This window comes from Tenrec ecaudatus, chromosome X, assembly GCF_050624435.1.
Source record: "Tenrec ecaudatus isolate mTenEca1 chromosome X, mTenEca1.hap1, whole genome shotgun sequence".
Lineage (NCBI taxonomy): Eukaryota > Metazoa > Chordata > Mammalia > Afrosoricida > Tenrecidae > Tenrec > Tenrec ecaudatus.
Genome location: NC_134548.1, coordinates 111,395,135 through 111,456,082, shown reverse-complemented (window position 1 = coordinate 111,456,082; position 60,948 = coordinate 111,395,135). Strand labels below are relative to the sequence as shown.

Genomic DNA, 60,948 nt, shown 5'->3' with positions numbered 1-60,948 from the left:
CTATCATAAATAGCATTGTGCTTCATGGCTGATTTTGCAAGGCCCTTTCTGAGATTGAATGTCACACCAGTCCTTTTCAGTGTGTTATTCCCACCATAGTAAATCACATGTTTTTCTGATTCAAAATGGCCTATACCAGTCTACTTCAGCTCACTAATGCCTAGGATATTGATCTTCCTGCATTCCATCTCATTGTTTTAAACAATTCCAACGTTTCTAAATTCATACTCCACACATTCCAGGTTTCAATCATTAGGAGATTTTTTGCACCAATGCAAGATAAAGAGAACCACCTGCAACAATCTCAGCAAATGTGCCCGATGAAAAATAATGTTGCCAAAATGAGAATGGAGAATAACTGCGGCTCCTCAGGTATAGAACACCCTCACATAGAATGCTGCTCTCTGCAGAGGGGTTACACAGATGCCAGTGCATGGCTTGGCTGGTGACTATGTCTGACCTCCTCTGACTTCACAAGGGGGAACAAGGATTAAGCCATCAGCCAATTGCAATGAAGCAGAAGTTTGGCATGCCTCCATCCTCCTTTCTCCTCCAACCTATCCTGATACCAACAATCTTACTCCTCCTGTCCCCTTCTGGGCACTCTGCCTCCGTGCATTGTTCAATAATCTGTAACAGTGGCCACAATGCACTCACACAGTACGTACAATTACAAGGTTTATTAGAGAAACAAACCAACAGGTTACAAACGAGCAGTGAGGGTGTAATGGGTTAAGTATTGAGCTGTTATTCACCAGGCCAGCAATTCCAACTCACCAACCACTCCTCAGGAGAATGAGTATTTCTCCCATGGTACAGATGTAGAGCAACAGAAACCTTATGTAGAGTCGCTGTGAGTCAGAATTGACTTCACAGCCATGGTTTTGGGGAACGGTGTCAGAAATGGTCAGGAGACAACAGCTCTCTAGTCACAACAGCCTCATCTCAGGTTTTCCCATAGGCACACTTCTCTCTGGGTCTCTCTCGGATGCATGGATCCTTGGCCTCTGCCTTCTCAGGAAAAGTTACAAAACACTTTTCTCTCAGATGGATGAGCAAATGTACCCCACTCTGCACTCAACATTACCAATTCTGTAGGCTAGGAAAGCTGCAGCCCTGTGCCTGGCTCTCTGAACTCCCAGTACCTAGGTCCATGATGCTGCTGCTGTTGTCACTGCTGCCAACACTTCTGTATGCAGGTATCTGGAGCCAAAACAATTGCTCTGCCATGGCTTTTCTTTCTTGGCAGTTGTGAGATCCCTGTTTTGGCTTCTCAGGTGACTCATTTGATACCCAGAAGAATGGCAAAACTGATCAATCCCCACATTAGAGTCACAAACATCTTAAAAAAATTATTGTCACTATCCACATGTCTTACAATTCAATAATTCAATCATATAAAGAAGAGTTGTACCATTGTAATCAGATTCCATTCCAGAACATTTTCTTCTTCCTTTTAGTCAATGTTTATCATATAACTATTACTATTTTCCTCATTGTGGTAAAAATATAGACAATAGAACACTCTCCAATTCCATAACTTCTACTTGTATGTTTCAGTGTCCTTGATTAGACTGTGCTGTACAGTCACTGCTGATATACATTCCTAATTTATTCTACCACCATTGACATAAACCCAATGTCTCCTTCCCAACAACTCTTGGCCATTCGCCTAGTGTAACCATTGGTCACATTTGATTTCTTTTTAGCTCATGCTTTTTGGGAGGGAGGAGGTGGTATATAGTATTCATATATCATACACGTCCATGGTATTATCGCTTTTAAAGTGAGTTGTATAATCACAATCAGTTCTAGTGCTCCCCTCTTGGCATTCATTGTTTGCTCTCCAAATCCCCTCACCCTCCCTATCTCCTGCACCCCACCCTTACATCCTCTTTAAAATTTTAAATCAATTATTATCTTTATGTATCTACTCCTGTGGTTCACAAACTGGAAAAGCAACGTAACATTAAACACAAAAGCAAAATAACATTGTAGGGATAAAATAATAATAATATACAAATAAAAAATCAAATTATGAGTAAGAAAGAAAAACCACCTCAATATTTTTAAAACCAAAGAGGAAATGTTTGTCAAGGAACAAGCAGGAAATATTGGAGCCTAGAACAAATTCAGGGTGGGTCAAGAAGGAGGTCAACTGATCAAGCATCAAGTATGATCCAGCATAATCAAGTTGACAGTGCTCTCTATCTGTTAGTAAAGCAGTTGGAGATCCTTGCCTCTGGCTAGAGGGTAGAGTCACATTCATTGTTTTTTACATTTTAATTTATTAATTTGGGGTTAATACATATATCATACCATTCCATAGTCCAATCATGTCAAGCAGTATTGTACAATTGCTACCATAACCACTCTCCAAACATTCTTTTACTTCCTGGGCTACTTTACATTGTAACTCTTTAACCCCCTCCCCCACCAGTACTGTATCTTGCCCCCCAGAAATCTTTAATCTTCTTACTGTCCCTATAGGTTTATGAATGCTGGGTTTCATATACATAAAACCTAACAAAAATTCAAAATGGCAACCTAATGACAAAATACATCAGAGATAACCACCCACCGCTCACCCCCCCAAAAAAACTCAAAAAAATTTTCAAAACCAGATCTAGTTCAACGTGCATTGGGCGGGGATAAGGTTTTAACCATACAAGTCAAGTTTATCATCTTGATCTCCTATATTCATCTTTGAAGTGTACTCTATTTGGTGACCAGTTTCTTCCCACCACTCTACTATGGATAGAGGGAGATTGCCAGAGAGTTATTTCCTATGTAGATCCTACAAATGTATCTTGGGCTCTCATTGTCATCCATAGCCTTCTGCAAACTGGATTCTCACAATGTAGGCTCTGATACTATGCTCTCCTTCAACTTTGATTTATATGATTTACAACCCTTCATGACTGGTGATGGTGTGCTTCTGCCATGTGGACTTAGTTGACATCTCACTTAGATCACTGCTTGTTTCCAGACAAGTCTTTAAGACCCCGGACCCTACTTTACCTGATAGCTGGGCACCATCTAATTTCTTGTCCACATTTTGCTACAGCACTCATATTTCTCTGTTCCCTTCCTGAGGGTGTGTATCGAGCAGGGCATGATGTAATTACAAATTGTTCTTAAGCTACAGCTAGGATTTACTGTGCTCCCCAAACCCATTCCTGGACCTATGTTTTGTTTGCTTGTTTGTTTTATTATCTGCCTTTGACCTCCCTTTAAAACCCTCCTTGCTAAGTTAGGGTAGAGAGTCTTATCAATCATCCCACTTGTGCAAAATGACTTTCTGTTAACATTATTTTTGATTAGCCCCTGGAACAAAATTTAAAGCCCTGTTGACAGAGGGATATTGGGGCAGTGTAGGCTAACACCGTATCACAGTACCTGAATTATTTACTTGTACAGAATAAGTCCTTTTGTGGCCGGATGGTATTTACACAATCAGTGGGATTTAAATATCCAGGAGACTTGCAATAATACTGTAATCACTGAGAATGTCAGTCACAGGTTTGCCAAAATAATACCTAGAGAACAGTGGGCATTAATGTAGCATGACCAGGTTTGTCTGCTTTCCAACACTTGAACTATCTTGGTACAGCTGACTTCTGCTTCTGCAAACATCATATATTTTCTGTCTTAAGTCCTAAGGCTACAAGTTTGTCTCAGATAGAGTCCAATTCACCCCAGTGGAATTTCTACATGAGATCTCACTGATGCAGTCTCTGGAGCATGCTGTGTGCCTTGAAGAGGCAGAAATCAGTGTCTAGAGTTCCAGCCACCGGGCCTGGGTCCTCAGGATGCCCCCAGATGCCTGGGTCAATAGGAACATGTGGGATTGACCAGGTAGCAGTTTGATGAAAGGGTGAAGAGATAAATGGCTCAGCAAGGCCTGCCCCCTCTCTCTCTTGCAAGTTCTCTGCCTCAACTCGTGAGCTACACTTCCTGGGGGACAGCCAAACCATGGGTTGTATTGCTAGAGCTTGAGGTTCCTTGGAGAAATGCTTTTCCATGCTTCTGGTGTGTACATCACTTGAGCTTGAGGCTGGTGGATCCTATTGTGTTGCATTGCTTGAGTTTCACATCCCATCTGGAACTGCTTCACTAAGCTCCTGAGCTGCTGACTATTGATGATGCACCTTGCTGTTTGCTGCCTGTGGGCAGACTATTCCTGCCTTGCCCAGTGGAAGACTCGGATGTCTGCTTCCTTGCCCTTGGACCAGACAGGCAGCCCTTGTGAGGTGAAGGATTTCTAGTATATTAACTCTTCCATGGAAGTAAGTTGAACTGAGCCATCTATTCTGCTGTGTGAACTAATTAGCTGTTATATTCCTTTTTGCTGTATAAATATATCTATCTCTATTTCTATATAATTAAAAGTGACCTGGTTTTGTTTCTCTAGAGAACAGTGCCTAACATATTACCAAAGACACTCTTCCTCTAGGGTCCCCAAAAGCATTTTCAGCCCCGCCCCCTCAAGTTTCAGATTGGTCCTCCCTCTTTTCCTACCAACAGACATGCAGTTGTATTCCCCCACGTGTGTTTGCTCCTTCCCTATCTCCTGATTTGTTCTTCCCACTGGTATCCCTCATCCCTCTGATAGGGCTATCTACCTGTCCAGCTGCCATACATTTATCTGAAGGTTTCCAGCTGGTCCTTTGGTTGGAGTTACAAAACTATGGGCAAATTAGCCATTACTTGTGATCCAGTGCCCAATAGCCCGTGATGTTGCGCAGAATGGCTGCAGTGGGAATGGAGACAGATAGAGTCTGAGGATGTTGCCTGCAAAGAGAACCAACTCGTCTGAGTTACCCAGTCCAGATACTATTGCCTTTTCTATGTGTGCCAGGATGTAGTAAAGGTTAGGAAGTACTGGCCTAGAGAGCAGAGACATCAAGTAGATATGAATCTGGTGACCTTGTGTGGCTCACAGAGTGGTTTGGAAGGGGCTTGGAAGTGTTTTGTTGAATTACAACTTTAGAGTTTAGTTTTCCTACCCCGCCCTTTTTAAATAGGGTTGTGAAAAATGAACTTTGATCAAAACTTATACCATATACAAAAATGAATTCAAATGGGGCATTACATACATTTCAAACCTGAAACAATAATAAAACTTTTAGAACTAAATAGAGGAGAAAATGTTACTGACTTGACTTTGGCAAAATTATATAACAGCACAATTGGTAAATGAAAAAGAAAAGTTTTATTCCTCTTAATTAAAATTTTCTGCTTTTCAAAAGACATTGAATGAGAATTTAAAAATTAACCCACCAGGGGTGTGAGGGGCGAGGCTGGGAGAGTGGAGGGTGAGTGGGTTGGAAAGGGGGAACTGATTAAAAGGATCCAAATGTGACCTCCTCCCTGGGAGATGGATGGCAGAGAAGCGGGGGAAGGGAGACTCCGGATAGGGCAAGATATGACAAAATAACAATCTGTTGATTATCAAGGGCTCATGCGGGAGTGGGGAGCGGGGAGGGAGGGGGAAAAAAGAGGACCTGATGCAGAAGGCTTAAGTGGAGAGCTTTGAGTGCTTTATACAATTGATGTATGTATATGTGTGGATTGAGATAAGAGTTGTATGAGCCCCTAATAAAATGTAAAAAAAAGAAAAGGGAAAAAAAGAAAGAAAATGATTAGGGCAAAGAATGTACAGATGGGCTTTATACAATTAATGTATGTATATGCATGAATTGTGATAAGAGTTGTATGAGACCCTAATAAAATATTTTTAAGTGGAAAAAAAGGGCTCCTCCTCTATAGTGCTTAAAGTAATCAGACAAAGGTTTGAACCCACCGGTAGTTGAGCAGGAGAAAGATTTGCCAGTTGGCTCCCTGGAAACCATGTAGGACGGCGGTCTGTGTCCTGAGAGGGTCACGTGAGTTGGAGGCTTGGGTCTAGAACTCCAGATAAGAATCCTGCCATTTTCTGTAGTGGCTGTGATGAGGTAGGATGTTGTACTACTAATGCGATTTGATTAAAAAAAATTAACCCACATAACAGGAGAAAATATGTATAAAACATATCTGATGAGGGACTTGTAGTTGATATAATGTCTAAAACTTCTTACACGTCAACCATAAGAAAACTACAAATTTTGGAGCAGGCAAAATATTTGCACATATTCTTCCTCAAAGACATGTGGGTGGTATATGAAAAGAAAAGCAAAATCATGAGTCATTAGAAAATTAAAATCACAAGATTATACAACTACTAAAATAGGAAAAGGCTGACAATATCAAGAGCTAGCAAAGACATAGAGGAATCAGACTTCATATGCAAATTGAGGGACTATAGAATGGTACAACTGCTGTGAACAATGTACAAGCACAGTACATACATATTACATATGCAGGCCATTTCACTCCAGTTACTTACCCAAGAGAAGAAAAAATAGTGCATACTAATTAATATACTATCTCTGATAATCACCCCAAACTGGAAACAATCCAAATGTCCATTAACAGGCGAATGGATGAGCTAAATAAATGTGCTATAACTTAGGAATGGAATACCATTTGGCGATCAGATGAAATAAGCATGATGTATATATAACTCTCCTACTTTTTTTTAAAGAAAGAAAGAAAACAGAAAGTTAAGTAGTAATTGTATGTTTTTAGTTTGGAGGGAATGAATTTGAGAAAAGCCCTTTTCTAGTTACTTACTTTATAACACCTTTGAGTTAGCTCTATGTCTTCTGATGTCTCTTTCTCTGCTTCAAAATTTTTCCTAGGACAGGAATACTTTACGTGCTACCTATGCATTAGCACCCTATGTCTGCTATCCTCGTTTTGTCTGTTTGTGTTTTGGAAAACAAGAAACGAGATTAAGAGTACTTTGTGAACAGCCTTGCAATCATGCAGAGTATATAGGAAAGTGGACTATTGCTGATGCTGTTAAGTTAAAATGTAACACCTTATCTTTTGATCTCCCTTTTGACTCATTTTTAAGTTTGTTTTTGTTTTAATGATTTCTGCTTTATTTTTGATTGAGGTTTTTCTCTTTTAAAATGTGTTCTTGTTGATATTTTATGTTTTTCTGTACATGAAATCCAGGATTGGTGAATCTATAGAGACAGTAACAGAATTAATGGATCCTTGTCGTATAGTAGGGAAGGTAGAGGGGAAATGGGGAGCTAATAACAATGAGTATGGAAAAAAGAAAATGTTCTGAAATTGATTGTAGAGATGATTGGTACAACTCTTCTTAATACAATTGAACTATTGATTTGTATAACACACAAATTATATGATAATAACATTTTAATAGAAATTATTTTATTAGAGGTCAATAAAATTGGTTCCTAATTTTACTTAAAATGTAAATTAGTGCTTAGATCCTATATGTTCATATTAAAAGTGAAGAGGTTTTTGTTTTCTTTTTGTCCACAATTGCAGTCTCCCAAATGTTCTCTTAGTTGCGTTTTCTTTTATCTTTTTTTAAAAATCATTTTATTGGGGGCTTGTACAATTCTTTTTTTAAAAAAACAATCCCACAGAGGCCATTTATTGTTGTTGAGTGAGAAGCTAAGGGTAATGAGAACAATATGAGCCATGTTTTTGAACTATATCCATAACAACGAACACTTAAAAAAAAGGGGGACTTGGGGAGCTCTTGCCCTCAGCTTCTCGCTTCAACGATCAGTTCTAGGTGGACACACGTTGTAGCAGAGTAATGTTGTCTCCTTTCAGCATGATGCGTCCCAGTTGTTTTCTTGACTTTGTTTTAGAATGAATCTCTTCTGCATCATCTAATACAAGGTTCATGTACTTATCAAAGCCTATGATACAACCCTCTATCCGCATATTCACTTGCTCATAAAGCCACACCTGAATCCAGGATCTCTTCTGTACTTTCTGGCCTTGGCCGCGGTACGCCTTCGTAGAAGCTCAGAGAGACCACGCTGAGCCGCACGTTCGCTCCAAAAGCAACTTCCCGCTTGTACAATTCTTATCACAATCCATCCATCCATCCATTGTGTCAAGAACATATATACACTGTCCGATGTTTCTCCCGCCTTCTTCTCTGCTGTCCCTCCCCCAGGGAGGAGGCTATACGTAGATTTTTATAATCAGTTCCCCCTTTCTACCCCACATTCTCTCCACCCTCCAGGCATCACCACTCTCACCACGGGTCCTGAAGGAGTCATCTGTCCTGGATTCCCTGTGTTTCCAGTTGCTATCTGTACCTATGTAAGGTCTAACAAGATTTGTAAGGTAGAATTGGGATCATGATAGTGTGAGGGAGGAAGCATTTAGGAACTAGAGGAAAATTATATGTTTCATTGTTGCTACCCTGCACCGTGGCTGGCTCATCTCCTCCCCGCAACCCTTCAGTAAGGGGGTGTCTGGTTGGCTACCAATGGGCTTTGAGTATCCACTCTGCACTCACCCACATTTTGAATGATGTGATTTTTTTGTTCCTTGATGTCCCTTCAACAGCTATATCTTTTGATAGATGGGCACCATCAGCTTTCTTCACCACATTTGCTTATGCACACGTTTGTCTTCATTGATCATATCAGGGAGGTGGGCACCTATTGATATGGTGTTAAAATATTTTAAACCATTTTATTGGGGGCTCGTACAACTCTTATCACAATCCATACATACATCAATTGTGTCAATTGTGTCAATGGCGCTTGTACATTTGTTTCGCTCATCATTCTCAAAACATTTGCTTTCTACTTGAGCCCTTGGTATCAGCTCCTCATTTTTCACCTCACTCCCCACTCTTCCTTCCCCCATGAACCCTTGATAATTTATACATTATTATTATTTTGCCATATCTTACACTGTCTGACTTCGCTCTCACTGACTTCTCAGCTTTCCGTACCCGACGGGGGAGGTTATATGTTGATCCTTGTAATTTGTTCCCCCTTTCTCTTTCACCTTCCCTCAACCCTCCTGGCATTGCCCCCTCTCACCACTGGTCCTGAGGGGTTCATCTACCCTGGACTCCCTGTGTTTCCAGTTCGTATCTATACCAGTGTACAACCTCTGGTCCAGCCGGATTCAAAAGGTAGAACTGGGATCATGATAGTGGGGGGAAGGGGTCAGTTGGAAGCATTCAAGAACTAGAGGAAAATTGTATGTTTCATCATTGCTACACTGCACCCTGACTGGCTACACTGCTACATCATTGCTACACTGCACCTTAACCTAACTGCATCAGCAATAGTCCACTTTCCAATACACTCTCCATGAGAGCTAGGCTGTTCAGAACTTGGTCTTAGTCTTGTTTAGTGCCTTCCAGAAAACACAAACAGACAAAACAAGGATGCCAGAAACAGAGTGCACATGCAGAGGTAGTACATAAAGTATTCGTGGCCTACGACACTACAAATTTCGAAGCAGAGAAAGAGGCATCAGGAGACTTGGAACTAAATCAGGGTGTTATAAAGTCAATAAGTAGAGAAGGAGCTTTTCTCAAATCCATTCTCTCCAAACTAAAAACTTACAATTACTACTGCTTCCTTCTCTTTCTTTCTTTTTTTGGGAAAATTAGTTGTATAAACATCATGCTTATTTCATCTGATCACCAAATGGTATTCCATTCCTTAGGTATAGCACATTTATTTAGCTCATCCATTCACCTATTAATGGACATTTGGATTATTTCCAGTTTGGGGGTGGTTATCAGAGATAGTATATTAATTTGCACACATTGATTTTGCTTTTCTTAGAGAAATAACTAGCAGTAAAATGGCCTGCCCTTATAGTATGTATACACTGAACTAGCACATTTTCCACAGTGGTTGTACCATTCCATAATTCCTCAACTTGCTAAAAAGAGGTCAGATTTCTCTATATCCTTGCTAGCTCTTGTTAGAGTTAGCCTTTTTCTATTTTAGTGTCATGTCAACTTGCGGTTTTAATTTGCGCTTCTCTAATGACTCATGATGTTTCATGTCTTTTCATATGTGAGTTTGCCATCCATATGTCTTTGAGGAAGAATATGTGCAAATCCTTTGCCTTCTCTACATATTTTGTAGTATTCTTATTGTTGATGTGTAAGAAGTTTTAGATATTGTGCTGTCTCCAGGTCCCTCACCAGATATGTTATATAAATATCTTCTGCCAGTCTGTGAGTGATTATTAACGTTCTCATTAAATATATATTGGAGAGTAGAAAATCTTAATTTTAATTTAGGCAACTTTATTATTTTGTTTCCAATGGTGCTTTATGAGATATTTCTGTTACAATGAAGTCAGTAATACTTTCTCCACTATTTACTTCTAAAAGTTGTATTACTGCTTTCGGTTTTGATATTTAGCTCTATGACTGATTTCAGTGCATTTTTGTATATGGTGTAAGTTTGGATCAAAGTTCATTTCTCACAAACCCTTTCAAAGTAAAAAGTGTATGAAAGCTAAACCCTAATGTTTTAATGCATCCAAACATTGCCCATCCCATTCCAAACCATTTTGTGTATCACACAAGGTGACCAGCTTCATTACTCTATATGCATAATTTATCAATTTGATACTGGTGCTCTTTAGGCCATTGCTCTCCAACCTTTACCATGTCATGGAAGCATAGAAAAGATTATCGTATCAGTACATTCATACACAGATGAGTCAGTCTCCTTGCTGGCAACATTCCCCGAGACTCTAGCTGTCTGCATTCCCACTGCAACCATTCTGAGCACCAAGGAATGCAACGTCGCTGGCTGTTGGGCACTGGATTGTGAGCCAGGGCTAGTTTGCCCTTAGGTTCCTAACTCCAACCAAATGACCAGCTAGAAACCTTCAGATAAATGCATGGCAGCTGGACAGGTAGAGAGCCATATTAGATGGATGAAGTTTACCAATGGGAAAAACCAGTATGGAGAGGAGAAGGAGACCCCGCAAGTCCGGGGGACCACAAATACATGTCTGTTGGTAGGAAAATAGGAAAGACTGACTTCCAACTTGGGTTGGGGGGAGATGACTCAAAATGCTTTTGGGGGCCTTGGTGGCGGGGGAGTGTCCTTGATGGTATGCAGCAAATGGGCCACATTAACCCAGGATTCTGAGCGCATCCTGGAGACCCAGGCTGGGTGGATGGGACACTGGGACACCGAAACCTGGATCTTCATGCTACAGAGGCTGCATCAGTGAGATATAATGCAGCAACCCCACTATGTGAATTTGACTCTACCCCACACACACTTGTAACCTAAGGACTTAAAACAGAGGGTACGTGGTGTCTGAGGAAGCAGTTGACGGCTGTATCAAGATCATTGAATTCTTGCTAAGTGTACATAGTCTTGCCATATCACTGCCTGATATGCTGTATATATAATTTCGGCACATCCGTGACTGACATTCTCAGTGATTATTACTGTAAATTTCCCTGAAAAGTAGCCTCCATTGTTAGATGGTGCCCGGCTATCACATAAAGTAGGGTCTGAGACCTTAAAGGCTTATCTTCGAAAAAGCGACCATCTGAGTGAGATGTCAACTAAGTCCACATGGAAGAAGCACTCCATCATCAGTCACCAAAGGATTATAAATCATAGAAATCAACAGAGGGCATAGTATCTGAGCCTAAAGCATGAGAATCCAGCTTGCAGACGCCTATGGATGACAGTGGGAGCCCATGATACATTTGTGGGATCCACATAGAAAAGAATCCTCTGGTGATTTCCCTCTATGCATAATAGAGGGATGGGAAGAAAGCATGGTTACCAAATAGAGTGCATAAGAGATGACTAAAGGACATTAAAATGATAATCTGACTTGCATAGTTAAAAACTTGACACTTGGTCGCCCCTCTGATGCTCGTTGAGCCTGATATGGTTTTCAACATTTTTCTTTTTTTACATATTGGAATTTATCTCTGATGTATTTCCTAATTGGGGGTAGCCCTCTTCAATTTTTGTTATATGTTTTTCGGTGTGTGAGACTCAGAATTGGTGAACCTATAGGGACAGTAAGTAGAATAGGGGTGACTGGCGTGTGGGGTACAGTGCTGGTGGGGTAGCCCGTGACAGGGACAAAATATCAAGGAGTCCACGAAGAAAAAGGATGTTTGGAAACGGATTGTGGTAGCAATTATACAATGCTGCTTGATGTGATTGAACTATGGAATGATATATGTATTAACTCTCGGTTAATAATAAATTAAAAGGTAAAAAACAGATGTATGTGCCTCTACCCTCTAGCCAGAGGCAAGGACCATGAACAGCTTTTCTACCAGATAGAGAGCATTGTGAACTTGATGATGATGATCATTTTATCCTTACACATTTACTTTCCTTTAGTTTTTATTGTTACTGTTGGGTTTCCCATTAGGTGAAGCACAGAACTAGTAGATACATAGAGATAATAATTGATTTAAAGATTTAAAGGGGATGTAAGAGGGTAGAAGATAGGGAGGGTGAGGTGATTTGCAGAGCGACCAATGAATGCGGTAGGCAGGAGCACTATAACTGAGTGTGACTACACAGCTCATATTAAGGTGATTTAACCATGGAAGTATATGCTATGTGAATGCTGTATCAGAAAACCAGGAGAAAAAAAGCAACTAAACTTGACTGATGGTTACCATAGGTGATGGGGAAAGAGTCGTTGGGTAGTAGATATTGTGCTTGTGTTAATGGTGGTAGAAAAAATGGAATAGGATGTCAATAGTGACTGTATAGCACAAAGGGTATAATCAATGACACTGAAATATACAAGTTGTGGAATTGAAAAATGTTTTGTTGCGTATATGTTTACCACAATTAGAAAATAATAATAATTACATGAATGAAAATGATTACCAGGATGAAGAAAATGTTCTAGAATTGAGTCTCATGACAATTGTATAATTCTTGATGTGATTGAATTATTGAATTGCATGACATGTACATAGTGATAATAAAACTGATTCTGAAAAAGATTCCAGTGAATCTAGTTTGGGGATTGCTCAGTTTTGCCAATGCACTGGGTATCAAGTGAGACACCCAAGGGGAAGCAAGAACAAGGATCTCACAACTACCAAGAAAAAAGACCCCTTCGCAGAGAAGTTTTTTTGGCTCCAGATTCCTGAACACAAAGGTGTTGGCAGCAGAGGTGGAAGCAGAGGCAACAGCAGCAGCAGCATAGGCGTTGATACTGAGCGCACTGAAACGCGGGCAGAGGGCTGCAGCCTCCTAGCCCAGAGGACGGGTAACACTTCTGCAATAAAGATGGCTTGCTGAGTGTGTGTGTTTGTCAATCCATCTGAGAGAAAAGCATTTTGTAATTCTTCCTGAGAATGGGGATATGTGTCTGACAGAGGCCCACAGAGAAGTGAGCCTATGGGCCAACCGGAGAAGCGGCTGTTGTGACCAGTCAACTGTTGTCTCCTGATCATTTCTGACACTGTTCCCAAAACCACTGCTGTCAAGCCTATTCTGACTCACAGGGACCCTACATAAGGTTCCCATGGCTCTACAATCGTTACCATTGGAGAAATAATCCTCATTCTCCTGAGGGGTGACTTGTGGTTTGGAATTGCTGGCCTGATGGATAGCAGCCCAATACTCAACCCATTACGCACTCACTGTTCCTTTGTAACCTACTGGTTTGTTTCTCTAATTAACCTTGTAATTGTAAATACAGCCTGAGTGCACTGTGGCCACTGTTACAGATTTTTGAACCCTGCAGAAAGGCTGAGTGCCCTGAGGGGGACAGGAGGAGTAAGACTGTTGGTATCAGGATCCGTTAGAGAAGGTTGGACGATGGAGGCATGTCAAACTTCTGCATCAATGGAAATGGCATTGGGCTGATGGGTTTGATCCTTGTTCCCCCTTGTGATGTCAAAGGAGGTCAGACAGAGTCAGCAGTCATGCATGTACTGGCCCACTTATAACCCCTCCCCAGAGAGCAGAGATCCAAAGGAGGGGATTCCAGAGCTGAGGAGCCACCGTTATTCTCCAGCAGCTTTTGGTATTATTATTTCCATTAGGCATGTTGGCTAAGAGGTTTTTGCAGCTGTTTCTCTTTACCTTGAGTGGTTGCAGAAATCTCTTAATGGTTGGAAATTGGCATGTGTGAGGTATGAATGTAGGAGGGTTGGAGTAGATCAAAAATCAGATGGAATGCATGAAGATCAATATATTAGGAATTAGTGGACTGAAATGAGTTGGTATTGGTCATATTGAATCATCAAAACTTTATTTACTATGGTGGGAAGAACACAATCAAGAGGACTGACGGGCCATTCATTGTCAGAAAGGGGATTGCAAAATCAGCCATGAAGTAGTGTTGCTGTTGATCAGAGAATATCTATCGCCTTTAAGGAGATCCAGCCAATACTACTATCATTCTACTTGATGGACCAACCACAAAAGCCAGTGATGAAGAAATTTAAGAATACTACCAATGACTTCAGCTTGAAATGGATCAGACATGCATTCAAGATGAATTGATAGTTATTGATGATTAGAATGTGAAAGTTGGAACCAAGGAGAAAGGAGCAGTTCCTGGACAATATGGACTTGTTGATAGAAATTTACCTGGAGGTTGCCTAATAGAATTTTGCAAAATCAATGACGTGTTCCTAGCAAATAACTATTCTCAACAACACAAAACGTAACTGTATGCGGAGACTTTCCATGTGGAATACATAGAAAGAAAATTGATTACATCTAAGGGAAGACATGATGGAGAAGTTCAATATTAGCTCAATCAGTTGATGAAATGCACAAAAAGTGAGATTGTTGACTTCCTCTGTGTGCTGCCCAGGACAGAGCATGACCTCAGTTCCTCCGTGGTGGACACATGTATCCAGAAGGTGAGCACCGCTGCTGCGCAGAGCCAGCGCCAGAAGACAGCAGTGGGTAGGAGAGGGAGCGTGTTCCTGGGACCCTGAACTATTTTTCTCTTTCAGAGGAGAATGACCTGCTTCTCTGTCCGTGGGCAGTTCAAGGAGGGTGAGTGTCTGCCAAGTTTCCCCCTCTTGCTCCCCACTGTTCCCACTCAGAGGTCTACAGGCTTCCCTCTTCCCTTCCCTTGCCTTTCCTTTATGCTGTCCAGTCCCACCCTGCCCCCACCCCAGCTCACCCTGCCCCCACCCACAGCCATGACTGCTTGCCTGTCTGACCACAGCCCAGGTGGTAGAGGCACAGGGCATAGAGTTTGATGGTTCTCAATATGTACCCTCACTATGGCCCCCTGGGCACCCATTTAACCCCCTGGTCAATTATTTGCAAAATGAGGCTAGTAATTTCCCTCTCTTGGCCTACTGTGAAAAATATGACAAATGCATTTGTGGAGAGATTGACACAGGACCCAATACAAAGTGGCGACTTATCAGTTGGAAGAGATTGTACCTCTTGTTGCCCACCGCAATGCTGACTTACCAGGGATAGCTGTCCCTGTGCGGCATCCTCCATGTGCCATGAGATATAAGCAACACTGCTGAGTGTGTAAAGCATGGGGACTCTGACTGGCTGCGTTGTGCTTTGTCCTTGAAGTCGATGATATGTGTGAGCGTCCTGTCTGCGCCTTCAAGCGGGCTTCCCTGGTGAGGACTGGAAGTGATTCCAGGTTAGTGCTGTGTTTTCCATCCCAGGGCCAACACCCATCCCACACAATGGACACAGGGTGGGATGGTGACACGGGATTTCTCAAACTTTCCACAGGTTTGCTGAATCCCAAAAGGTAGATCCCATGAGCACGCCGGCCTGGTGGTGTAGTGTAGGTGGTGGCATAGTGACTTCTCACCCCGACACCAGCCTTCACTAGCTTTGTCTGCATGACACCTCTGGGACTTTGTGTGCATCTCGGAATATGATGCTTAGCATAACCAGCCGGCTGCCTGTTGTAAAGGTAAAAGCAAGTATGAAACTCTCTCTGGGGTGGGGGAAACCTATACACCCAGTCAAGGGGGCAGACAGCTCTCCAAAGGCAGGTTCATGTGAAGGAAAAGGGTACCAGCCAAAGAGTCAGGGAGACAGGCAGACTCGTGCCTGGTAGGAAAGTGGCTGTTGAGTGTGGGTGGGATTGGTGTTGGGGCTGTGGGGTTGTCCATGTGTCTAACTGTCTGAGGTTCCTCCTTTCTCCAGCATATTCATCATTAATGACCAAATGATTGTGACTGAAGTGAGTCCCAAAGAACCCCAGAGTACCTACATCACCCCAATGCCCACACCTTCCTCCGGCTTTGTGCCCACCACATCCAAGATGCAGCAGGAAGTGCAGCAGTCCACCTCTACTGGGTCTGGTATGAGTCTCCCGTGCTCTCGGAAATGAGTGTGGGGTGGGTGGGGATGTGAGGAACTACAGAGTGAGTAAAGGAAACTCTCAGGGAATGCATTTTGCTTCTTCATGTCACACTGGACCTCGTTCCCACTGTGTGCCTATTGAGCCACCTAGTGGTTCACAACAGGTACTCAGGCCTCTTGAAGTCCATTCACCTGTGCCTTTATGGACACACACATTTGTGTGTCTAGGAGCTTACCCCCTTACACACCGTTCTGCTGCTTTTGTCACAACAGCTGTGCTTGGAGGCAGGTTTAAGATGCACAGATTAGTAAGCCACCTTTTGTGCTCAGTGTTTCCAGTTTAGTCCTTATGTGTGCAGCCTGAGCTTCCTCCACATCAGGTACCACCGTGCCAACCACTGGGATGACACCAGGCCTCATAGATTTTTGCTGTGTCCACTGCCAAGTCTTGGAATATAGGCTAAGTGAACAGAGACAAGGAAGTTTGGGGAAGACACTCAGGCGTCCTGGCTCTGAGGATGCCCTGACTCCTCTCTTCCCTCTCTCCAGCCACTGAATGAGCTCTCAGAAGGTAAATGCCTGAAAGGGCACACAGCCCTTACAAGGGGAACTGCAAAGGAACCAAGGTTCCGGTCATCTTCATCATCCTTGTGGTCAACGCTCTTCTGTGCGACCCAACTTCTATGACTTTCAAAAATAAAGAGTGGTGTTGTTTGTTATGTGAAATCCCTGCAGTGTGCATTTGAGTCGTGTATTATCAGCACTGCCTGGTAGATTACATTCTGCAGGGGCTGCTGCTACAATTAAGCATTAGATCCTCTGAAGGGAAGAGGAAGTATAATAAGAAGTAGAATGAGCAGGTCAGGGAATGATTCACTATAGGACTGACATTGAGCTGATTTTCAAATAACAAGATGGAAGTTCATAGTATCTCAGTACTGTGCACAAAACGCACACCCACGGCAGTGGTCCAGAGGTGTGAACAAGCGTGGGGTGTGTATGGAAACGTTTGGCTGAAAGGGAATAACCATTCGGAAGGCAGTGGTAAGAAATCAGGTCGGTGTGGTAGGAGGGGCCAGATCACAGGAGGCCTCGTGGGCCATGGTTTGGGCTTTGTGGTTTCTTTCTATGATGGATGTCATCAGGGAGTTCATAAAGAAATGGGTGCAATTGTCCACTTTTCTCCACATCTTTCTGTGAATGCGGGTTGGAGATAGCCTGAAGGACAGTAACAGTCGGAAGAAGTCTATGAGGTAAGACAGTACAGTAGTCATACAGGTGAGAGGTCCCTTAGCACAGATGGTGAGCAGGTTGGTTAGCGAATGCAAGAATCAGCATAGATGTGGACAATCTGACACCTGGCTTCCCTGTTGCCATGAGGAAGAGTCAGGCCTAGGCTCCATCCTTTGCTACCTATTCTGACACCAACTCTTCCTCCCACGCTGCTCTTCTTATGCAGGGTTTCATAATTGATTGGAATGGTCACTCAGGACTCACAGACATTACTCAAAATTAAGATTTTCAGAAATCTTTTTATTGGGGCTCATATAACTCTTACCACAACCTATGCGTACATACATGTGTCAAGCACATTTGTACATGTTTTGCCATCATCATTTTCATAACATTTTCTTTCTTTTTTATATAAATCATTTTATTAGGAGCTCAACATTTTCTTTCTCCTTGAGCCATTGGTCCTCATTTCTTTCCTTCCATCCTTTACCCTCCTTCCCTCATGAACCCTTGTAATTTATGAATTATTATTATTTCAAATCATACACTGATCAATGTCTCCCTTCACCCATTTTTTTCTGCTATCCTTCCCCCTGGGAGGGGATTGTATTTAGGTCATTGTGATTGTTTCCCCCTTTCTCCCCTAATATTACCCTTACCCTCATGGAATCACTACTCTCAATGTGGGTGCTGAGGGTTTTATAGGTCCTGATTTCCCTGTGTTTCCAGCTCTTATCTGTACCCGGGTACATGCTCTGGTCTAGTCCAGTTTATATGGTGGAATTGGGTCATGATAGTGACCAGGGGTTGGTGGGAGAGGTGAGAGGAAACATGAAAGAACTACAGGAAAGTTTGATGATTCCTCGGTGCTACATTGCACCCTAATTGGCTCAACTCTTCCCTGTGACCCTTTTGTAAGGGGATGTCTAATTGTCTGCAGATGGGCTTTGGTGCCCACTCTGCACTGGCCCTCATCACAATGATGTGTGTTTCTTTTGTTTGGAGTCTTAGATGCCTGATACCTGATCCCATTGGCACCTCATGATCACACAGGCTGGTGTGATTCTTCCACATGGATTTTGTTGCTGCTGAGCTAGATGGCTGCTTGTTTATCTTCAAGCCTTTAAAATCCCAGAGGCTATATCTTTTGATAGCTGGGCACCATCAGCTTTCTTCATCACATTTTCTTATGCACCTCTTTTATCTTCAGCAATAGTGTTGCAAGCTTTTTAAATGAAGTCAATAGGGGACCACAAGTCAGGATCAGCAAACAGTAAGGATACAATCATTGGCCTCCTCAGCCAGCAGCCAAGTTTCTCTCCAGTTCTCAGACTCTCTGCCACATGATCCCGTGGCCTTTGTCGACATGGGTCATGAAACCAGCCTGCCTGTCCCTTCCTTCCAAAGTTCCACAGTCTCTTGACGGATGAAGAGAAGGTCCCTCACAATGTCTGCACTTCTCCTTTGAGTTTCCTTGCCACAGTCTTTGATACATCTCTTCTCAGTGGCCTCTGCCACTTCAGACAGGTTCTAAATGTCCCCTCCCAAGGTCCTCATTGTTTCTGTGTGGCTACTTTAAAGGTTGCAAATCCTACTGATCAGTGTACAGTAACAAAAAGCTACCAATTCCCTTTCTTAGTGCTACACTTGCCCCACTTGTATGATCCATCCAATCATTTGATATGAGTTTGAGACTTGGGTAAAGTGTCATATTAAGAAATTTCACTCCAAAACAGGTGGATTCCTGTGGAAAGTGGATCCACTGGACTTGCTGATGGTGTGCATATCCCTGGGGAGGGACAGAGAGGAACCAAGAGTATCGGCAAAAACCTCAGTCTGAGCAGCTGGGTAAGACTGATACCTGAGATAGTGGAGGGCCAGGTTTGGTGTGAGGCCAGGAAGATGAGAGTTTTCTTTGGGTTATCTTGGAGGTGTGGTCTGTTGGAAAACTAAAGGTTGGGTTGCGTATTGGGATATAACAGTCTCACACTCCTTGAGTAGCCATTGTTTGTGGAAAACTTATACTACCACAGCTGAATAATTCAATGGGCTCACGTATGAGCAGGCCAAGGGTCTAGATTCTAGAAGGCATATGGAGATTTAAAATCAGCTTTCTTGAAATATAAATTATGCTCAATATATTATATCTATTTGGAGTGTAGAGATCCCTTGGATGGGAAAGATGAATTCCCTATACAGATACCACAATCATGATAGAGCACGTTGATATGAAGGTTCTATGATCCCTATTTCCTCCATAAGTTCTTTGTGGCATCTTAGATGAATAAATGCTCGTGAGAACTAGAGAATGATACAAGACCGTAAAGTTTAACCATCAATGACGTGCACAGTTCAGGAAGACTGAGGCAATGTTGAAGGATATGCATTAGGTAATACCTGACTCAAATGCAAATAGAGATGGAGCTGGAGCTCAACAGCAACACACAGTGCCAACATAGACATGAATTAAGCACACCACAAAGTTTTCTTGTCCCAATATATCCCACCAATCATGCTCACTCTGATGTAGGACATTTGGGATTGTTTGGAATAAGAATATAAAAGTGCACGTGCAGAATCCAAGAGAGAAAACTCCCAGGTATACAGACATCACCCCTCTTCTAACATATGCACATAGTCAAAGCTGGACTACAATTTATATGCATCAACCAGTGATATGTAACTGGTGAACAAAAGAAAGTCTAAATCTTTTTCTCGTATACAATAAAGAAATTAATATTATTGAATTAATGACAGTCCCGAAGTAGAGTGGTCTTTAGGGTTACTTGAGCCTGAGATTCAAACGGTCAAATACCAAGTATCTTTCCACTGCTCTATGCTCTTTTTCACACTGTTGCCTTCTCCTGAAATCAGGTGTCCTCATTGAAGGTCTGCCAGGAACAAAGGTGAATATTTGTTTAATCATTTAAATCCATGGCAGAAGAACAAAGCCTTTTTACCCAAGCAGACCCTAGTAAATGTCTCATAGTTCACTGGCCTGAGTTTAAGACATAGGATGGTTGACTGGTTTAGATGAGATCAACTGAGAGCCTCTCCTACTAGCTATAAATGAAGGTTGATCCCCTCGTGCAAATGAGGGGAAAGAGCTTGTACTAATGGAAATCTGAACCCTATATCACAAGGTGAGGAGGTTTTCTTGTGCACACAAGATTTCAGACATTAACCAGATGTGGTTTGCAGATACTGACCAGATGTATATTTACCAATATAAGAACAATAACCACAATACACAAACTCTCCTTCTTCCATATGTTACACTCTCCAGGTAATAAAAATAGATGCACCTATTCAGAAACTACCGGTATATTATTAGTGAATTAAGAAATTACTAGAATTCTCACTCAAGCGGGATGTTGGGGAAGTTTGGGTGGCTGGGGAGAACATGTTTGTCATTTTAGGGAAAATCTAAAGGTGGAGTTTGGATTTGTTCTTAGTGTAGTTTATATTTAAATGACTTACTGCTGAATTACATATAATCATGTACATTATGTTTCGGTCAAGTTTCTCCATAGGTGACTAGAGAAATGAAAAACGAATTTTCTAATTTTTGTGTATTGTCTATGTTAGCTTATTGGAGATTTTGAAATAAGGGTTAGTAACAAACTGCTCCACACAAAGAAAACTGGCAGACTAAGTTTTCATTTTGGAATCTAGTTGTGATTAACTCTCACATTTCTGATTTTATAGAGCCTGGGGCATACTTATATACAAATTGTTTAGATTTTTAATTTCAAAGGCTATTTTAACATTTACAAATAAAAACAAAATTGCATGAATATAGCACCCATTTTAGATCAAATTTTGCCCAGACAGTCTATGAAGGAGGCGGCAACCTCTAAATTCCTTTGGCATCGTGTATTCCCTCCAGGAGACAACTACCACTTGTCTACCACTTTGTCCTACTTTGGTGCCTTGTGGGTTGCTCTGATGCTGGACATGATGTCACTGGTATTGCAATTGCCAGCTTGGTCACTCCAAGTGAACAGGTCTCAGCAGAATTTCCATCTACGAACAGACATCGAAGAAGGACTCTGTTCCTGGTCCAGAGGACAAAGCCACTGAAAGCCAGACACATAGCATCAAAACATTGGAAGATAATGAAGGCTGAATCAACGGAAGCCAAATATTGTTGGAGAGAGTGTCCGAGGACGGTTCTTTGAGAAGGATGACACTAGTCGGATATACCTGAAGAGGAGCTGCTTTCCCACAGTGGAATCAATGAAGATGATAGGAATGGGGGAAAGCCAGTGTGAGAGGAGCCCTCAGGAGCTTCCTTTGCTGATGGGGCATGACCCAAGGCAAGAAGAGGCCGCTGCAAAAGTCTGCTAACAGCCAGAACTTGTAATTTGTGAAGTATGAATCTAAGAAAAATTGGAAGTCTTCAAAAATGAAATGGAGCGCATAAAGACTGATATCCTAGGCATTAGCAAGGTGACCATTTTGAATCAGAAAATCATACAATTTGCTATGCTGGTAATAACACAATCAAGAGGAATGACTTGGCATTCATTGTCAAAAAGAACATTCCAAAAACAATAAAGTACAATGTTGTCTGTAAGAAGATCGTATCTATCCACATTTAAGGAAATCCGATCCAGAAAACTATTATTCAACATTATGCACCAACCATAACACCTAATGAACAAGAAAAGTAACACTTCTAATATCTTCAGTTGAAAATTGATGAAATATGTAATCAAGGTGCATTGACAGTTACTGGAGGTTAGAACTTGAAAGGTGGAAACAAAAGAAAGGAAAAGTAGTTGGGAAATATGAACTATTCAAAACAAAGGAAGCAGGATATTGTATGATAGAATTTTGGAAAACTTATTCATAGTAGATAGCTTTTTCTTTTCTTTTTTTAACTGTTATAATAACTTTAATTTATCTTGCATTTCACAGAAGTCTATGAACGATTTTAAAAAAACACCTCCTCACCCCATCACGTTTCTGACAGCTGTTAAGTAGGCAACGAGGATGTCGACCGCTCGTGCCTCGGCATCTTGCAAGGATTTCACAGGCCAACCAGCCACAAGCAAAAACACTTGGCAGCTTTTCGATCTTGTTTTCAATACAATGGTGTATCCACTGCTGGTAAACCTGTCCAGCCAAATCTCCAAAATACATTTTGCAGAATCAGTGGTGATTAGCAAATTAGTTAACTTTGGCAAGGAACTGTGCTCGCTTGCCTGTGACAGCCTGGAAGCCGGTTTTGATGCTGGCAACAGAGCATCGGGAGTGACAAGTTTCACACTGTAAGAAATAAAGTCGGGTGTCCTTCTGCAGGATTGTGTCTGGTGATCGGCACGTGTGACAGGTGACGTATTCCTTGATATATCTTCTCAAGACATTTTCTATATGTTTCTGTTGGAATCGTCCTTTGATTACAAGTTGGTTATTACCATCTATAGAACCACTTGTACCCAGTTCAGCCAATAAAAATGCAAGGAGATGTTTGGGCTGACGATGCAATAGTTTGCAGATATCTGTAAAGTTGACAAAAGACGTTTTCTTGGTTCCTACTCGGACGCCCTGTGGAGGTTTCATGACAAATTTCCTCTTCTCTCCAGCAACCATATCTAGATTCTTTTCCCTCATGATGTTGAACACTCAATTCAGTAGCTCCTCATATGTGTAGTCTCATTCTGAGCCGGCCCAGGCAGGGCCTGTCTGGTTACTGAATGATATGCCGTCATCTTTTTTGCTGTCTTCATCTTCTAACATTTCATCTTTCTCTAGGATTTCATCCTCGTCTGGGAACTTGACGTTCTTCTTTTTCTTCTTTTTATTGCCAAGCATAATGTCAAGGTCATCCTCTGGCTCAGCTGGCTCTTGAACATCACCTTCAAGTTTAAAATCCTTTATGCCTTCTTCAGCTTCATCGATATCAAATATCTTTTTAATTTTTTTCTTCTTTTTCTTTTGATTAAAAAAGTTCAAGTCATCTAGATCATCTGAAGCATCTTTTTTCCTACTGTCCTCCTCATCAGCTTCCACATCTTTGTCCTCTGTTGGCTCTGGCTCCACTTCCTTGGTTTCTGAGAGTTGGGTTTCTTCAGTCTGTGCATCCCCTTCCTCATCCAACATAAAGGGCATCTTCTTCTTTTTCTTGCTCATAGTAGGATCAAAGATCATGTCATCCCCGGACATGGCTGCAGATCGAGTGGGCTCGGCACGGACGGGAAGTCAGAGAGGTCAGCTCCAGGCCTCCGCAGCAGTGCCGGTCCTAAGGATACCTCTCCCACCACCGCACTAGGCTCTTGCATCAGTGAAAGGGTGATAGCTTTTTCAATAACAGAACAGGTGGCTATTCACATGGACTTCTCCAGATGGAATACACAGAATTTTAATTGATTATGTCTGTGGGAGATGGTGATGGAGAAGTTCAATAGCAGAAGCTAAAACCAGGCCAAGAGCTTACTGGAACAGACCATCAATTGCTCCTATGTAAGTTCAGTGTAAAGGTAAAAAAATTACAACAAGTGCAGGAGAGTCAAAATATGACCTTGAGTCTATCCCACCTGAATTTCCAAAATATCTCAGGAACATATTTACTGAATTGAACACGGACGAGAGACGATCTACTGAGCAGAGGTATGGTGTCAAAGACATCATTCCTGAGGAAAGCAAAAGGTCATTAAAATGACAGGAGAGAAAGAAAAGATCAAAGTCCATGTGAGACACGAACACCTGTTGATTTCTACCCCTCAGTCCTACATCCTTCAGGATTGTTGAGACCGATGGCACCCCCAAGACTCCCTCGATGGGACTGGCTGTCGGTCTGAGGAGCAGAACTGTGTGCCCCCACTTCAAGAAAGAAAAGCGACTATCATTGAGTCGGCTCCTGTGTGGAGTCCCGAGGGCTACATGGCTTTGCAGAATAAGGAGTACTCACTCCTATATCCAAAACTGAATGGCACTCTGGCCTTGGACATGAACGTCAGGTCCCCAGAAGAAGCTTTGTCTGGGGGTCTCAGTGACTGCAGCAGCGGGAGCAGCCGCTCCTCCTACTCCCTGGGTCGAGCTGCTCGTGTCAACTCTGATGTCCCTGAAGGTTCCAGTAAGAAACCTGAGAAGGAGGCAAGGCTGGCTGCACACAGGAGAGGCGAGCCAGGAGAGGTCCTGCAACAATATGAGTTGAGCTATGGAAATGCCATCATTGAAAATTGCGGGTACAACCCAGGGGAGGGGAGTGAGGTTGGCTTTATGGTAGGTGAAGGCTTCATCGAAGTTCTCATCAAGAAGTAGCATCGCCTGCTGGAGGAAGAGAAAAGAAAGAAGGAGCAGGCCGTGCAGGTGCCTGTTAAAAGTCAAGGTCTCTCTTCTTGCATCCCTCCTCGGTTTTCCAAACAGCAAAACAACTTGTGCCTGGAGCAAGGTGATATAACTGTGCCTGGCAACAGCCTGGGCACCAAGATCTGGGAGAACAGCAGCCAAGCCCTCCCCCGTGCAGGCCCCAATCAGTGACTCCTAGAGTAAAGCTGTCACCGCCTTCAGCAGTGCCGAGGCCAGCCCTGCCAAGGGTTTTAAGAGCAGCCGGGGAGATAGTGGCGTTGACTTGAGCACCGAGTCTAGGGAGTCGTCCATGACCTCCGCACAGCACAGCTACCCGTATTGTACTCTGAAGCCAGAGGAGATAAACGGGCCTGGCCTGGAGGAACCCAAGGCCGACAGCCACAAGGAGCAGGCTCAAAAGCAATCTGAGCACAAGGTTTCAGAACCAAGCTCAGGACAGAGCAAGGAACACAGACCAGGACCCATCGGCAATCAGTGGTCTCTGAAAAACAGAAAGGGTTCAGAGGGGGCTGAGCGGTTTTAAGGGGCCATCGTCCAACCTGTTGATGAGCTAGAAATTCACATGTTGCCTGTGCCACCCATTGAATTCGGAGTCAATCCAAAGGACTCTGATTTCAGCCTGCCTCCTGGTTCTGCCTCTGGGCGTGCAGGGAATCCCGTGGTCAAACTTCAGGATCCCCTGGCGTAACACAGGATCAACACAGTCCATTCGCATCCTCCAGCGGCATCATCACATCCAGAAGGCTACTGGTCTCTCCCCAATGTTCTTCCCCACCACAGACCTCACCCTGAAGATGGAGTCTTCCCACAAGGCTTGGGAGAACTCTCCCAGTTTGCCAGGACAGAGTTCTCCAGGAGGCACTGGTTTGGGCATCCAGCCTCCATCCTCAGTGGGAGCCTCCAATGGGGTCAGCTACAGTGCTTCAGTGGCTTCTCCATGCTGCCCATGCCTGTGGCCTCCGTAGCGCCTTCTGCCTCCATTCCAGGCAACCACCTCCCGCCTCTCTATCTGGGCTGCTATGTATTTGTAAGTCAGCCCTGGCTGGTTCCTCAAATGATACCTCGGCAGCAGAGTTACCGACAGGCCGTGCTGCCCAGCAGATTCCAATTTCCCTTCACACAGCTCTGCAGGCACAGGCTCAGCTCGGATTGAGAGGGGGTTCCCATTTCCCAGTCCCAGGAGAGCTTCAGCTCCTTACAACCAATCCTTCAGGTCTTGGGTATACATTCCCTCCAGCCTGTCACCACTCAGCACCATGATCCTGTCTGGGGGCACAACCTCGAAGCCGCCCTACCCGGAGTTCCCAGGCATGCAGCCTTTGGAGATGGTGAAGCTCCAGTCAGGCTCCCCCTACCAGCCCATCTACCAGCTCATGAGTGGAAACCAAGCCCTGGCCTGTGAAGGCCAGCTCAGCCAGGCTGCAGGGCTTAGAACCTCCCAGATGTTGGACTCCCAGCTCTCGCAGTTGGCAATGCTGCTGCCTGGCTCCCAGCTACCTCTGCCTCAGTACCGGTCTGGTCAGTTCATCCAGCAGTCCATCCAGCTGCCCCAGGGGCCGAGCCTGTCCATGGGAGCCCCACGCAGAGTTCTTCCGCCTGGCTCCCAGCCTTTGATCCTTAACACCAGCAGAGGGTCCTCTCAGATGGAAATGAATGGTTTCCACTTGGCTGACAGTAAACAAAATGTTCCTTCAAGAGGTGCAGTACAGTCCCCACAGGCCTACAGGCAAAACAGCGAGTGGATGAAAAGCCCAGCCTGGAATCTTTGAAGCTGCAAGAAGGCCCTGGGCAGCCTCCCGGGTGAAGCGCACTGGCGCCATCAAGCCTCGGGCAGTGAAAGTGGAGGAGATCAAGGTTTGATAGTGCTCACCCTTCACACCACAGCCAGGTGTTGACAGCCAGACCCATTGTCCACTCAGACTGAGAGAGCATCCTTCTCTCCACTCCTGGAAGCTTCATTGTCCACCCAGCTTGCACCCGTGGCTCTATGGCATTGATCTGCTTGCTTTAATATGAAACACACAAAAGCAAACGACGCCATCATTCTCATCTTCTCCTTTCCACCAGGACTGTAGGGACTCGACTTTCCTGCAGTGCAGAATAGTCCCACCCTTCCAGCAGGCTCTGGGAGCCCTCGGCAGTGCCACTCTCTGACCCTTCCTGGTGAACTTCGCCCCAACCAGGCGCAAGGTTAGGCAGCAGGGGCGGTTTCGTTTGAGCCGTGTCATTCTTAAAAGCAGCTGCGGTTTTTCTGAAAGGGAAAGGAAGAGCAAACAAACAGGAGCCGTGTCTGTGTGGCTGGGCTCCCCGCCCACCACCCCCTCGTGCTCCACCATCCTTGCCCCGCACCGCTTCTTGTGTCTCCAGTGGTTTCTTCAGCTCCCCTCCTGTTTTCTCTAAGACCTCTACAAGATCCAAGAGATCCCCTTTCGGAAGGCAACCCTTCCCTTCTTAGCGCCCCTTTGGTCAGTTAACCACTGAGGTGGCTTACCAAAGACAGGCTCTTTAAGGCACCAGGCGGTCACAGCACGTATTGATAGTCAACTACAGGCTCTGGAATCAGTGGTGTGAGCAAGGCGGGAAGGAGGCCATCTCAGTTGCGTTCCCACCCACCTCCATTGACTCTTACTGCGGCGCCAGGGGAAGCTGATGATGTGCCTAGTGTAAAAGTGGCACACAGTGTCCTTATACATTGAGCCTAGAGCATCACAGATGGATCATGGAAACAGAATCCTGGGGGAGGGGTGTTCCACATTTGGCAGGGAGGTGACAGCTGATAGACCCCACAGCAGGGGCCTCCCTACCCCCAGTCCCTGAGGGGCTGCTGGTCTTTTTTACACACTGCTTTACTCAACACCTTCTGTATACACATCCCTTTGCTTCCTTCTTCCTTAGCTAGCCTTTTTCACATGTGTCCCCTGTCTGGCTCCTCCTCCTCCAGCCCAGCTCCTCACTCAGAACAAGGTGTACCTAGAGAAGATGAGACGGCCCCAAAGGCTGCTGGGAACTCCCCCCCCCACACACACACACACTCTCACTTCTCCCAGCTTCCAGCAGCAGGCCCAGGTTGTTGGGACCGAAGAACCTGGACTAGGCAGCAGGTGTCCAAGGTGAGCACCACCTGAACTGGCCATAGTAGAAACACAGCCTGGGCAGCCTCCAAGAAAAGACGGTGTCTTAATAGCTGCACCATTGTCTCTAGCCAAGTTTGTGTAGGAGCCAGAGGAACTCAGCCCAAATTCTGTCATCCCAAGGAAGAGGGAGGGTAAATCTCACATTTCCAAGATGCTCTTTAGCGTGACTGCCCAATGTCTCCCTGGAGTAGTTGTTGCATGTACTGGCCACTGGTGGTTGCGGGGAGAGGCTGGGTGTCACTGGGTATCCCCACAGGACATGGGCATGTGCTGCTTAGGAACTGGTTAAGTGGCTTTGTTGTGTACTCTTTTAGAGAGGTTGGGGAATGAATAACTTACTAATACTTACAGAGACCTAGGTACCAACTGGGGGAAGGGGTGGTTTCATCGGCAGATACTTTACTGCTTAAATCTGTCTCTTTCAGTGACTCCCCTTCTTATCACCCTCAGGCCTGCCTCTCTTCTCTGCCCCCTGAAAATATACTCCAGAGTCCCTCACAAAGGAGCACTCACTTGGCATTGCCAGCACCCGCTTCCCATCTGCCCAGTGCTCCTCAGCTGCTCTTCCTTCTCACCCCAGCCCCAGGGCGATCCCCTCGCTGCCCACACCCTGAACCCTCCTCCCTGTCCCGTCCCCTCCCAACCAGGCATTGCCAAGCTGCCCCTGGGCGGGCCTGGGTCTGTGGCAACCACACCAAGCTGTCAATGCCTATACACGGTGTGCTGCAGCCACACCCACTCAGACCAGGTGCTGTGTGAATTACCTGTCCAAGGAAAATAAAACCCATTTTCTCCTCATTAGGAATTCGACAGAGCAGTCCTGGATGCTGTTACAAACTCGGGATGTGCACATCAGGTGTACCTGCCTTCAGAATGACAGAACTTTCTGTTTGAGAAGCGAAATAAAAGGTTGCCTGTTATCCAGCCCTTTTCTCATATCCTAGACCCCTCTCCTTTCTCTCATCCCCAAATAAAGATCCAAAAGAGTCCGTGGGAGAAGAGACTCTGAAACTTGCTCTTACTCATACAGTGACTAAAGCAAATGGAAGGAATGATGAAGTGATGAAGTGAAAAAGTTAAATAGAAAATTTTAGAGTACCCCTAGAGGAGACAACGACAAATATTACAATGAAATGTGCAAAGACATAGAGTTAGAAAAGCAAAGAGGAAGAGCACACTCAGCATACCTTAAAACAAAAAGAAATGAAGGAATATTTCAAGGGTTTAGTTTCACTCTTGAAGATGCTATGGGCATAAAATTGAATGTTGCTGGGAGCATCCAAAGAAGATGGAAAGTATACGCAGAGTCACTGTAGAAAAAGACCTAGTGGACATTTTAACTTTAAGGAGGCAGCAGCATATGAGCAAGACCCAATGGTGCTGCAGGGAGAAGTTCAAGCTGCACTGACAGCATTAGCCACAATGAGACTCCAGTAGTTGATACAATACCAATTGAAATGCTTAAACAAGCTGAAGCAGCACTGCAAGCACTCACTCATGTGTGCCAGGAAATTTGGGAAAGAGCTATGTGCACAACTGCCTGGAAGAGATCCACATTTGTGTACATTCTGAAGAAAGGTGACCCAACACAATGCTCCAGTTAGAGAAAATATCATTGCTATCACACGCAAATGATATTTTAATAAAGATCGTCCAACACTGGTTGCAGAGGTACATTGACAGGAGCTGCCAGAAGTTCAGGTTAGACTCAAAAGAGGGTCTGGAACAGGGAATATCATGGCTGATGTCAGCAGGACCTTGGCTGAAAGTAGAGAATATCAGAAAGGTGTGTACTTGGATTTCGTTGAATGTACCACGGCATCTGACTGCGGGAGGAGCCTCGAGAGGAATGAGAATGACAGAACACTCCCTTGTGCTCGTGGATCAACAGGCAGGTGTGCGACCAGAACAAGGGGATATTGCAGGGTTCAATATCAGGAAACGACTGTGGCAGGGTTATAGCCTCTCACCATACTTATGAAATTAGTACACTGAAAGAATCATCAGAGAGGAGCTGGATTATATGAAGAAGAAGGTGCCATCAGGATCGGAGGAAGGCTTATGAAAAATCTGCTACGTGCTGATAACCGAACTTTGCTTGGGGAAAGAGGAGTCCTTGATGCAATTGCTGATGAAGATCAAGGATTGTAGCCTTCAGTATGGATTATGACTCAATGTAAAGACCAAAATCCTCACCACTGGACCAATAGACAATACCATCATGGTAAACGGAGGAAAAGATGAAGCTGTCAAGGATTTTGTCTTGCTTCGATCCACAATCCATGCTCATGGAGGCAGCAGTCAGGATATCATAGGATGGGTTGCATTAGTGAAGTCTTCTGCACAGGACTTCTTTAGAATACTAGAAAGCCAGGATGTTTCTTTGAAGACACACATGACCCAAGCCATGATATTTTCAACTGTCCCATGTGCATGAGAAAGCTGAACACTGACTAAAGAAAGAATCTATTCATTTGTATTGTGGAGCTAGAGAAAACTATTGAAAGTCCCATGGACTGCTGGAAGGATTAACAGATTTGTCTTCTAAGAAGTACACCCAGAATGCTCCTGAGAGGCAAGCATGGAGAGTCTTTGTCCTATATGTTAGATCACGTTGCCAGGGAGACCAGTGCCCGGAGAACAGCATACCACATGTTGTAGAGGGGCAGTGAGAAAGAGAGAGGGCCTCGAGGACATGAGTTGAAGCCCTGGCTGTACCAATGGACTCAAGCATAAGAACAATTGTGAGGATGGCTCAGGACTGGGCAGTGTTTTGTTGTGCATGAGGTCAATATAGGTCAGAATTGACTCCATGGAAATAAACAACAAGAAAAGCAGTTACTCAAATCTAAAGTGCTAAAAAGAAAAGAAAAAATGGTTTAACTTCCTCTTCCCCTTCATATTCTAACAGATCCACATCAAGTATTTATAGTAAAGTGTAATAAATAGGGTCACAAGAAAGTAACTTCACTGCATAAAATCTTGTCTCTTGACGTTTTGAAGGATAATAATTAAAATTATTTTTCTGATTGAGCAAAGGGGTCAGACTCTGAGTCTCACAAATGTCTCATCCATGAGAAACACCCTGTAAGGAATCTCTAGGTTCTAGCTCCTCTCCATCCTTTGGCTGACAAAAGTTCTCTCTGTGTCTGCGATTTGCCAATTGCATGTTGTGCAAGTCCCTAAAGGTTGAGCCCATTGCAGGGTGGACATAGTGTGAATTTTGACGTGGTGCAACACCTGCAGGGATCTCTCCCTTTCTCATGGTGTTACTGCAAAAATCTGGTTAACTGCCTGTCACTGAAGAGAAACCAGCTATGTGTTTGAACTGCTATCCTTCTAGAAAGGTACTCAACGCTTAATCCACTAGCCCTTCTAAATGCAGTGTTTAACCAGCTAGCACACGTGGACTCCAGCCTTACAGAAGTCCGTCCGTAGACTTAGGCCCCCACTGCATTTACATTAGAGTGCTGACAACCCACCACTGCTGTAATTAAATATACATGTAAATTTTAATCCCAAGGAAGTCTTGTTAATCATCTCAGAGGAAGAATGAAAGCTATGAGCTTTAGATTGTCCTTTTCGTGAAACAAGTTTTCCAGCATCACAATCAATACTGTGTAAGTCTCCCTTGAGTACAGATAAGCTCCATAGCATTTACCTGTGACTTACACCACTGCTCTGCCTTATGTACATGTAGTTCGCAAATTGGGACAGACAGCAGTCTCCATGTCAGATTCCATCCTTGGAATGTGCACAGATGCATCCTAAAGTCCACTTCAGGTTTCTTTGTAAGTACTATTGTAAAGCTGTGGGCTCTTTCTCATGTTCTGCATTGACATATGTCAAGTAAATAATTTCCCAATGTCATCTAAAGTCTACATGAATATTGCCATCTCTTTTTATGCTTTATCAGAAACAGATGCACAGTATTTTGGGATAGATTTATAAATACAAACACAGTCTGTTATCCCTACATTTAAATATTCTGATTTAATGATGATGAAAACTTAGCATTTTCAATTTTATTCAGCTTATTGTTGTAGTCATACCACATTGCAGGCACCTGGGAAAATAATCTCCCCACTTGTATTGCCTAAGCCAGCAAACCAAAGACACCAATTCCAATTTATTTTGGACATACAGAAAAAGCTATGATTTCACAGACAAATCCGCAATTGCAGTTTTTGTGAAATGAGATTTTTCAGAAATAGAGTGTATACTCCGTTCTTTCTAAGGAGGATTAGCAGAGTCAATCCTAATGAATTCAACTTCCTATATTTTAATTCTTAAAATTCAGGAAAGCAATAAGTATGATGTTGATACTCGTTATTATTTTAATTTTTAATTATTGAAAAGAAGAAATCTCTGCTATCATCTAGAATTTTATTTACTCCTATAGGTCAGAATAGGTGAGGCTTTATGTACAAATATTTCATATATGAAAAAGGTTTAACTGTACATTCAAATGAATCTAGATGGGTTCTTGATTAGATTCACTTTGTTCTCAGCATGGAGAGTACTTCAAAGTATTGAAATGTCATTTCAAAAAGATCTTCCCCGAGTTCAAATTTTCTATGACAGTGCCTGGGTTTCCTGTGTGTTTGAATTAGTAATGGTGAAATCATATTAATTTTCTTTGAGGAATCTGGTGATTGACCAGAACACAGAGTTTGAAGAAATCCTGAATCTACCATCTACAAGATCTGTGATTTCTTAGACACGTCTACTACCACCCCCTGTACTTCCAGGTCCTCCTTTGTAAAACTGATTTCTAAAAGGACTACTGGCATAACGTTATTGGTATGAATTGAGTTTATCTGTGAAAGGTAATATAGTAATCACGATGCAGAGTTTTTAAATCAATAACTAGAGCGCATTCACTTGCTTCCATTTCCCTTGCATCGTTCAAGCGAGTCCATTCCGACGCACAGTGACCTGTGAGGTGAGGGCAGACTGCCCCGGAGAGTTCCTGAGAATGTAAGTCCTCAAGCAGCTTTCCTCTGAGGCGCAGCTGGCGCTTTCAAGCTGCTGGCCTTTTGATGAACAACCCTGCAGCACAGAACCAACCATCCACTCAGTGCCCGCTCACAACGACGCTAAGGGTGGAGCAGAACTCCTCCGTGCTTTTCTGAGATTGTAATCTTTAAGGCAGTAGACAGTCTGTTGTTTCTCAGGAACTGGTGTTGAACTGCTGCTTTGCAATTAGCAGCCCAAATGCACACTCCGCCACCAGGACCCCTGTGGGGCTGCTCTAGACAGGATGTAACCAAAAGGCAGCCAGGTTCCCATGGCTCATTGTGTTTCAGAGGCTCCTACGTTATGACAATGGTCATGGTTTTAAGGAGGACCTATTTTATTGTTTTGTGGCAATGTCAATGTATTAAATTGAAAGAGTGATTAGACAAAAGAACACAAAATAGGTGCATTAAGCAGAGGTAGGGTCAAGTCCAAGCTGATAAGCTGTGGAAGGTCCCTTGGATGCACCATTATCAAGAAGTTGAGTAACAGCTACAGTCTCAGGTTACAGAAACATTAGAGTTTGGGTTTCCAGAACCACAATGATCCTGAGAAGCATACTATCCTAGAATCCTTCTGTCAAGACGCCCCCACCCCACGGGCTGCTGAGGAAAGCGATATTGCGTGTGTGCTGGCCCCCCCGTGCACTTAGGGGATCAAGTGGCCCTGCCAGTGGTTATGGTTTTAAGGGAGATCTTGGTTTGGGGCTTTCTACTGCCATAAAGAGCTAGTCTCAGAAACTCACAGGCACCGTTCTACCCTGTTGGACAAGGTCACTATGAGTCAGCACAACTCAATGATAATGAGTTCGGTTTTTAATTTTATCGTGTTGTGGTAATTTTATGTATTAAAATTAGAGTTATTAAATAAAAGCGCGTTCAATTATCACATTAAGAGGTGGTCCAGTCCATGCTTATATGCCATGGAAGGTCTCTTGAAGGAACCCCTAGCAAGGGGTGGCTGAGTCACACGGGCAACGTCTGGTTACACAAACACTAGAGTTTGGGTTTCCAGAACCATAGAATCAGGACAGCCCTAATATCATAGAAGCATACAGTCAGGAGGCACCCAGCCATCCCAGGAAAGGGAGTTTTGTGTGTTCACGCATGCACACACTTATAGGGTCACATGATTCTGCTCTTTTTCCCACAACCAGTGGAGTCTGGTGATCTGCACCACTCTGATTCCGTCGGCATCTTCCTGCAGCCATGTGATCTGTAGTCATTTGACAACTCTGATCGCATGAAGGGCCAGCTATTCCAATCATAAGAGCATGGTGAACCCCTGAAACACACTCGGTCATGTAACTTTCTTCAGGTGCTGCTGATGCTCGGCTGACTGACTGCTCATATGTGGGAAGCTCAGGCCTCAAACTCCCTCGATGACCTCCAGGCTGGCTCACTAGATGACCTCCAGGCTGACTCACTCGATGACCTCTAGGCTGACTCACTCGATGACCTCCAGGCTGACTCACTCGATGACCTCCAGGCTGACTCCCTCGATGACCTCCAGGCTGACTCACTCGATGACCTCCAGGCTGGCTCAGGCTCAGCCTATGGTCCTGATGCAGGCTCAATCCTCTCAGTGTGAAGCCTTACAGTTACTGAAGCTTGAGGTGGCTGTCCCTTAGGAAGGAAGGACTGGTAATGATGTTGAACCTTACAGTCACTGATCACCTGCATATATATGGTAAACATTTCACTGTTTCGATTACATGCCACGCCTGCCTGTCAGACTGTTAAAAGTATTCTGAACTGTATTTGCGCACAGCATTCTGAGTACATAGAGTTCTGAGGTGAGTGGAAGGTCCCTGCTTTTAGAATGGTCTGTGCTCTGCCTTAGGCACTTAACTGTGATTAAAGATTGGCTTTGATCCTGACCTTTCTACCAACTTTTACAGCCCACATGGGTGAGCAGGACTCCTAGTTCCATGGGTTTGCAGAAGGTGGGGGCACAGAGATATGATGATCCAAAGCGTACACTCACATCCCTGGATTTTTAGCAACAATATTTCTAACTGAGGCTTCTTGGCTATAGTTAGCTTCCTCTGCAGGGCAGGGAGGAGAGCTTGGTTGGAAATCAGTGTCAGGCTAGTGGCAATCATAGGGTGCAGTAAGACAGAAAGTTAACTCTCTTCTACTTCCTGAGTGACTCCTCTTTGTGCCCTCGGAAAGATATTTCCTGTGGAGACTCCATCTTGACCGTGTAGTGCCGTCCTGTGCAGCTCCGACAAGCAGGTTGGTGGATAGCTCTGGCTTTCCTGAAGCTCTACCACTTTGATCTGCCACAACCACAGGCTCCAGACCCCACAATTCTCAGCAGGAAATCCCAGTGAGGACAGCGGTGACATATTCCTAGCTGCACTACACCTTGGGTGAGTTGGTGAGCCCCGCAAGCAGGAGAGAGGGGTTGGGTAGGGCACTCTCAGAGGGGAACTCCCCTCCTATCTTTGAATCCAACTCATCCTCACAAAGTAGGGTGACTTGTCCCCCAGCATAAGGATGGGGGCTGATTGACACTGCATGGAAAAGCTCTCAGTGTGATTTATCCTGGCTCAGGTAAAGTCCTTCTCCTGGTTGAGGGAGGGCACAGACATGAGTCAATTGATTACGGTTTGTGGAATGAGGATGGTTCCCAGCGTTTTTCATGTGGGGAATTTACCGTCTTAGGATTTGTTTTACATGTTTGGGAAGGGGCACCCTAACTGTTCAAATGTGATTATAGAATTTTAAGAAAGGTGTTTGAGAGGTTGATGGGGCTTTCTACTCCTGTAAATAGTTTCAGACTCAGAAACTCACATGGGGCACCTCTACCATGTCCTATAGCAGCGGTTCCCCACCTGTGGGTTGCAACCCCTTTGGGGGTCAAACGACCTTTCACGGGGGTTACCTGAGACCATTGGAAAACACATATTTCTGATAGTCTTAGGAACCGAGACACTGCTCCTCTCTCCGTCTCCATGTGGGTCCACCCACCTGCAGACATGGCCATATATGTGTAACCAGCGTGAAGACTATTACCCATGCTACACCATGCTTCAGGACAAACTTTCATTTATTTGTCATTAGAAATAAATACTTCAGAACACATAATTACATAACTGTTTTTGTGATTAATCACTATGCTTTAATTATGTTCAAGTTGTACCAATGAAAATACATCCTGTATATGGATTCATAACAGTAACAGAATTACAGTTCTGAATTAGCAGCCAAAATACTTTTATGGTTGGGGTTCTCAAAACATAAGGAACTGTATTAAAGGGTCGCAGCATTAGGAAAGTTGAGAAACACTGTCTTATAGGGTCATTGTGTCGTGGAATTGACTCAATGGCAGTGAGTTTGGTTGATAGAAGTGTTTGCACTCTGATTTGGAGTGCCAAGGGATATAATGAATTGTAAATTGGACTGATCACTACAAGTTCACCAGTTCCAAACCATCAGCCTCTCTCGGTGGGAAAGGTAAGGTTTTCTACTGACGTAAGAGTACAGTCCAGGGAACCTAGAGGGGCAATTCTCCTGTGCTCTCTTGGGTGGCTGTGAATCACAGTGGACTCAGTGGCAGTGAGACCTTATTTAATGGCCTCACACATGATCTGCAAGATAACATTTCATGAGAGCTTTTTAATGAGCCACGCTGTATGTCAATGAAGCAAATTTTGTGATTCACACTTGTTAAATCTTCGCAATTTAACAGATTTGGATCTCCTAGTTTTATATGTCACTCATTAAAAATGTCCCTCATGATTGTGGACATGCAAATACCTACACCTCCTGGTGACTGTTGTGTATACTCTGTTTTCTATGTTGAGATGGACAGAAATTTAGAATTGTTTTGTCATTATTTTATTCATGCAAAAATATAAACTTTGATCTTGATGGAAACTCCCTCTATTCTCAAGTAACGAATTGTCGCAAAGTATTTTTATTTTTTGCCTTTTTAATGTGTGGTTATACCAATGTGGTGTCTTGGTTTGCTTTTGGAAATTTCTCTGCCATGATCTCCTTAAGTACCCCGCTCTTCTGGCTCTTTAATTCTAGACTCTAATTGACCTTGTGTGAGATATATTCACCCTATCCCCTCTAATTCAATTCTTCAGCCCTCGTTCATATTCTCCACCATTTCTTCTGTCTGCCCTTCATTCTGTCTACATTCTTCAGCTCCAGTTTTCATTCTTTAATGTCTTCTTTCAAGACATGCAAATTGCCCGTCAACCTTGTACTGTAACACTAAACATTCAGGGAACATCTTCTTACTCCTCCAGAAGAAAAGAGAGAGGTCAGGGTAAGAGGTGTTATGCAATTTTCTGAGGTCACCCAGACAGGGATCACATGAGTAGGAAGGGCCATCTCAACATGGATTCTCTGCTCCCACCTTTTCCTCTGTGCTTGTTCTCCCTTGGGGCACAACACTGACCACCTCTCAGATCCCATAAAGTGGAACCACAAAGGAATATTTCAGCTTTGGTAGCACGGGGGTATATTTTTGTTAACAGTATAAAAATCAGTGATGTTTCTTTACCATCCTCATTCCAACGCCCACTGCTGGATTTCTGGCATTACCATGACTGATGGGTTGTTTCCAATTTCAGGGAACAATCACCAAGTTGATATTTCACCACAATCAGCAAGATCCTGAAGTATTAGTGAGAAGGAGAATTCCCAAGGCTTCTGAGCAAGCCAGTCCTAGCATTAATCAGTTACCCCGCCAGAAGCAAGGTGAAAACATAGCAATGCGGCATGCCCGGGCCAACTCTGGAGCACGATAGTAAGTGACCAGCCAGTATGGTGGCGTGCATGTCCCAATGGGATATGTGGCACTAGATTTCATGCTGTCATCTTCTTCTAATTTACAGCCTTGTAGGATCAAGAATGGCAGGGCGGAATTAATAATTGAGTGAACTTTATCATAACCTATTGCCTCTCTATGTCACCACAGCACCCCCTATCCCAACCCAACTTCCAAGCAGAGAGACACATACCATAAAGGAGAGCAAGGTAATATGGAGAGAGAGCAAAAAGGTCCAGACGCAGGAACGGAGGGGAACAGACAGGATGGAAGCGCTGGTCCTTTCGCCATGATTACAGTGAGTGTCCTGGCAAAGTGGATGTAATGGGCAGGGGAAACAAAGTAGGTGGAGTTGTGCTGATCCCACGTGAGGACAATGGGTACACTGCAAGGCCATAGGGAGCTGGTAAAGTGTGTTTTTTATTACTAGTTGTTTTCAACCTTGGTTCATCTAAAGGTATGTTGGGAGATGTAATACAAAGGAAACAGGCAGGAGGCAGGGAGAAAGGGGAAAAGGTGATCTCAAAAAATGTAAACTGCTCCCTAGATGGAGCAATTCCCCCTGGCTTGCTTCTATTTGGTTCAAACTGACGGGTGGGAGGAGGCAGGACTTGAACGGAGGCTCTGGAGTCCTTGTCAGAGGGGGTGTCAGGGTCTGCATAAAGGAGGCTCTCCCAGAAGCTTAGGAAAGAGAAGCAGGCTACAAAATTGAAGGTGATTATTGCGAAGAAAAGGTTGGAATGTAAAAACAAAACAGTATTTATCAAGCCCTGAAATCATACACAGGTTAGAAATAATGGACATTTGTCTAAGAGTGGAAACACGTTGAAAGCTCTGTGAAGGAAACACGTGGTTGGGTACTTTTTTACACAGTGTTTCCATCATGATAGCGGCCTCTTACATCCTTGCTGATGGTCCAAGACTCGAGTGGCATAGTGTGTGACAGATTCTGGCTGCCAAATCTGTCCCAGGGCCAATAGAATGTCTCCTTCACTCTGGCACCAGAGACAACAACGTGGTAATAGCACAACTGAAGCATGCCAGCAGAGAACGGATTCTGGTCTCTTGTAGTTTTCCCTGAATTTCACTATGGACAAATGCAGGCACAAAGCTTGCAGGTCAGTGCCAGCCTTGAGCTTGCATTGAACAATGTCAGCAACAAGATTTGTGATGAAGATAGCAATAAGGTGTGTGTCAGATATGGCCAAAGCTAGTTAGGAACCATTTGGCAGGTTAGATGGGAGTGTTTTGCTTATCGTTGGGTTTCAAAGGTCCTGGTATTAACCAAAATCTCTTGCCTTTTTTGCAGAGCCCTCCCTTTGACATCCCCTCTGCAGTGCCCCAGTCTGTGAGGAAAGAGCTGGAGTCAAAAAATGGGAAACTGATCAAAGGAATGCCGACTCCAGATGTGTGTGGCCATGCTCTGACTCACAACCACTCCTTCCATCACAAATTATGCTCCAAGCACCTGAGGTTCAAGCCAATAATCCCATCTCTGTCTCTGCAGGTGACCAATATGAAAGGAGATGAGGGCTGCCAGAGAGCTCATGACCTTCCTCAGAAGGTCCACTCAGATCCAGGTATGCGTGACAGCAGGCATTCTAGGGCAACTAGGTGCAGAGTGGTCTTTGTGGGAGTGGTGGTTAGAGGGTAATTTAGGGAAAGGTTCGTTCTGAGGCTGCTTCAGCTGTGCCCCTTCATCCGCCTGAACCCTTGTCTCCTATTCTAGGAGTGACGCACCATGCTGCTGAAATGGGACTGAATGGTACAAAGGACATGGCTTCCTCCCTTCAGATCCATGAGGAGAACATGCCCAAAGTGAGGCCTTTAGTTTTGCTCCTGCTGAGGGTGGTGGTGGGGATGGGGAATCTGGGGTGGAGGGCAGATTTTCCCAGATGTTACCTCTTGGAGCCTCTTCTTTCACCACAGCTTTTGTCCTTCACCTCGAGCAATACTAGACCTTACCAGCTCATTGGCCTGCCCACCATGGGGCAGAAGGATCCCATCATCAAGAACAGGAACCTCTTAGAAAATCAGGTGAGAAGCAGTCACTTGAGATCCCTGGGAATGGAAGGAGGCCGGGCTCATCAGGGTGGTGACAAAAGACAGGTGGTCAGGGGTGTTGTGGGAGATGGTGGAATTGGGGGGGAAGGGTCCTCCTGGTTCGCACTCCCTGATTCATATTTCCTGATTTTCATTGTAGATGAAGGCTGAAGGGGAGATGGACACACTGAAAGGACTGGAGCCAGGGGAGATGTGTGTGGGCCGAAAGCCTCTGTGCACCACCTCTCCAGATAAGCCCACTGACATAAGGTTATACTTTGTGAAACACTGGGGACATGCAGTTACCTTTGACCGTGCAGGATGCTGACCAAGTCACTTGGAAGAACCACATATCTTGTTCTTTCCCCTCCCTGCTCTGTGCTTAAAGGTCTCCCTGCCTTCCTTTGACCTGCTCACTGCTATCCGCCATTCGTCCACACTTCGCCACCCAAGCTTCTCTGGCATGGCCTCTCCTGAAAATGCTCCCTAAATTAGAGTTCTCTGGTCCTCTCCAGGACAGGGGGTGTGAACACAGTGCCTTGCTTCCCATAGCTTCCCCTTAGATATTACCTTGAGTCAAACCATGTTCCCCTGCACTGTGAAGTCATAACCAGGGAGTCCTACTTAGAGAGGTCTTTCTGTCCCTCTTCCCTGATGGGGCCTTCTTTCCCCATGTTGAATGAAACTCCTTTCTCCCTTGCTTCCAGAAGGTCCCCTGCCCGCTTTCCAGTTGTCATGGTGCTTTTCTGACAGATGCTGAGGACTAAGGACCATGTTTGGCTTTATCATGACATCTGTTCCCCTAGCTCAAAGACTGGAGTTGGGCAGTGAGCAGAGGGTATGCTGAAGTAGGTATGGGCTGTGTGAGGTTGCAGGTATAACCAGATGTGCAGACAGGAGACACTGAGGAGGCAGCGGTGGTGCACTTGAGAGAGGCCACAGACCCTGCAACCCCTGCTCTGCAGAGATCTGAGCCTTTCTTCCTGAGGAAGCTCTGCTCCCCCATGGCTGCTCTGCTTCCCATTCCCAGCTCAGAGGGGGACACACAGGGGACCATAAACCTGCTTTCTATTCCATGGGAAGATGAAGAATGGACACAGTGACAGCAGAAAGGATCATTTCCCCTTCCTCTCTTCTTTGTCCCCAATGCCCACCACTCACAGCTACCTTCACCTCACATGTCTTTCTTTAACTAGTTCTTCATCTCCACTGGCTTTTGTCTCCACTTTTCACCTTGCCATTCCTTCAGAGGCTTTCGGTCCTGCTTCTCTCCCTGCCTCCTTATGCTACCCAGTTCATCAGCCTGACCAGCATTCTGGGGAAGCCCTATGGGACATTCTGGTCTTGTCCAGAGTCAGACTATGCTATACATTGGACATCTGGTGAAGTAGAATGACCCTGGACCTTCTCTCGTGCCCTCATTTTCCGTAGACTTCTTTGAGAACTTGCAGGGAGGGATATGAGGTAGGGAGGAATGCCTGTAGCCTAGCCTCTCATGATGCTTCTGTGTCACTAGAGAAGGGGCCAGGACTGTCCCTATTGGAGCAGCCCAGGGAAAGTAGAGGAGGAGAAGGGCATGGATAGGGGAAGCGCCCAGTTTTTTGTCTCAGTGAGTCCAGTCCAGAATCTGTGAGGGGGGGACATTGAAAGGTAGGTGAGACACACATACCTCTGGTCCTGTGCAGGTGGGCGTCTTTCAACCAAACAGACAAGTTCTGATTTTCTCTTTTGCCTTGACATTTAACAGTGACCTCCTGGACTTGTTCCCCAAGTTATTAAGCCCGGTGAGTGCCTGCTACAAAATGCCACCCACAACCTGCCCGGAATCCCATAGACCCTGCCCAGGTTAGATGTTTGGATCTGGCCCCTAATGTCCCTGGAAAAGAAGCCCCTGTGGGGAAGCTAATAAAGGAAAAGGACTTTCTCTGCCTTTCATCAGTGTCCTGGTCCCTCTGGTGAAGACGCCATGAGAACCATGCCCATGGAATCTCTAAAACACTTTACAATTTGACTTTTACCCTAACCTCTGGCCACTTCATCTTTCCTGTGACCATCCCTTCCTCTGACCATCAACTGCCCCACCCACAACCCTACCCCATTCAGCACTGTTGGCATCTTCTTCCCCTCCACAGGATGGTCCAGTGCTGCCCTCACCTCTTTTCTCTGACATTGGGAATGACAAAGGGTTACCATTTGGCAAGGTGAGGAGGCAGGACTAAGCAGGACTTGAAGGGATGGATGAGGAGGATGAAGGGGATGGCGGCTAGAGTCCTGAAGTGCATGTTCATTCCAGGGGAATGTCTTTGGATCAGAGACCCTGAAGGATCTAGTCTGGAAGTTCATTAAGCAGTAAGAATTCCTTGGGCCTGAGGTGGCTAACACATTGGTGGGGTAAGGGGGGTCTGTTACATCTCTAAGGAGCCTTTGCTTCCCTTGAGGTATTACAGCTTCTATGATGATGGGGACCGACAGAGTCTCCTGAGTGCTTATCACGATGATGCCTGCTTCTCACTGACTGCTCTCTTCAACCCTGAGGACCCATCCCTGTGAGTATCTCATACCAGATGACAGCCCTGGACTTCTGATTCCCAGCACATACTGACCAGTCGCCCACCTCCCATTCCTGTTTTCTGCCTAGAATCAGCTGGGGCAAGTACTCCAAGGTCAGCGGGGCTATGAAGCAGTTCAAGGACATCGGTATGTGTGTGTGGGAGTGAAGATTGGATGGGCTAGAGGTGTGAAAGGGTAAATCACAGGGACCCAGTGAGTGAGGCAGCCCTTTACCATCTCTTGTCTTTGCCCACAGGCTTGTGTGTTCAGTTGGTGAAACGGACAAAAAGTGAGATTGTTGACTTCCTCAGTGTGTTGCCCAAGACCCAGCATGATCTCAGCTCCTTTGTTGTGGACATGGGTGCTCAGATGGTGAGCAGAGGCTTCTGCACTGATCCAGGGACAGAGGAGAGAGGACAGAGGTGGGTAGGAGAGGGAGAGGGTTCCTGAGAGCCTGAACTATGTTTATCTTCCAGAAAACAATGCTCTGCTTCTCTGTCCGTGGGCAGTTCAAGGAGGGTGAGTGTTTGCCAAGTTTCTCCCCCTTGCTCCCCAGTGTTCCCACTCAGAGGTCTACAGCCTTCACTCCTCCCTTCCTTCCCTTTCCCTTTATGCTGTCCAGCTCCACCCTGCCCCCACCCCAGCTCACTTTTGACTTACCCACAGCCATGACTGCTTGCCTGTCTGACCACAGCCCAGGTGGAAGGGGCACAGGACATAGAGTTTGATGGTTCACAACATGTACCCTCACTATGGCCCCCTGGGGCACCCATTTAACCCCCTGGTTTACTCATTTCCAAAGTCAGGCTAGTAATTTCCCTCTCTTGGTCTACTGTGAAAAATATGGCAAATGCCCTTGTGAAGGGATTGACAGAGGACATGATGCAGAGTAGGGGATTTATCAATTGAAAGAGATTGGACATCTTGCGATGCCGCCCACCCCCTCCCACCCAAAAGCAGACACCATCCTGAGCCCCTGGGGAGAACTGTCCCTTTGTGGCATCCTCAGTGTGCCATGAGATATAAGCACCGTTACTGGGTGTGTAAAGCATGGGGACACTAACTGGCTGTGTTGGTTTTTGTCCTTGAAGTTAATGATATATGTGAGCCTCCTGCCTGTGCCTTCATACGGACTTTCCTTTTGAGGACCGGCAGTGGTTCCAGGTCAGTGCTGTGTTTTGGGTCCCAGAGGGAACACCCTTCCCACACAATGGTCAGAAGATGGGATGATGACATGGGGTTCCTCAGGAATTTCCCCGGTTATCAGAATTCCAAAAGATAGATCCCAGAAGCACACAGGTATAGTGGTTAAGAGTGTAGGCCGTGGCATACTGGCTTCACCTCCTGACTCCAGTCTTCACTAGCTGTGTGATGCTAGTCAAGTGACATGACTTCTCTGTGCCTTGGTGTCTGTATGAGAATATGGGGATTAGAATGACCAAATAGTTGGGCTGGTGTAAAGGTAAATGAAAGTATGGAACTCTCTCTGGGGTGGGGAAACCTATACACCTAGTGAAGGTGGCAGAGAGCTCTCTAAAGGGAGGTTCGTGTGAAGGAAAGGGTACCAGCCAAAGAGTCAGGGAGGCAGGCAGAGTCATGAATGGCAGGAAAGTGATTGTGCAGTGTGGGTGGGATTGGTGTTGGGGCTGTGGGGTTGTCCATGTGTCCAGCTGTCTGAAGGGCCTCCATTCTCCAGCATATACATCGTGAACGACCAACTGACTGTGACTGATGTGAGTCCCAAAGAATCTCAGAGTGTCTACTTCACCCCAGTGCCCACACCCTCCTCCAGCTTTGTGCCCACCAAGCCCGAGGAGCAGCAGGAAGTGCAGTAGGCCCTCTCTCCCTGTTCTGGCCTGAGTCTCCTGTGGTCTTAGAATTCAGTGTGGGGTGGGTGGGGGTGGGAGGAGCTGGAGAGTGAGTGTCAGACTCTCAGGTAATGCATTTTGCTTCGTTATTTCCCTTATTGTCTCTCTGGACCTCATTTCAACTCTGTGCCTATTAAGCCACCTAGTGGTTTACAACAGGTGCACAGGCCTCTTGAAGTTCATGGACCCTGAACCTTTATGGACACACATGTGTCTAGGAGTTTCCCCCTTACTTGACCATCAGCTGCTTTCTTCACAACTGTTCTTAGAGGCAGGTTTAAGATTCACAGTTTAGTAAGCCACTTTGTGTGCTCAGTGTTTCCAGTTCGGTCCTGGTGGGTGTAGCCTGAGCTACCTCCACGCCAGGTACCTCCGTGACAACCACTGGGATGATACCAGGCCTCATAGATTTTTGCTGTGTGCACAACCAAGTCTTGGATTAGAGGCCAAGTGAGCAGAGACAAGGAGGCCTGGGGATGGCAGATGTCCTGGCTCTGAGGATGCTCTGACTCCACCCTTTTCCCCCACAAACCTCTAATGGATGTAATTTTAAGGGACGCACAGCCCTTGCAAGGACAACTCCAAAGGAGCCAAGCTTCTGATCACCTTCATCATCCTTGTTGTTCTCTCTGTTTTCTGCCACCCAATCTCTCTGTAGCTTTTAAAATAAAGAGTTATGCTGTTTGTTGTGTGAAATCTACGCAGTGTCTGTTTGAGTCATACATCATCACCACTGCCCCACCGCGTGCCTCTTACAGGGGCTGATGCCACAGTGCAGCATGGAAACCTCTGAAGAGCATACAATGCAACCTCCAAAGACCAGGTTCTGGTCATCATTGTCCTAATCCTGTCCCTGTTTCCTCTGGCCATTATTTTATGTGTTTGTTCTACCCTGTTTCACTGTCTCTTTTAAAAATAAACAGTGATGCTGTTTGTTATGTGAAATCCCTGCAGCTTACATGCAAGGCATGCATGATCATCCCTGACCAGTAGGTTACATTCTATGTGGGTTGGCGCTGCATTTGAGCACTAAATTCTCTGAAGAACATCCGATGTGAAACTATGACCGCAGATGACTAGGATGGGGAGCTCAGGGAAGGCTGCTCTCTGGGACTGACTTAGATCTGATTCTCAAACAGCAAGAAGAAAGATATGGATGATAATAGGGACTGAGCACGGAATACAAATGAACAGCCAAGGCAGTGATCTTTTTTTAAAAAACAGTTTTGTTGGCACATAATCCAGATACCGCACCATTCAATAGTTCAGCTGATTCTATAAGAAGACGTCTACAATCTTTTTTTATTAATAAATCTTTTTATTGGGGCTCATACAACTCTTATCACAATCCATACATACATCAATTGAGCAAAGCACCCTTATACATTCATTGCCCTCGTTATTCTCAAAATCTGCCTTCCACTTGGGTTCCTGGAATCAGCTCGGTTTCCTTTTTTCCCCTCCCCCTTCCTTCTCCCCCCTATTCCCCCCTTCCCCCTGCACCCTTAATAGTTTATAAATAATTATTTTATCTTATCTTACACTGCCCGGCGTCTCCCCTCACCCACCTTCCCATTGCCCATCTCCCAGAGAGGCGGTTACACATAGATCTCCAAGATCGGTTCTCCTTTTCTGCACCCCTCTCCCTCCCGGTGTCGTCACTCCCATTGCTGGTCCTGAGGGGCTCATCCGTCCTAGATTCCCCGTGTTTCCAGATCCCCACTGTACCGCTGTAGATCCTCTGGTCCAACCAGGTCCGCAAGGCAGAATTGGGCTTATGATAATTGAGAGGGGAGGGAGCGTTCAAGAACTAGAGGAAGGTTTTGAGTTTCATACAATCTTTAATATAATCAATTTAGAACAATTTCTTTTTCTCTGTACTCACTCTTATTCTTGAAATAAAATTTTTTTTGAAAAAATATACACAGCAAAAAATCTCCCAGTTCAATAATTTCTACATCCCCAGTTCAGTGCCATTGATTATGTGCTTCCTGTTGTACAACCATTACTGTTATCCCTCTCCCAATGATCTTTTTCTTTCCTCTTTCTATAAACATTTCTTTTTTTAAAAAATCTTTTTATTAGGGGCTCATACAACTCTTATCATAATCCATACATACATCAATTGTGTACAGCACATCTGTACATTCTTTGCCCTCATCATTCTCAAAACATTTGCTCTCCACTGAAGCCCTTGGTATCAGCTCCTCATTTTCCCCCTCACTCCACTCTCCCCCTCCTTCATGAAACCTTCATAAATTTATAATCAATTATTTTTTCATATCTTGAACTGTCCGACATCTCTCTTCACCCACTTTTCTGTTGTCTGTCCCTCAGGGAGAAGGCTATATGTATATCCTTGTAATCGGTTCCCCCTTTCCAACCCACCCTCCCTCTACTCTCCAGGTATCGCCACTCACACCACTGGTACTGAAGGGACCATCTGCCTGGATTCCCTGTATTTCCAGTTCCTATCTGTACCACTGTACATTCTCTAGTCTAGCTAGATTTGTAAATTAGAATTGGGATCAGCATAGTGGGGGAGGGGGGACCATTTAGGAACTAGAGGAAATTGTGTATTTCATCCTTGCTACATTGCCTCCTAACTGACTCGTCAACTCCCACAACCTTTCCGTAAAGGGATGTCCAATTGCCTACAGATGGGCTTTGGGTCTCCACTTCGCACCCGCCCTCATTCACAATGATATGATGTTTTGTTCTGATGAAGCCTGATGCGTGATCCCTTCGACACCTGGTGATAGCACAAGCTGGTGTGTTTCTTCCAGGTGGCCTCTGTTGCTTTTGAGCTAGATGGATAATTGTTTGCCTTTGAAACTTTGAGACCCCAGATGCTGTATCTTTTCATTGCCAGGCACCATCAGCTTTTTTCACCACATTTGCTTATTCACCCACTTTATCTTTAGCAATCGTGTCAGGAAGTTGAGCATCATAGAACGCCAGTTTAATAGAACAAGTATTCTTGCATTGAGAGAGTACTTGAATGGAGGCCCAATGTCCATCTGCCACCTTAGTACTAAACCTATAAATATATGCACAAAAATCTATTTTCCCATCCTCATATATAAATGGATTTACATATGCACATGCTTTTATTTAGACCTGTATGTATGGCCTTTGCCTCCTAGCTCTTTCCTCTATTTCCATTGACTTTCCTCTTTCCCACTATCATGCTGATTCTTCATTTGGGAGTTAGTAATTACTCTTGGTTACATTACCCTTGATCATGCCCTACCAGGCCTCCTACACCCTCCTCTCCACCATTTGGGATCACTTGTTCTTCCCTTGTCCCTGGATTTGTTAACACCACTACCTTCCATTCCCCTCTCCCATGTCCCTCTGGGACTGTTGGTCCCATTGTTTCCTCCTCCGGATTGTTCATCCAGCCTATCTTATTTAGACAGATCTGCAGAAATAATAAAATGCACAAAAACAAGACAGAGCAAAGCCAAGCAACAAAACAAAACAACAACAACAAACCAATGACAAAAAACACACACACAAGAAAGAAAAGCTTGTAGTTTGTTCAAGGACTATTTGTTAGCCTTCAGGACTGTTTTCCCGTTGAGTCTGTTGGGGTGGCAAGCCCTGGCCCCAAAGTTGTTTTTTGGTATTCCCTGGGGACTTCATTACTCTGTTTCTCTTGCTGTTCTTTTGCACACACTTAATGTTTTGCCTTGGTGTGGTGGGATCAAATTGGGTGGAATTCCCACACTGAGTCGCCAATGTTGTCCCCTGTAAGGCTATGGGTCTTTGAGGGATGTCGTGTCTCATAGTGGGGCTGGCCATGTAGCCTTCTCTGTGGATTGGCTGCTCTGAGCGGGAATATCGTTGTCAAGGCTTGGTGGGCCAGGATGTGCTCCACTCTCTCCTCCTCCCCCTTCATTTGCTCCGCTGTGCTCTGATCAGGCATGTCCCTCTCCTGAGCTGCAGCTTCAGTGCTGTCCTCTGAAATAAATTCTTCTGGGGGAACCTCTCCAAATTTTCATCCACCATTAAAATGACCTTGATACCTCCTAAGTGAAAACTCTTCCTCCTTCCCCTGTGGTAACCATAGGTCAATTCTGGTTTCTCTTTTCCTTGTTTTTTAGTAGTTTTCTTCATGTCATATCCACATACCCGACACTTCCATAATTAAAACCGCTTCTAACAAGGAGTTGCATGTACATCATCACATTGGCTCTAATGCCTACTCCACCCCGCATTTACTGATCACCACCCAGTTCCCCTCTCCCTCCCCCTGCCCCCACTTCCCTATAAGCCATTGCATCGGTTATTGTCTCAGCATCCACTCCTTCTGTGATTCCTAAACTGGGAGAGGCAGCAGAAACAATAAAAAACAAAATGAAACAAAAAGAAGAAAAAATAGTATGAAGAGTAAGTAAAAACCATCAACAATATTTTAAAAGCCAGAGAAGAAATTTCTGTCTTAGATCAATAGATAAAAATGTGACCATAGAACAAATGAAGGTTGGCAAAAGAGAGAGGGCAACTGACCAAGTATGATATTTACCGTGGTTCAGTTCACCATAAACAAGTTTACAATCATCTTTATCTGAGAGGAAAGTTATTAACGTCTCCCCAACTTTGACTAGAGGAGATCGACCAGAGGCCCAATCCCACCACACACCACCCACTGCACATGGGATTTGGGTGCTCACTCTCCTCTATAGCCTTCTACAAGTTTGGTGTTCACCATTTAAATTCTCAATAGCTTTTTCTTCATCATATTTGTATCTTCCCATTTTCAACTTTGGATCACTCAGGCCGGTATTCTTCTTCCTTGGGGACTGAGGGAATGTCTCACTTTGATGGCTGCTTGTTTGAATACAAGCCTTTAACACTGCAGACAAGATTCCAATTGATATCTGGGCACGTTCCCCTTTCTTCATCACACTTTCAGTAGCACCCTTGTCTTCAGTGATCTATTCATGAAAGTGAGTATCGAACAGGGCCTCATTATAAGAATGAATTGCTCTCAAATAAGGGTTAGAATTACGTGGGAGCAGAGAATCCATCTACTTGTCCTCTGGTTTAGTTCGCCACCATATTCTCCACAGAGCTGCAATGAGTAGGAATAGAGTCTATGGAAGTGAATTTGAATTTTTTGAATGAGTCTACAAACATTTTTGTGTGCTTTTTGATGTCTTATTCCAGTAAATCTTTGAAATATATGCTTAGAGATGCATCAAAGGGCGTGGGAGGAAAGCAAGAGAGATAATTTTTGCAGAACAAAAAATTTTCATGACAGTGTTAAATTAACCAGCATGTGAAGCTTCATAATGGATTTGTTATTTTTCATTTAAAGTAATTTGATGTTACCAGGTGGACACATTGCCTTTGGGAGTATCCACCCTATATGCTTGCTAGTGTTTAAAGTCTCCAAATGGTTAAAGTGTAGCAAAGCCAGATACCATTTGTCACTAATCCCCCCACCTGCCAACCCCAGTGATTTCTAGTGATGGCTTCTCCAACTTTTTGAAAACTTAATTGAAGGAAATATATAAAGCAAAATTATAATGATTGCCTTGTTTGCAACATCTTGAAATTTGTACTGAATAAAAAAGGTCAGGTGATTCTGACTTTCAGAGTCTCGGCACCAGCACCATGGCGCCCTCCAGAAATTTCTTCGTGGGGGGAAACTGGAAGATGAACGGGCAGAAGAAGGGGCTGGGGGAGCTCATCACCACCCTGAACGCAGCCAAGGTGCCGGCCGATACCGAGGTGGTCTGTGCACCCCCTACTGCCTACATCGACCTTGTCAGACAGACGCTGGATGCCAAGATTTTCGTGGCTGCGTAGAACTGCTATAAAGTGACCAACGGGGCTTTCACTGGGGAGATCAGTCCTGGCATGATCAAAGACTGTGGAGCCACCTGGGTAGTCCTGGGCCACTCGGAGAGAAGGCATGTCTTTGGAGAGTCGGATGAGCTCACTGGGCAGAAGGTGGCTCATGCCCTGGCAGAGGGCCTTGGAGTAATCGCGTGCATCAGGGAGAAGCTGGATGAGAGGGAAACTGGCATCACAGAGAAGGTCGTTTTCGAGCAGACCAAGGTCATAGCAGACAATGTGACCGACTGGAGCAAGGTTGTCTTGGCTTATGAACCCTTGTGGGCCATTGGTACCGGCAAGACTGCAACACCCCAACAGGCCCAGGAAGTCCATGAGAAACTGTGGGGATGGCTCAAGTCCAACGTCTCTGATGCGGTGGCTCAAAGCACCCGCAACATTTATGGAGGTTCTGTGACAGGGGCCACCTGCAAGGAACTGGACAGTCAGCCTGATGTGGATGGCTTCCTGGTTGGTGGCGCCTCCCTCAAGCCCGAATTTGTGGATATCATCAATGCCAAACAATAAGCCCCTCCCTTCCTTCTCCCTGGCCCTCTTCCTGCCAAGCCAGAGACTAGGTAGCCCAGAGGCCTAGTCCATCAACTGCCACCCTGCCCCATGCTTCTGATGGTGTCACCTGCCCCGCCTCTTGTGGCCTAATCCAAACTGTACTGTGTGCACCTTCTCCTGTCATGGCTGGGAGGCCAATCACTTCACCCAGGACTATAATGGTTGGAACTTTACGTTACCAAGGTGGCTTCCTGTAAGCTGAGAGGTGGAAAGGGGTGGGGGTGGGGGGTGGGACTTGCCCCTGGGTGCCCTTAGCCTCAGTCCACAGCAAAGGCAGGAGAGAGAAAGCACCTTCCTCTTGCCCTCCTGCATATATTGAGGTCAGCAGCTGAGAAGAGGTCCTGTCTGCCCCTCAGGGCCCAGGGGTGCTACCATCTCCCATGATTCCATTGCCTGTGTCGTGTGTGAGCTGTCGCAGTTGTAGGGGAAATAAATCTCTGGCACTGTGAAAAAAAAAGTTGAGTAAATAAGATTTTGCTTACATGTATGGAGGTTATAAATATTGTTTGATAGATGGTCAAAGGATAATGTCACGTGTGATATTTTATATTACACATAACTGAATAATTCACTTTGTTTTCTCATCTTTCAGCACATCCAGGCTTGTTCTACAAATCACTAGGCCTGAGATATAGCAACAACCAAAATGCACTCTATGATACAGAAATGTGGTCCTGGCAGACCTGAAGATAGAAGGATGCCTACATCTTGGGAATTTTTCATAGCATGCTACTATTCAACATGAATCTAAAGGAATGAGTAGTTTCCCCCATGTACATGGAAATGAAATATTTTTACAAAGATTATTTGAAATACAAATGCTCTTTTAAATACTAGTGTTCTTCAAGAAATAATTAGTAAATTGAACCAATTGTATCTCCACAACCTTGTACTTTTGTTTACTAACCACAATAGAATACACGTTTACTAGTAATTATAAACCTCTTTTGTCATTAAAAATTTCCTTCATGCTCCTCAACTCATTTTATATTATTTCATTAATCAGTCTGTCTACCACTTTAATATTTCAACACTTGATTTTCAGATATCCTCCATTAACATCTTTACACTCATGAGAGTCAAAAATAAGTGTATGAATGCAAGTCATTTTAAACTGCTGCCTAGGGCAAGAAGTAAGCACTCACTATAGAAAGAGTGAACCGGATGGCGCCTAACAACAACAACATTGCAAGTCATACACCAATTCTGCTCCAGGGTAAAGAGAAGTAATGCTTCTCATACTACCAAATATTTCACACTTATTTAAGGAAGCACGGACTATTATTATTTTACATTTCTGGTAGCAATTTTGAGATCCTAGTATATGTTAAAAGACACCAGCTGTTTGGGGGTTCAGGGTTTCGCTGTGAACCGAATGGTTGGTGGTTGGAACCCACCAGTCACTCCACTGGAGAAAGATGTGGCAGTGTGCTTTGTAAGGATTGCAGCCTTGGAAATTGCGCTGAGTAAATCTGTCCTATACAGGTTGCTTGCTATGAATCAGAATCCAAGCAACAGGAGTTTTAATGGAGTATATGGTGAGCAGAGTGATGTCTCAAATAAATGTAATCATCGTAGGAATTATCTATCTCATTTAAAAGTCAAAGCATCTTGAGAGGGTAGTATTTTATTTACAGTTAATATAGAAAACACAATACTGTCTGAACTATGCTGTGAACATGGCAGGTGTATTCCCCAGTATCTAACAGAATGATGGATACTGCGGTCTGTCTATGATCATTGGAATGACTCAGAGACCCAAACAGATGACTAGTCACCTTATTGATAGTGGGGCAGGAGGAAAGTCAAGGGAAATAGAGGTAAGAGCTAGGAAGCAAAGGGCATTTATAGAGGTCTAGACAAAGACATGTACATGCAAATATACATATGAGGATGGGGTAGTAGATCTATGGGTCTATATTTATAGGTTTAGTATTAAGATGGCAGAAGGACCTTGGGCCTCTACTCAAGCACTCCCTCAATGCATGAATACTTTCTTTTATTAAATTGGCACTCTACGATGCTCACCCTCTCAACAAAACTGCTGAAGCCAAAGCAGGTGAACAAATACAGGTGGTGAAGAAAGCTGATGGTGCCTGGCTATCAAAAGAGATAGTGTCTGGGGTCTTAAAGGCTTGAAGTTGAACAAGTGGCCATCTAGCTCCGAAGCAAAAAAGCCCACATGGAAGAAGACACCAGCCGGTGTGATCACGTGTTCCCGATGGGATCAGTTATCAGGCATCAAAGAACAAAAAATCATATAATTGGCTGCACACCTCCATGATATGATCGCCTAGGACAAATGGGTGCATAAGCAAATGTGGCGAAGAAAGCTGATGGTGCCTGGTTATCAAAAGAGATAGTGTCTGGGGTCTTAAAGGCTTGAAGGTGAACAAGCGGCCATCTAGCTCAGAAGCAACAAAGCCCACATGGAAGAAGCACACCAGCCTGTGCGATCACGAGGTGCCAAAGGGATCAGGTATAAGGCATCATCCACAAAAAAAATACCATAGTGAATGAAGGGGGAAGTGCAGAGTAGAGACCCAAAGCCCATTTATCGGCCAATGGAGATCCCCTCACAGAGGAGTCTAGGGGAGGAGATGAGTCAGTCAGGGTGTGACGTAGCACCGATGAAGAATACAGCTTTCCCCCAGATCCTGGATGCTTCCTCCCCCACCCCCACCCCCCACCCAACTACCATGGTCCGAATTCTACCTTGCAAGACCGGATAGAGCAGAGGTTGTACACTGGTGCATATAGGAGCTGGAGGCACAGGGAATCCAGGGTGGATGATACCTTCAGGACCAGGGGTGTGAGGGGCGATCCTGGGAGAGTAGAGGGTGAGTGGGTTGGAAAGGGAGAACCAACTACAAGGATCTACATGTGACCTCCTCTCTGGGGGACAGACAACAGAGAAGGGGGTGAAGGGAGACGTCGGATAGGGCAAGATATGACAGAATAATAATCTATAAATTAACAAGGGCTCATGAGGGAGGGGTGAGCGGGGAGGGAGGGGAAAAGGGATTTGATGCAAAGGGCTTAAGTGGACAGCAAATGCCTTGAAAATGATTAGGGCAAAGAATGTACAGATGTGCTTTATACGATTGATGTATGTATATGTATGGATTGTGATAAGAGTTGTATGAGTCCCTAATAAAATGTTTTTTTTTAAAAAAAGAAAGAAAATTCCCATTCACTGTGCCAGAGAGGAAAAGGCAGGTCTGCAACCAACAAACATGCATCGTATTCTAGAAATAGCATGTGACACTCAGGAACCATTGACTAGAAGCAGTCACATACATGGACCTGTCCAAAACAAGTGAGTCCACAAGTGCATGATTTTCCCATACCTAGAATAGGATAGAAATGGAAATACTGGGCAAACAGCTCCTGTGTCTACCATGCGAATGAAATGGGACACAGAGAAATTAAGTGCTTGCCTAAAATCCTATGCATAAATCAAAGGACTCAGATGTGAATGGAGCTGTGTGTGATTTCTCCTCTGGTAAAAAAAAAGGTAGTCTCAGAAACACATAGAGACAGCTCTACCATGTCCTACAGCATAGCTGAGAGTCATAAGAGGCTTGATGGCAGTGAGTTTTGGAGAAATCATTTTTTACACATGATTTCAAGGCCATGTTCTTTCTAGTACTAATCCTTTCTACACCCATCCATTAAGGTTATATATCTTTACAATAGAAAGAGGTGATCTGTAGCAGTTACATAATCTCCTGTCAACTTGTGAGAAATGGTGGGGTCTAGCCTGTCAATCAGGTCATAGCAACTCATGCCTCAGTGAGGGCATGGCTTTCTCCTGAGGATTCTGGGAACTCCTATCTTCCTCCCTGGAGGCAGGACACACACTCTCTATGCTTCAAATTTCTGATGACAAGTCAAATGGAGCCATGCTGGTGGCAGCCAAATCCCTGGAGATGCTTCAAACACCGCTCTTCCATAAGGTTTTCTACACACAGGCCTGTGACCTTCCTGCATTTGGCATTATTGCATGTGCCGTGTGCATCTAAAGAAGAATTTATGGGTTAGTATCAGACATATGGCCTAAAATGGGACTTATGAACTTGATCTGGACTGGGTCTGGATGCTTTCTTAATACATAATTACTCTTTGAAATAAAGCTCTTTCATATACATCTTTCCTATGATCTTCCTGAATTAGTTTCTCTAGTCTACCCGAACTAACACAGTCACAGTCACTATGAATCAGAATAGATGTTACAGCAGTGGTTTGGGGGAACAGTGTTAGAACTTGTCAGGAGACAACAGTTATCCTCTCAGTTTACCCACAGGTCCACTTCTCTCTGACCCTCTCAGACACATGACCCCTTGGCCTCTGCCTTCTCAGGAAGAGTTACAAAATGCTTTTCTCAAATAGGGATGTGAAAACATACCCCAATCTGCACCCAGCATTAGTCATCCTATAGGCTAAGAAGGCTGCAGCCCTGTGACTGGCTCTCTGTAATCACTGTACCTAGGCCTCTGAGTCTGCTGCTCTTATCTCTGCTGCCAACACTTCTGTGTTCAGGGATCTGGAGCCAAAACAATTGCTCTGTCATGGCTCTTCTTTCTTTGTAGATGTGAGATTCCTGTTTTCGCTTCTCAGGTGGCTCACTTAAACCCAGAGGAATTGCAAAACTCAGCAATCCACACATTAGAGTCACATACATCTTTTAAAAAAAAGTTTTATTATCACTATCTATATATCATGCAATTCAATAATTTAATCATATCAAAAAGAGTTGTACAAGTGTCATCAGATTGAATTCTAGAACATTTCCTTCTTCCTTGTAGTCATTGTTATTCATGTAATTACTATTTTTCTAATTTTGGTAGACATATACACAACAGGACATTCTCCAATGCCACATCTCCTTGTATATCTTAGTGTCATTGATTATACTATTTGTGCTGTACAGCCACTATTAATATCATTTTCCAAACTATTCTACCACCATTGACACAAATTCAATTCCCCCTACCCAACAACTCTTTCCCCTTCACCTCTGATAACCTTTGGTCAAGTTTGGTTCCTTTCTTCTTGTGGTTTCCGGATATATGTTCACATATCATATATCTGGAGCCAAAACTTTCATGGATAAATCACTTTTATAATGAGTTGTGTAAGCACAATCCGTTCTAGTGCTCTGGCCTGCTGCACTCATTGTTTGCTCGCCAACCCCCCTCACCCTCCCTATTCCCTACCCCTCCCCAACATCCCCTTTAAATCTTTGAATCAATTATTATCTCTATACATCAACTAGTTCTGTGCTTCACAAAATGTGAAACCCAACAGTAACAATAAGAAAACAAAAGGAAAATAAAGTTGTAGGGATAAAATAATAATAATATAAAGATAAAAATACAAATAATGAGTAAGAAAAAAGATTATCATTAATATTTTTGAAACCAGAGAATAAATTTTTGTCATGGAAAAAGCAAGAAATACTTTAGCATAGAATGACTTCAGCTTTGGTCAAGAGGGAGGTCAACTGACCAAGTATCAAATATGATCAAGCACAATCAAATTGACAATGCTCTCTATCTGACAGTAAAGTTGTTTGAGATTCTTGCCTGTGGCTAGAGGGTAGAGTTACATACATCTTTTTTTGTATTTTAGATTATTATTAAATTGGAGTTAATACATATATAGTATCAATCCATAGCTCAATCACATCAAGAAGCATCATGCAATTGCTACCAAAATCAGTTTCTAAACATTCATTTTCTTTCCTACTTGACATTGTCTCCTTTAAACCAACTCCCCCACAAGCACTGTACCCCACCTCCTATACACCCTTATTCAACTGTCCCTGTAGGTTCATCAATTCTGGGTTTCTAGACCAAAATTCTTATAACAAAAATTCGAGAGGACTACCCCCAGTGAGAAAATACATCAGAGATACACCCCAATATGAAAAAAACTAGAAAAATGTTGAAAACCATATCAGGATCAACATGCATCATAGAGGGGACCAAGTGACAAGATTTTAACTATCCAAGTCAGGTTTATCATTTTGATCTCCTGTAGTCAACTCTCCAGTGTATTCTCTTTGGTAACCAGTTTCTTCCCATCCCTCTATTATGGATAGATGGAAATCATGGGAGCTTACTTCCTATGAAGATCCCAAAAATGTACCTTGGGCTTTCACTGTCATCCACTGCCTTCTGCTAACTGGATTCTCACAATGAAGGCTCTGGTACTGCACCCTCCTTCAACTTTGATTTATGTGATTTATAATCCTTTGGTGGCTGCTGATGTTGGGCTTCTTCTATGCGGACTTAGTTGACATCTCACTTAGATGGCTACGTGTTTAGAGACAATTCTGTTTGTAAGCTTACCAAGGGTTCAACGATCTTGGTACTGCTGTTAACTGCAATACCAGACCCCATGTAGTTTCTGTCTTAAATCTTCAGGTTACAAGTGTGTGTAAGGGAGAGTCCAGTTCATTCAGTGGAGTTTCAGCGTGGGATCTCACTAATGCAGCCCACTCAGCATGCTGTGCATCTTGACGATCCAGGTTTCAGTGTCCCAGTGTCCCACAAACCCAGCCTGGGTCCCAAGGATGCACCCAGAAGCCCGGGTCAACATAGCCGCTTCAGTGCATACTACCAAAGACACCCCCCGCACTAGGATTCCCAAAAGCATTTTTAGGCATCGCTCCCCCTCCCCCCAGGTTGGAGGTCAGTCCTTCCAACAGACATGCATTTGTGGCCTCCCAGACTTGTTTGCTCCCCTTCTCCTCCCCATACTTGTTTTTCCCATCAATATCCTTTATATCTCTGATAGGGCTGTACAAATGTTCAGCTGCCATGCGTTTATCTGAAGGTTTCCAGCCAGTTATTTGGTTGGAGTTAAGAAAGTATGGGCAAATTAGCCATAGCCTGCATTCTAGTGCCTAACAGCCAGTGTTATTGCTTTCCTGGTGTTCAGAATGGTTGCAGCGGGAATGGAGACATCTAGAGTGTCTGTGAATTTTGCCTGCAAGGAAAGCTGTCTTGTGTGTGTACCCCAGTACAGTTACAATCATTTCTTCTTGTGTGCCATGATGTGGAATAGGCTGGGAAGCACTGGTATAGAGAGCAGAAATATCAAATAAATAAGTTATACCTAAGACTAATGAAGCTGGTGACCTTGTGTGACTCACAAAGTGGTTTGGAAGGGGTTTTGCAGTGTTTTGATGACTTAAAACTTTAGAGTTCAGCTTTCATACACTTTTAATATATATATATATATATATATATATATATATACTTCTATTGGGGGCTCTTATATCTCTTCTAACAATCCATATATTCATCCAATGTGTCAAGAACATTTGCACATATGCCGCCTTCACTATTTTCAAAGCATTCTCTTCCCACTTGAGCCCCTGATATCAGCTACCCATTTTCCCCCTCCCTCCCCTGCCTGCCCTCCCTCATGAACCCTTGATAAGGTATAGATTATTTTTTCCATACCTTACATCATCCTCTGTCGCCCATTTCCCATTTTTCCATTATTCATTCCCCTGGGAGGGGGTTATAGTTAATCTGTGTGATCGATCCCCCTTTCTCCCTCCCCCCCACAACCCTCTCATAATCCTCCTGATATCTCTATTCTCCTTGTTGTCCTAGAGGACTTTATCTATCCTGGATTCCCTGTGTTGCGGGCTTATTTGTAGCAGTGTGCATGTTCTGGTCTAATCCGATTTATAAGGTAGAACTGAGGTCATGACAGTGGGGTGAAGGAAGCAACAAAGAACTAGAGGAAAGTTGTGTGTTTCATCAGTGCTATACTGCACCCTGACTGGCTTATCTCTTCCCTGTGATCCCTCTGTGAGGGGATGTCTAATTGTCTACAGATTGGCATTGGGTCTCCACTCCATGCCCCCCTGCCCCATTCACCTTCTGTATGGTGTTATTCTGGGTCTTAGATGCTGAGCCATTTATCTTTTTGCTCTCCTACCTGATTAATCCCACATGTTCCTATTGGCCAGGTTGGCACAATAAACATACCTATCACAGATGGAATGCACATTGACCTGGGCTTAAGGGTGCATCCTGGGGACCCAGACGTTGTGGCTGGAACACTAAACACTGACTTCTGTTTCTTCAAGGTGCATAGCATGCTCCAGAGGCTGCATCAGTGAGATCCCATGCAGAAATTCCACTGGGGTGAATTTGACTCTGAGACATACTTGTAACCTTAGGACTTAAGACAGAAAATATATGGTGTCTGCAGAAGACAGCTGTAGCAAAATTGTTAAAGTGTTGGTAAGCAGACTAACATGGTCATGCTACATCTATGACCAATATGCTGTGGTATTATTTTGGCAAACCTGTGACTGACATTCTTAGTGATTGCAATATTATTGTAAATTTCCCTGACATTTAACACCCATTTCTTGTGCAAATACCATCTGGCCATGAAAGGACTGATTCTGTACAAGTAAATAATTCAGGTACTGTGATATGGAGTTAGCCTAAATTGGCCCAATATCCCTCTGTTAACAGGGGCTAATCAAAGACAATGTTAACAGAAAGTCGTTTTGGACAAGGAGGATAATTGATGACTCTCAACTATGAATTGGCAAGGAGGGTTTGAAAAGGAGCTAAAGGCAGTGTACATGTTCTGGTCTAATCTGATATGTAAGGTACAATTGAGGTCATGATAGTGGGGTGAAGGAAGCACCAAAGAGCTAGAGGAAAGTTGCGTATTTCATGATGCTATACTGCACCCTGACTGGCTAATCTCCTCCCCAAGACCCTGCTGTAAAGGGATGTCCAGTTGCCTACAGATGGACTTTGGTTTCCACTCTACACTCCCCCTCATTCACAATGATAAGATTTTTATTCTCTGATACCTAATCCCTAAATCCATCGACACCTTGTGATCACACAGGCTGGTGTGCTTCTTCCATATGGGCTTTGTTGCTTCTCAGCTAGATAGCCACTTCTTTATCTTCAAGCCTTGAAGACCCCAGATGCTATTTCTTTTGATAGCCGGGCACCATCAGTTTTTTTTCATCACATTTTCTTATGCACCCATTTTGTCTTCAGCGATCCTGTTGGGAAAGTGAGCATCACAGAATGTCAGATTATTAGAACAAAATGTTCTATGTTAAGGGGGTACTTGAGTTGAGGCCCAATGTCCATCTGCAAACTTAATTATTAACATATAGATATGAGTACATAGTTCTATTCCCTTTTCATTAGATATATATTTACATATGTCCATGGCTGTATTTAGGTCTCTATAAATGTCCTCTACCTCCTGGCTATTTCCTCTAAATCCTTTTTACTTCCATCTTGTCCCACCATCATGTTCGGCCTTCATTTGTATTTAGTAATTCCTCACTGCTACATTGTCCTTGTTTGAGCCCCACAGAGGCATCTTATGACCTTCTTTCCATTGATTTTAGTTCACTTGTTGTTCCTTTTTCCGTGGGTTTCCCACTCCCCTTCCTTTCTCCCACCTCCCCTTCTCCTGTATCCCCCCAGAACCATTGGTCCTGTTCTTTTCATCTCCGAATTATTTATACAACCTATCTTATATAGATAGATATGTAGATGCATTACTAAGTGAAAAAAAAAACAGGCAAAGCCAAGTAAAACAACAAAGAAAGTCAAAGCCAACAAAACAAGAGCAAAAAGCAAGAACAAAATAACAATAACAGAAAAGAAACCACTGACAAAAGTGGAAAAGTCTATAAATATTTCAAGATCTGTTTGTTGGCCGTTAGGAGTATTTTCCAGTTGAGTCTGATAAGGTGCCACACTCTCTCTCCCAAGTCTATTTTTGTCATTCTCTGGGAGTTTCATCAGTGTGCCCCCGCCCCCTGCTGCTCTGCTGCATGCCCTCAGTGTCTCACCCCAGCATGATGGAGTCAGACCTTGCACTATTCACTCACTGTGTCTTCAGTGCTGTCCCCCACAGCATCATAGTTCAGGAGGGATGCCGTGTCCTGTGGTGGGGCCAGCCCTACGGTCCTCCCCATGCGTTGTCTGCTCTGAACAGGACCATCATCCTCAGGGCTTGGTGGGCCAAGGTGTCCTCTCCTCCTTCTCCATCCCTTTGCATTTCTCCCTTGTGCTCTAATCCGATGCGTCCCTCCCTCTAAGCTGTAGCCCCAATGTTGTCCTCTGAAGTGCATTGTTCTGAGGATGGGGGTTTCTACATAGTCAGGATTGGGTAAATCTATAGAGACTGTAAGAGAATTCATGTTTCCTTGGGGTTCAGTAGGGAATGTAGGGGGGAAATGGGAAGCTAATAACAAAGAATACGAGAAAGAAGAAAATGTTCTAAAATTGATTGTGGTGATGATTGTACAACGCTTCTTAGTATGACTGAACTATGGAATTGTATAGCACGTGAATTATATGCTAATAAAATAGT

General features: G+C 44.3%; 3 pseudogenes; 2 read left to right on the top strand and 1 right to left on the bottom strand.

Annotated features, from left to right (window-relative positions):
* Positions 1–15,753: 15,753 nt before the first annotated feature.
* On the top strand, positions 15,754–44,106 carry LOC142433642 (protein PRRC2B-like; annotated as a pseudogene).
* On the bottom strand, positions 22,596–23,672 carry LOC142433114 (eukaryotic translation initiation factor 2 subunit 2 pseudogene; annotated as a pseudogene).
* Positions 44,107–49,737: 5,631 nt separating the features above from the next.
* Positions 49,738–50,531, top strand: LOC142434163 (triosephosphate isomerase-like; annotated as a pseudogene).
* The last annotated feature ends 10,417 nt before the right edge of the window (positions 50,532–60,948 follow it).